Raw genomic sequence first — 72,089 nt, 5'->3', positions numbered from 1 at the left:
TGGTTCAAGCAGAGTGCAGGTTTGAAGACATAGACGAGACGTTGTATTTTTAATTCTCTTTAATATCCATCTTGGGAAAGCAATTTATTTAGAAGCAGACACAGCCGGCACAAAATCAGAAGTAAGAAAGAAACGCGAAAGAAATGATCACTAGTCTTATATAACACAGGATTTCCGGCCACGTGCCAATTCAATACACGTGGTGACATTTGACACCTTTTCAAGGGCAGCGAAGGGATCATTTTCATTTGAGACGTAGTACTGATGGCGCATTAGTTTTACAGAGGGATTAATTAAACTAAAAGTGGAATTGTATCACGAAATAAGAGAATATTTTGGAATGAAGTTACTATGGGCTAAATTAAGATAAAATATTGGAAATTAATTAAATTGAAATTAGAATTAAAATATCATTATATAAGATGCCTATTTCAGATATAGGATAGCGGAATTTTCGATATTTAAATGTAATATTTTTAACATCACAATAAATTTTCAAAAAATATATAATTCACGTAAGTATATTTATAAGTTCAGGTTACAATTTACATTCATATATAGACTGAAATAATGAGAACGGTCTCAAATTATAAGGTTCTAAACTCATAACCTCCTTATCAGGCTTATCTAATTAGGAGGTTAAATGAATTTATTAGATCATGGATGTAAACACATTTTCCAATAATTAAGATTGGTAAATATTCTATACTCCAAACCTCCTAATTATGTTAATATAATTAGGAAATAAAATGATTTCGTTGGTGTATGGATTGAAATAACAATAAATGCCCTAAACCGAGGTCTAAACCTCCTATTATGTACAATTAATTAGGATTTAAAATAAATTCCCTGGTGCATGAGCTGAAATAGTGATAAATATTCCAATAGTGTATCTACATTCCTAGCCTATTATTTAAATCCATCTAATTAGGAGGTTAAAGGAATTCATAGCTATAAAGTTTGAAATAATGTTAAATGTCTCAAATATCGAGCTCTAAGTTTCTAACCTCCTAATTGGGTCCATTTAATTTTGAATTAAATGAATTCGTAATCTTGTGGGTTGGAATAACGACAAATGCCCCCAGTGATAAATATAGAATCTATGTTCTAACCCTTTAATTAGGTCCGCCTAATTAGGAATTGAATCCTAATTAGTTCTGCCTAGTTAGGATTCAAATTGAATTCATTGGTATCTATGTTGAAATGATGGGAGATTTTCCAAATATGGGGAGACTAAGTTTTAAATTTATTTATTATGTTAAAATCAATTATTATTAATTAAGAATTGTGTAAGTCAGTATTTTATAATTTCAGGAGAACTAACAGATTACGAGAATTGCCATAAAAAAGAAGGAAATTTTAAGTCGAAAATTTAAAAGGTTTACTATGAATATAAATCTATACATAAATTCGCAAAGTCCTATTTAGTTACTGTTTTTTTTAACCAGTTATAGCTAATATATATATATGGTCCTTCTTTTAATGGATAATTCAGAAACAAAAGAGAAGGCTCCAGTCTTTAAAATCATAATCATAAAAATCATATCTATAAAGGATATTGATTCAGATTTTATGCATTTCCGCTATAATTATTCGCACAATATTCAGAATTATCAGCTGGTAACATTAAATTTCATCAATTTACTAAACTCCTTTTATCAAACTACTTTTGACTAACTAAATAAGCTTTACAGCTTTATTTTTTTTTAAGTTAGAAGGAAAGATAAGGATATGCCAAGAACAATGGCAGGATATCTGATATGGTAATGGGCTTATCTATTTTACCATATCAAAGATCCTGCCATTGTTCTTGGCATATCCTTATCATTTCCCCAGGCTTTGATAAACTTTTAAGCTGTAATTTTTGTTTAGTTAGCTTATATTTTTATAGATAAAAGTATCTTGATGGAAATATTTGAAATTTACACTTAAAAAGAAACAAAGTTTCCAAATGATAAAAGATAAATGCATTTTTTTTCAGTCATAATAGTCACCCTTAAAAAAATAATATTTATTTTATAAAAATATATTTTTTATTGTATATAATCTTCTAAAATAGGTTCTAATATTTTCTAATAATATAGATGTATGTGTTTTTGTATTCTGCTGATCAGATTATTTAACTTAGAGCAACGAAACAGTACACACACTTTTGAGGGAAGGATTAGTTTAGTTATATTAACGTTATCCCATTTTAAAGTAACACTAGGACTATTTTGAACGACGGTCAGATGACGAAGACGACACCTGTGCTGGTACCCCCTCTCCAAACTTCCACACCACTCCACATCATTTGGCACCAACGGATTTAGACTGCATCAGACCTGCTTACACGATTGTTCTTCACTGGAATCGGGTCCCGAACCTGAAGCCTTCCGGTTCCAAGACCGAGATCTTGCTACCAGGCCACCACGGCCTCATTTTGGAGGGAGAGAATATGCAACTCAAAGCGATTTTTCTCTGACATTTTATATCGCATTTTTATAAATTACCGATTAATCGTTTGAGCACACATTTATTTGAGTTTCTTTTTGCACTTGGGGCATATTTAATTTTGTGGTCAGGTAAGAGCAATAGATTTTATGCAAGAATTAACTTATTTCGTATTATTCATTACATATATTCCTATATAAAACTGAAATAACTTTAGACAATCATATTACGAAATGCTTTTAAAACAAATAAACTCTAGTTACAATAAAGAGCAAATTATTAATAATTTTGAAGCGCGTGATACTTTTTAATACAGGTTGGTAAATGCAGCGGTACTTTTCATTCTTTTCACTGCCAAATAGTGCCCTTCCTAATTTGGTTAAGCACATTTCCAAAGATTTATTAAGAAGGTAAATTATTTAAATCTCGTCTCAGTATCAATGACATATCAGAACATCATGCGTGTCTTTGCCCGAACAAATGCATGACGTATAATGGAGCCAAATAGTTAAACGGAAGTTTGGCATATATCTCGAATAATTTCTAAAAAATAGACCTGAATATCCTGGTTGGTAGGGCTTGGATTTGAATCTCTTAGGAAGGGAGATCGAACCCAACGGCACAAGATGAGCCCCAACGGCACTAGTCCATGCACAAGGTGACTAGTGCACGTATAAATCTGTCTTGGTCACAAAACCCTCCATTCGAGAGTAATACCACTGGGGGTACTGTTTCTGAGTTGATCGTTCTCAGACACAGGTCTAAATTAAGATCTGTGGAAGAGTGAAGGAAATGCATGAAGGAAATCCGTCCCGTAAAAAGGGCTGTGACGTATGAGCAGCTAAGTCATATTCTTGGCCCTAGATTGCACTACTGGAAAAACAAGAGACGCTAATTCTCCGCTTAAAATTGCTGACGTTGTCAACGGGCTTATCTATGACAATAAGAAACATAACATAACTTCTAAAAATAACGGGGTTCAAAAATATTTTTTACATAATTTTAAAATTTGAAAAAAAAAATTAAAATATATATTTTGAATAATATCAATTATTTTCCGTATATATTTTCTATTTTTGTTTAATTTTTGAAAAAAGTGTTACGCTGTTTTAAAATAAATTATTTTATTGTTGAAGTGAAACTCAATTGATTTTCATTATTGCTATTAATTTAAATCCAGACTTTTTTCCTTTGGTAATTATCAAAATATAAAAAATCGGCTTTTCAATTTTAACAGGTTTCAATATATATTTTTCATAGAATTTTCAAAATTAAGTGAAAGGGAAAACTTATATAAGTGCAGTTTTTTATAATATACTGATGTTCACTTTTGTAATGTAAACAGAAAATACGGAAAATTTAATATTTGAAAAAAATATTTCTTCAATTATACTAATTATTTGTCGTATATTTTTTCATTTTTGATAAATTAAAAAAAAATATGTTAGGCTGTTTTAAAGCAGATTATTTTATTGTTGAAAGGTAACTCATAACATTTTTGTTATTGCTATTAATTTACATTATCCTTTTTTCCCCCATTGATAACAATCAAAATATGAAAAATTGGTTCTTCGATGTTTAGTAGGTTACAATATATATATTTTTATAAGGTTTTCAAATAAAACTAAAAGTGAAAAATTGTATAAGTGTATTTTTTTATCATATGCTGCTGTTCTTTTCTGTAATATAAACAGAAGATTGGAGAAATAAAGAACGCAATAAATAAAACAGCATAATTTTTCTAAAATAAGTTTTATATCTTTAAAAATTTTAACATAAATTACTGACAAATAAATTAAGGTAATGTCACACGTATTTAATCGGATTGTTTAACAAAATTTAATCTAGGTGAACCAACTGATCGACAAAGGCGACTATAAAATACAGAAGATTGAAAAAATGTCCCCTTTTTACTTATTTATTCATACATTTTACAGCACATATTCGAAATACCACACAGATTTTCAATAAAACGTCTATTTTTTGAAAAAGAAATAGACGTGCTCACAGTTTCTCCACGGAGAATGCATTCTGCTTTTCCACCATACAACGATATATAAAACCGTTCTAAAAGAAATGCTGCTTTGCAGTGGAATAAAATTCTATATAGTATCCCCTGCTGTTCACTTTGCTTCATCCTGGAATAGCTGATAGCTATTCCCACCTGGATGTGTTCGAATCCGCTGTAGCTCTTCTCACAATAGCCAGTGAGTTGGAAGTGCTCATTTTTTTCTTTAAAATGTGAAACAGATGCAAAGTAGTCTATTTGGAGATCCAAATCCCAATGGCGGTGATTGTTTTTCCAAGGCAGTGGGTCTTCAGGAAATTGAGCAAATATTCTTGGTAAATCGTTGATGCTTGAAGTATATTGATACGTAAAAGAAATATATATATATATATATATATATATATATATATATATATATATATATATATATATATATATATATATATATATATATATATATATATATATATATATATATATTGACGAGATTTAAAATATTTGGTGTCATGTAAGAATGCAGCATTTGGTGTTTAATTGTAATATTTGTAGCCCTATTTTCTTATCAGCATGAATGTATGTATCTATGTCCTGAATGATTTTTGTTTTAAATTTTTACTTATATAAACACTTTTACTTACTAAAAAACTTTTGAAAAAATATAGATGAAAACTAAAATATATCTATTAAAATGCCAAAAAGATTTTTAAAAATTAGAAATCGTTAACACATTGCGTACGGCGCTCCCAGGGCCCCCACATTTTTGAAAGCACAAGAAGCAAGCTTGGCAAGCATTTTTTTTTTTTGTTGTTGTTGTGTGACTATTTTAAGCCAAATTTTTGCGCAGTAGCTTCTGAGGGTAAAGAGCCCTGAGCACCCGAGGGCAGAAGTGTGACTTCTATCTCATATGAAGATAGCACACACACACTCGCTTGCACAACCCCTTTTTACAGGGGGGGGGTCATTCACGCACCTCACAGAGAGAACACAAGGAAGAGAACCATGCCCGAACCAAGAATCGAACCCTTGACACCTGAATCACGGGGAAGACGCGATACGCCTAGGCCAGGACGTAAGCAAAACGCAAGCAGGCAAGCAATGCATATATGCATATTTTAAATTTGCATTTGGTATTTACATAAAGTATTTTTAAATATTACCGTATATTTTATGCATCTATTTATGATATAAATTTTTATTAACGTTTTAACTATTATTCATTTCACAGACTTGAATAATGCTTTAGAATGTGATATTTGATAAACCATATATCCTTGAGCAATGGTGTTCGGCACGATTTGCAGCAATCTCTTGTTTTAAGACATTAAGGACCGCTTACGAATTTTCTCGTGTTTAAAGTCCCCTTAGTTACCGACCCCTCACAAGTTTTCTCGGGCTGAACATCTAATCTGTTCTGTAGCTCGTTCTGTCGCTCGTGCTGAACATCTAGACTGTAGTAGCTTCATAAATAACAAAGTTATGATGATTTTTTAACTCACAAGTTTGTCCAAAAATAGGTAGTCCCAAGCCCATGTCTTGCAGATTTCTTTGCGGTTTTTAATATGTTAAATATTTGCTTCTGGTTGGTTATGCGTTGATTTAACACAAACATGAACACGAGATATTTCGTGATCCGGCCACAACATTCGGCCTACTGAAAACGAGAAATCTCGTGATTCGTAAGCAATATCTTAATATTATTTTCGCTAAAGAGATATAGGAATAAACTTTCTGGTATAGAAATTCATCAAATAATTTGTTCAAAACTATACAAATAGCTTAAGAGAAATATAAGTTCCTGAATTAAAAATAATCCATATTTTTATACAATCTTTAAATACTGGGATTTGAATGATTCTTTTCGTTTTTCTGTTTTCTTCTTTCTCGATATTTTACTGGTTTTTTTTTTTTTTGGTTTTTTTCATTATCTTTCTTTTTTCCCTTTATATGGTATTTCGTTTGGGAAAGAGCACATATTGTCATTTTACAGTTTGCTCGCTTCTCGTTTTAATTTTATGATTGTTTTTTATCACGTGAGTTTGTGTAATTTTGTGTCTTTACAGTTCTTGCTACCAACATTTTAATAATACGTTTTAAACTTTGAAAAATATAAAAGAAGTCCAGCGAAGTGAATTTGCTATTTATTATTCTTCTTTAAATTTCCTTTGCTAAACAACTAAATTTCGGCAAAATTGGTTGACTATAATCAAGAGGTGTGATTTATCTTCTACTGCGTCTATGCGACACTGCTGAAATAACTTTAAGTTTATAGTTGCAGGATATGACATGGTATTGTGTAAAGAACTTTCTTAATTGCATGACAAGAATAATAATTATGAAGTATCGATATTTGACGTGAACTTGTAATTTTAGTGAATCCAGCATCTTTCTTTGTCGATTTTTTTCTGCCAATGTATTACTGTCATGTGGTTAATATTCAAGTATCCGAAACATAAATATATATTTTTGACATACTTTCCAATCGTGTGAAACAAAATTGGAAATATAATTACAATCTTAATCACAATATCACATATCAAGTTTCATTTATTTAAGTTACTGTACTCTGGAGTCATCATGTTTACCAGTTTTGTACAGATTCACAGTCTGGCAAGCCTTTAGCAGATTGGCTCAAAATTTGATAATAATAAACTTTTTAGAATTATCATGTTCAAATGCATACAAAAGTTCAAAGCAACATGTAAATATGTCCTTGACGGATTTTGATGCCTGTCTTAATTTTAGGCACTAAATCTGTGCACCAAATTTTGTCTGTCAAGCTTTTTATGCTTTGTATTTATTGTGTTTAGTAGCTAGCGGCCGGTATCTTGGCATAAGGGTAGCGCGTCTGCTCAATGATCTGGGCGTCCCGGGTTCGAGTTCCGGTTCGGACATGATTGTTCTTCTACTGTGTTCTATCTGTGAGAATTGTGAATGTGCACCCTAGTATAAAGAGATTGTGAAAGCAAATGTGACGCATGAAGAAGCTAAGTCGTACTCTTGGCCCTAGTTGGTGCTACTGAAAAAACAAGAGACGCTCACTCGGCTTAAATCAGTGACAGTTAACTGTCAGCGGGTTTGAAAAGTGCCATAAGTCTCCCCACACAAAAGTAGCTCTCAGACAACAAGAAAGACATATTTCCTCTGAATAGATTTCATTGATATAAATCTACAAATCTGATATTTAGAGCGCATACAAATTTCATCCACCTAGTCCAAAAGCGATTTCAATTTATCGCTTTAGCAGATACATATATATAATTTCAGAAATCCGTTTTTCGAATTCAGGGTGATTTAAAACGTAAAGATTTACCAATATCTGGAATTCCAATTTCTTGACGATTACAATATTTGTACGCTTCGTATTCGAGAACATAAAAATTTAAAAACAAACTAATGAAATGCTGCACATCGGTTGACGCTGAATCTGTATCTGCTAGATTAATAAATGGTAAAGTTAAAAAGAATCCAATCTACTTTTTATTTTATTTTGTAATGCATTAAACTGATATAATCGTATCAGAACATACCATTCATTTGTTAAATAAATATCGCATTTTGATTCAATGTATATAAAGTTCACAAAAAAATTGTTCCCTACAAAATAGCAAATCAAGTCATACAATATCCTTTTCTGATTCCTCCCCCCCTTCCCCAATAGACAATGTTTACTCGATTTATCAGTTGAAAACCGAGTCAATAGAATCTTGTTTCACGATTTTCATTGAATTAAAAATCGAAAATCACTTCTCTTATGTACCGAATGTAACAAACGATGCTTGAACTTCAGAATACACCTAATCGAGCGTGGAAAAGCGATAAAGTATACAATGTAAAGATTGTTGGAGCTATACACTGCCAAAGAAAAGTATAAAAAATAGGTTTACACATTTCTTATATCTTTTTGAACAATAAATTTTCATGCAGAAACGAGCTGCTGCTTCAAAACAAAATCAGCTGGCAAAAAAGAAATAGATACTTTGTAAAAAGTTTTTATTTGTGCGTGATTTTTAGTCTAGGAAATATCGTCTGCCAACAAACACTCGCTATTTATATTTAACGATTTTTGTGTAAGTAAAAAATAAATAAATAAACTATAATTTATTTATATGCTGAATGTTCACTTTATATTTCTTTCTTCAATTTTATCATTTTATTTTAACTTTAAAAGTAAAATATCTCAAAAGTTTATTTAATCACCGACATTGTTTATTTTTAGAATTGACATATTTCATTCAATGTATGTATGTATTCATATTATGCGATTTAATTCTGTTTTATGCTTAGTACGCATTTTAGGTATGAATTGTTTATTGATTTAGTCAAATGTTTGAATTTATTACTATTTTTAATGAATTTCACTATTCTTTCTGAATATAAAGACGCTATTGAAATATCTATTCACTTAAATCATGCATTTTTGCTTAAGTTGTCATGCATATGTATTTTTAAAAAATGTTGTCGAATTGTTATTTTAGTCACTCTCTCTTGTACAAAATGTGAAAAGAGAGAGTTTTGTATTCTTTTAATATTTTGACCCCACCCTAACCACTCCCAAAAAGGTCGAAAATTTTACAGATATTACATTTACCTTTATGTCCTTTATAGTAATGACCAAAATACTGGAACAAACTAGACAAAAGAAATTTAGTGTTTGATATTTATGTTAACTATTAACTGGGGAGGAGCGGTTTCTCAGACTGCTAAGGATGAACATTCGGTCATCCCTGTTCTATTTTTAGTTTAATCGAATGGATTGACCCTATAGCTTCTTGTTTCGTGACCTTCACTACACGTGCACTTTTTCAACCGATTTCAGTGGATGCTTTTAAAAAATTATTTCAGCTATTACTTTGCGCGATGTCTGTGAGATCGCACCTCTCTTTTAGTATTCCAGTATTATACAAGAATTAGCAGATGACTCTAAAACTTGGTCCCCGATATATAATCCAACTTGTAGTTCTTCGTTATTGTGCAGGGGGGCTCCAGAGACTTTTAAATGAAGCAGAAATTGATTTTAATGATGAGGATAATTTCACAGATTAATTTTCTCGCTGATTTATTCTGATATGTATGTTAAAATATAATTAATCTTTCTAATGATTATACATTTAAAAAATCTAAAATATATTAATATACCAAGAAAAATATATACAGAAAATACAGACTGATTTTTTTTTACTATTACTAAACCTGTATGTTTAATATGCACTCGAAAATAACACTACAAATTGTCACACGTTTCTGTATAGAAATGATGTCGATAAAAAAAAAAAAAAAAAAAAAAAAAAAAAAAAAAAAAAAACGAATCAATTTTACCAATTGCCATTTTTTTATTTATTTTTCATATAATTGTTGACTTTGTATACTGGAAAAATATCTATGATTCAAAAAGTAAAAAGTAATATGTTTTTTTCAAGAAAAGAATATTGTTTGGTGTAATACGTAATTTGGAAAGAAAATGTATGTTCCAAAGGAATTACTTTTTTCAATGGTAATATATTTTGAAAAAATTCTAAAACATATTTGCATATCAAGAAAAATATCTGCAGAATATGTCAGCTGATTTTCATACTAATACTTTAATTAGAAAATTTAATTTGAGTGTAAAGAACCTGCCGTCTCGTAGACCACATCCCCCCAGTTAAACCTAAATTTCCACCTCTCCTGTTAAGGGTTAATCTAGGTAAAGGGTTAACTTCTTGACTAAGCATATTAATCAAATATCTATATGCCTACCTGTTCATGTGCTTGTCACAAGATTTTAATATTAATTGTCATTATTCCCTCATCAATGCTCTAATGATAATTCGCAGTTTTAAATATTTAGAGGAGATAAGTTTTATCAAAATATTAACAAATATACATATAAGTTTCAAGCAGGTCTTAGAAACAATTACAACTAAACCATTATATTCCATTTGAAGATTAAATATGGATAAAATGTTCTTTCATTTCTTAACTTTACCTGGTTGTTGACAGGAAGAGAGATTCATAAAAAAGTTCAAGAAAAGCTTTGAGGCACCTTACATATAAAAGCAAGAGACAATATGTGATAATTCTACGCAAAATTAAATCTACATATACTCATGTGACAGTAAAAGGAATTCAATAATTTGATTTTTACTAATTTGAATTTTTATTGGTAAATAATTTCTTTAAATTATGCAGACTGGATTTTTTCTTAATAATTTCTATTGATTTCCAATAAAAATAACTGCAAATATTAATATTTTAAATAAATAAATTTCTGAAATCTTTTTTTATGTGTTTGCAAAGTTTCTTTCCGATAGTATTTGCAACTATAAACTTTTAATATGGTATTAAATAGATTTTTTACAGTAATATTAATTCATGTGGTTTCAATAGTAATTGTCTAAGAAATTTTTTTCTTTCTTTTTATACCGATTTTTTTTTCTGATCTAATAGCAGTTTTGTTATTTGTGGGTAAAAATGATTATGAAAACCTTTCGGGTTTCTTATAGAACTGCATTTGATTTGTTACGTAAAAATGTCTGTAGAAATCCTCATGTTTTAAATTTAAATTCAAAATTGAATCTAATTTGAATTTTTCTACGCCCATGATTACCATACGGTCTAGTATATGTATATTCAAGTCCATCGAATTTTATATTGCTTAGCATTCCTTTAACCATGCTCATGAGTTTCCACATGACTAAACTTGCATTAGCCCCAGCAATTTTTATATGCTCTAACATCATCTAATCATGATTGCCATATGCCCTATCCAGCATCTAGCCACGTTTTTGAGTAACCATATGGCTTAGTCAATGAGTTTTATATATCTTAACTTTCATCTAGCCATTTACATAACTTGCTATATTGCTTAGCCAGCACCCACCCAAGTTTTTGAGTTCCCATATGGCCAACACAGTATCTATCAATGGCTACGAGATATTCAACAAAATAAAATAATAATAAAAGGGAAGATTCGGATTTTTTTTCTTAGTTTCTACATTGATCACATGAAATTAACTATAAAATTAGAAGGGGATTTAACTTTTTAGTAGAACATTCAGGGAAGAAAAGACTCACATTTGAGCTTAGTACCGAAGATAGTCTTTAATCACCAGCTACGACTTTAGAGAACAATTCATTGCACTAATCCATCAGAATTTTAAATAAGGATGTTTCATGGTAATTCCAGAAGAATGACCCGTGCTTCTCAGTTATTGCATGCTCAATCGTTATCATTTCTCTTTATACCGAATCGGTGCATGAGGCAAAGCAGATGCGCGCCATTTAATCCGATCCAACACCGCCAATCGACAAATTCCCAGCATGGACGTCCAAAAGCATTTTTCTCTCTTTAGCCATATTATGTTACGTGACTCTTGGTCTATCTATATTACTTTTTTCAATTCAGTGCTCGGAGTAGAATTCTTGTGTTATCATTTGGTAGCAATATAAGTATATGTACAATGTGGAAATATGTAGATTTGAGAGAATTTTTATTATGGAATTCAATATTCAAAAAAATTATTTGACTAATATAAAACTATGTGAATAATTACCTGAAATTAATAATTAGTCACTAGAAGCGACTTTAGAGAGCAATTAATTGATAATGCGCATATCATTTAAATAATGGTGCTTCAGAGTAAATCCAGAAGAATGATTCGTTCTCCTCAGACATAGCATGCCTATGCATGCCCAATCACCATCATTTCTCTTTACACTAAATTGGTGTATGAGGTACAGCAATTGCGCCATTTGATCATATCCAACACTGCCTACAGGCACATCCAAACATGACAGTCCAGAAACATTCCTTTTTCTTTTTTTAACCGTTTTACGCCATGCGGCACTTGGTCTTTCTATCTTGATTTTTCAATTCAATGGCCGTAACACAAATCTTGTGTTATCATTTGGTAGCAATCTAAGTATATGTCCAATGTGGAAATATGTAGATTTGGTAGATTTTTTAAAATGCGATTCAATATTTAAAGTCTTATTTGGCCAATATAAAACTAAATGAATAATGGCCTGAAAATGGAGTGCTTAGTGAGGGATAAATAGAGTGATTTCTAATAACAGGAAGTAAAAGTAAGAATGGTAGTGTTACCCTCAAATCTTTTGAAAAGAATAAGAAAAGCAATTCTGCTGATTTGTCAAATCAAATCAAGGCAATATCTAACTAATGCTAACACTTTGCTAATCCTCACGCCTGAAAAAGTCTATGAAAACAGCTCAAACACATTGATTCCTAGAACAAACGAGAAATATACGCATGCAATCTGATATATTAGTCAGAGGGCGCAATGACTTAAACAAATAAATAATCCGAATACCATCTCAGACATATACACAGATGAAGACATACTATATCTCTTCCGGAAGAAATACAACGTCACTGCTCTTGACGTTTATATTCCTATAAATGCCGGGAACTGATTTACGCTTACTTAACTTAGATAAAAGATTTCTTACCAAAATAAAACTTAATGGAAACCAGTGATAATGCAGGTGAAATGTCAAGCAATAGAACATGGGCGCGATCAGATATTTTCCTCTCCAGTATGCCTATTATTTCAAAAAAACTGTTTATATATACCTACAAAATACTATAGGATTTAACAAAATGTACTTTTAAGTATGTTTTATTTAACCGGATATACTTTTTAGGCTGTTTCATTGAGCAGATGCTCTTTTAAAACTGTACGCTTACTGTTTAGGATGTACTTTTAAGTCTGTTTTGTTTAACCGGATGTACTTTTAAGTATGTTTTATTTTACAGGATGTACTTTTAAGGCTGTTTTGTTTAACATGATGTGCTTTTTAGGCTGTTTTATTTTACAGGATGTACTTTTAAGGCTGTTTTATTTAACAAAATGTATGTTCAAGACTTTTTTTATTTTCTGTAAATTGCATGAAATGTTAAACACAGAATACAACATACTACATGGTAAGCCATAGGACCTAACAACCCAATTCGGCATATATTAATGAATAGCACATGTTGATCAAAAAAGAGTAATTTTAAAAGTTGGAATTATGTTTTTAATTAATTAATTCAAATTTTAACTTTATCCTTTAATGATTTTGAAATTTATATTATTCTATTTTAAAATTTGAATAATTAACTTTTCAATGCTCAAATGTTACATTTCTCTTGTATTTCTCGGCAATTATTCGTCAAGGTTAGCAGTTTGTTTTTTCAAAAAGAAATTTCAACTCGATAAAATTGTTGGTTACTTACGTATTAACTAAATGCCATTGGTGAGTCTAGCATTGAACTGCATGAATTGGCGGACATTATCAAATTTTTGTTTAGAACTTACTAATTAATGTGCTAATTTGGCGATCAATCGCTCGCATGCTGTTAATACATAAGAACTGAATATTTTAATTTTATTTGATCAAATCTTCCGCTTGAATCTTTTATCATTTTTGACGTTAGGATGAAAAAATTTGCTTTCCTTACACATTAACTTCAATATATTTAATTTCACATTTATTTACACATTGCATCTCAATAAGCATTATTTTTACAAATTTTGTGATGTTAAATTTATTATGTTTTGAATCGAATATAATCAAGATAGATGAATCAACGTTAAAAGTTGTTATGCAATAATATTTTGGACTTGAAATTCGAAATTCCATCCTTCCCTTTTTATCTATTTTTCGTTTTCCGGTACCTTTTTTTTGTTATACAGGGTGTCTCAGAAAAAGCGAAGAATCATAAGAAATCGATTAAAATTTTCAGAGGATTAAACTTTAAAAAATAGAAAATTTAAATGTTTTTATTGACCCAGTACAAAAAACATTCCCAATGAGTAAAATGTGCCCCATTCTCTAATAAGGTCATGTACAAAATTTCAGCAATTTATCACAAAAAGTCTCAAAGATATGAAGGTACATAAATGCTGACTTAAACCATTTTTCGATGCCTGGATATGAGGTCGCAAAAAGGAAAAATCCTGTCGGATGTTCGTATTTTAGGGGTCATACGCAAATTAACAAAGAAAGTAATGATTGAATAAATAAATAATTTTTTTATTTATTAATTCAAAAGTATTAAAAATGTGTCGAAATAATAACTTAAAGGAAAGATTACATAAGGCAATATTACTTTAATGAAAGATTACATAATAGTTTTTACAAGTTCACTGACTGTGCTATTTTTAAGTTATATTCTGTAATTCATGATATAAAATTTTAAAGCATTTTTCAGGAAACATAGATTTTAAAATTTGTATTTGAAACTAAAGATATGAAGCATATTTAGTTTCCTTATGATGCATTTCTGCCCCGCGTCATCTGCACTGAAGCTGTAAACATTTGCATTTTAATTTGTGATTGACCCTTCAGCAACTTTGTTTTAACATATCTTTGAGAGTTTTCATGATAAAATTCTGAAATTTTGTATATACCCTTATTAAATGGTGGGGCACATTTTACTTAATGGGAATTTTTTTGCATTGGGTAGGTATACAAATTTATTTTTTTATTTTATTTTTTGAAGGTAAATCCCCTGAAAATTTTAATCAATTTCATAACATTTTGTACCTTTTTTTTACACAGTTTTGAAATTTACAGTATATGCCTATGATAAATATTTAAGGAATAAAAGCCATGGTCACGGTTTTTGAGACACCTTGTATGTGGCCACTTAAAATATCACAAATTATAGATTGGGAACAATGTCGCATTGTTTAAAAACGATAACAAGAAACTCTTTTAAAAATTGTCTCTTTCAATGTTTTGAATAGGAAATTAATTCCATTATCAAAATTTTGAAGGTCAAAAGAAAAAACTTAAAAATGCCAAAAACTAAAATAACCTAAATTTATAACCTAATATATATATAATATAGTAAATTTTGTTCGATAGAATGGGTCATGTTGTATATAAATAGATAAATTAAGGTTTAATTAGTCGTTATAATAATTTACTAAAACTTTCTTTATATTTCTATACTTGTGAACAAAATTTTAGTTACTCGCAGTATACGAAAAAGTAAGAATGTTTTTAATATTAGCACACTAATGAATTTCAATGCATTCATGAATTTAAATTTATTCTAAATAATTTGCATTTAATGCAGATATTTCTTTGATATAAATTTTTATAACAAAAAACATATTTCTAAAGAGTAAGTTTATTTTTAATTAATATACTTTAAAAGTGATTTAAAAGCAATAAAGATTTATTCGAAAAATACTTTAAAATATCAAGCATATTATCACAAAATAAAGGTATAATTGTTCAAATTATCAAAGTGAGCTAGCTGATAAGTATCTATAAATTTCTTTATTTCAAAATCGTCTGCGTATGAACAATCATTTATTCAATACTTAATAATTAATGTAAATTTATAATAAGAGTTACAGGAAATAAAATTGATATGAATGAAAAAATTAAAAATTGAACTTTAAAATGGCATAAAAATGCGTTTTGTAGAATAATTTATTCCAATGATACGACTGAAAAACAGGAAAATGATGATTATTTTAAAAAATTAAATATGTAGTTAATTTTTGCACTTTGAAAAAATGTCATTTTCTTTTCACTTTTTTTTTTTTTGTCTGGAAACATTATCATTTGAAGTCGGTTTGTGTACAAATATAATATGTAAGATTACTATTTATATGACGATATAATTTTAAGAAATGAATATTTAAGGTTTCTGTTTTTTATTCTAGTTCTCAAGGCTTTAAAACCTTCTACTTTCTTTTGTTTCTTGCTTATGCAAAGTGTGTTTCAATCTCCACATTTTTGATAATAATATTACTTTTCCTTTCTCAAGATAACTGAAAAATGAAAAGCGTTTCTCTATTGATTTTTTTTTCTAGATTTCAATTCTTAAAATATTAACCAAACAATAATAATTAAAAACCTATTATCTTACGACACCGCCTGTCTTTTTTCATTTTTGTAATCGCAAACCTGTAACTTATAATCTCATTAATACTTAAGACTTAGTTTAAATCTTAAAAGAATATTCTAATAAGAACACAATTTTCAAACCATAATAGCAAACTCAGCGGTTTCTTAATGTTCACTACCCTATTCTGAATATCTATATAAAATTCTCCCTTCAAAAAAATCACTTTATATGAATACTTATTTTTAATTTCTAAAAATAAGTACTCTAAATTTCCTTACGTAATATACGTATTTAATACTCTCTTTCATAATAGTAATGTTCTTTGTTTAACAATAAATATTACAACCCTTATCTTCTCATAACATTATGGCATTTTTATTTATTTCTTTAAACATATTTAATAAAAACTATGGTTATCAAAATGAAACCGTAAAATCTCAAGATTCTAAAAGATATTTTAAGTAAACTGTAATTTTCATTACAATTATAATAAATCATAATTTTTAATCGGAAACAGAGTTTTTCTTCTTCATATTTTGATTGTGTTTTATTTCTTTATATTATTGCAGATTTCTGATAAAAATTTTAATTTACTTTTTTTAATTGATAAAAAAACTAAGCGAAACCATTTTATTCTTATCATTTTTTATTCTTCGGCTTTAAAATATTTTAAAATTCATTAATTAAAATACTAATTTATAATATGAAGCTTAAAATTTCTGTAATTTATTTCTAGATAACATATATTTAACAAAGATTGAGCTATCTAAAATAATTTAAGATTTCATAACAAAAAAATTACTAAATAAACAAATACTAAAATTTTAAGATATTTATATAAATAAGAAACCACACAAATGTAAGAAGTCTAGTACATGACGAAAATGAATGAAGAAACGATTTCGAAATTCTACGTTTATAAACATGAAACATGTGATTTGATGAAAAAGACATTTTATCATAAATTTACAACAATAATACTGGTTTGACTTCATTCAAAATGAATTCCATCGAATATAATTCAAAGAAACTGAATATTTATGGAGCCTTTTCCTTGTAACCACCATTTGCAATATTTTGCAGGACATACAGGGAGATTCCTATTGCCAGAGGATCGGTTTTCAGAAAACACTCTATCGCAAAAAATTTCAATTTCTTTTCAGTTACAAAAACATCCTGAAATCAATTTCAGATGTATATTACCTATGCACCGCATAATCCAAAAGGAATTCCCTTCTGAAAGATGTCACTCATCTAAAATCCATATTACCTTAGCCAAAATAGCCTATTTCAACAGGAATGTTTTCCCACTTTTCATTTGGATGCCATTTTCCCATGCAATAGAGTCCGAATCTTCGCGTCTCATAACAGATCCATTATCGGAAACTGAATCTATCGCAAGAAGACCCTCCTCCTAACATTTTTCAGATAGTTTTCTGATCTGTCATTCTTGGACTAGCTCACTTCTTTTCTCTCTCAAATTCTTATCTAAAGTACATATTCTGGATGGAACGGGTCACACCTAGTGAATCGACTGAATAAACAGCCCGGAGCGAGTCTCTATTCTCATGCTTGATTTTTCACCAAGTTTCTGTTGGAAGAGAGTTTTATTTTACAGAGGAGACTTGAGTTTAAGATAAGTGTGTATATGTAGCAGTTTCTGGGGTTATTGTCAAATAAATGTCAAAAAGAGTGATGTACTGGTTTCTAGGCAGGTATAAGATTTATAACACCTTTATCTAAGCATAGAATACAATATTTGTAGTGAAATGGTTTGCTGATTATTATTTTAATCGCTCTGCTTCTAAGAGAAAAGTCTTCTGCAAACATTTTATCATTTGAGAACAACCTAATTCCAAACAATATTTTGGTGAGGATATTTTAATGTAAAAATGAGTCTGAATATAATAGTTCTTGGATTATAAAGGATCTTGGATTTGCATTTACCACCATTCATGCAATAAGTATTGGCAACCCTATTAAACCATTTGATTGCTGATAGTTTAGGGTTAGTAAAAATTGAGTGCTCCACAATAGAACAACGCGTTTTGATTGTTGACCAATATTTCAAAAATAATGATAAACTTGTTTTCTGCGGTTCGGAAATTTTAGAATTGGTCCCCTAAATCATATGATTTAACACTATTGGATTTCTTTCTATGGCATTATTTGAAGTCAAAGAACTATGCTAAAACGCCCACATGGGCACATGCTCTATAATTTTAAATAAAAAAAAAATATTCCATCTTTTGAGGTAAAACTAGATGATTAGAAAGCTTTAAATTTCATTACTGACTAAAAAAAATTCATCTTTAAAAATTAATTTATTTCTATGAATAACGATTTTCAGATTCATACGTTTCCTTTTAATATTAAAGTTTTAAGTAAATGCATGCATTTAATGTTCAAATATCAATAAGTAACATTATGATACAAACTCCAGAAACTGATGGCAGAAAATAGTTTGAAATATAGAATAAAAAGTGAAGCATATCATAATCAAATATTTTATTCAACGTTTGCTAAATGTCTAATAAAGGCTATCAATAAATTACCAAGGAATAACAGAGAAAACGATTGCGAAACAAGCTAACGGTACTACAGTTAAAGAAAAAGAAATAAAAACAAAAGGAAATGGAAGAAATAAAAGACACACTCTGGAAGGAGTTGGTATTATTTAAAAAAAATACAATTGTATTTAAAAAAAAATACAATTCGTCTGCCAACTGGAATCAAATGAATGATTTTACGAAAACAAAATATAGTAATAATATATGCGCGTTGTAAAAATACAATAAAAATGCAATAACAGTAGAAAATATTCCCCAAAAAATTTTTAATAAACAATAATAAAAAAAGCATTGAAACGTTACCTAATAACTAATGTTATATTTACTTAACAACATTATATATATATATATATATATATATATATATATATATATATATATATATATATATATATATATATATAAACAATATAATAATCTAATAAAATTTAATAAAGAAGTAACAGTGTATTATATTAAATTATATAGATTATATTTGCCAAATAAAATTCAGAAAATTAAAAATATAAAGTAATAATATTAAAATTAAACAGTATATAATAATAGATTTTTTTTTTCATTAAAATAGTGAATTTAAACTTATGTTAATACTTGAAAATGATAAAGCAGAATTTACTATAAAGCAATAAATTTTAAAAAATAAAGATGTTATAAATCTTCTTTGGGAAAATGTAGTAACTAATAAGAATTTTATACAAAATGTAAGTTTAATTCTTTAGAGATACTAAAGAAAGTATTAAAAGAACAAACCAAGACAAAAATATGGTATTAAATTTGAAATAAAGTTAGTAAAATTTACAAAGCAAAAAAAGACATAATAGTAAATAATGCGGATGCTAAAATCAAAAGCAATGTAAATTTTGCTATTGTATATAGTAAAAAGATTCACCAAATAAATCAGTATTCTGTATTTAAATTTAATATTGTTAGTTCATATATTTATTCTTATCCAAATTTCATATATTTAATTCATATATTTATTCTTATCCAAATTTCATATATTTAATTCATATATTTATTCTTATCCAAATTTCATATATTTAATTCATATATTTATTCTTATCCAAATTTCATATATTTAATTCATATCTTTATTCTTATCCAAATTTCATATATTTAATTCATATCTTTATTCTTATCCAAATTTCATATATTTAATTCATATATTTATTCTTATCCAAATTTCATATATTTAATTCATATATTTATTCTTATCCAAATTTCATATATTTAATTCATATATTTATTCTTATCCAAATTTCATATATTTAATTCATATATTTATTCTTATCCAAATTTCATATATTTAATTCATATCTTTATTCTTATCCAAATTTCTTACATTTAATTCATTGTATTTTAATTCGTTTTTGAGTTATTGCATTTGCTTATTTCTGAAAGTACACACCGACAGATGGTTAACCAATAGTTGGATTTGGCTCTAAATTTGACAGGTGTCTACATAATATATGTTAAATCTGTATGCCTAATCTCGTTTGAAATTATCAGTCTGACAGACGGACTTATTCTAGATTTGGCTCAAATTGTGACAAGTGTCTACACTATAGATCGGAAATTTGTGGACCGAATTTTATCAATCTAGTTCTCTTCGTGTTATAATTATCATGTTAACTTATAAAAGAACAGTGTGGTTGACACACTTCCTTTGAACAGATTTTACTCATAATTTCATAAAAATCTGGAAATCTGATGTAAAAGTCGTATACCAAATTTCAACCATCTTGCTCAAATCTTTTTGAATTATCTTTGGCACATATAGGCAGACGGACATTTTCCAAACGTATATTCTTTGAATTCAGGGAGTTCTAAAACATTTAATTCAAGTTTGAATTTTTTTGAGAATTACTATTTTTCTCTATGCTACGTATATAAGACAGTAAAAATTAAAAAATAACGTTATAGTCATGGAGGTTTTCGTATACGTATCTAATGATAACTATCAAATAGATCGAATCAAACTCCTACAACAAGCTTAATGCTTGATTTTTCATCTATGTGCGATCATCTCTCAACTCTATACATGCGTTTTATATCCGTAAGAAGAATTTTATGTAAGGCAGGTGATCGTAAATCAGATTCTGGCATTTATAGGATAATAAACGTCTTGAAGCGTGATGTACTGATTTCGGAGCAGATAAGGTCATATATATCTTCGTCCGGATGTGTGCCCTAGGCGATTTCCGGAGCTAATTATTTGATTAAGTCATTAACCCCTTATTTGGCAGAGCCGATATCTCAAATAGCCTCGTATACAGGGTGTTTGGATATCATAAGATAATTTGTGCAGAATAATACTCCTTATTGTGAATGCATAAAAATTGCAGAAAGAATTGTATCTCTGTGAGGCAAGAAAATATGTGCTCTATTGAACTTCATGTAAAGAAAGAAAGACTAATTGGGAAATAAAGATTTTGAATCAAGATTTTTTAAATTTAAATTTTACTTCTTAGTTTTAGGAGATTGGCGATATAAATTTGTCTATTGTGCAAAGGATCATCCATCGTATAAAAAATTCGATTAATGTAAAACCCAACTCAGGATTGCAATATGATTCTGTAACGTCACGGGACCACGGTATTAACCAGCTATATTTCCTTTGGATTTATTTCCAGCGAGGACATTTTGAGCAACTGATATATTAACATATTATTCGGAGGGGATTTTTCGAAAAAACCAATATTTTAAAAGTTTATATGATGTTTTTTTATTAATATAAGGATAAAATGATGAATAAAAGTGAAATTATTTAAATATATATGCATCTTTTGAAGAAAAAGCATATTTTGGTGTAAGTTTTAGAATTTATTTACAAAAACTAAGATTGTTCTAGAGTAAAAAAACTGGTTACACTTATTCATTTTTCTTTCTAACATTACATGTGTAATATAACTCAGAATCTAACTATTATCGAAGAACTATATTCAAAAATAAAATTTTTCTATAGAATACATGAAATTAATGATTTTTTTGAACAATATATACATTAAACAATCATAAATCCATTTCTAGGGTATTTAACACCAAATCTATGGTTCATCACATTCTGCATAAAGTAATATGCACTAATTATTAATTTCATTAAGATATATTGATTATTTGCAGAGGTATGATGATGCTCACAGTAGAATTATTAAAAACCTCTTTTTTCAGAAAATGAATCTAAAGCTTTAAAATGCTTATAAATAAGCTTCACTAATATGTCAATAGTTTGTTATAATTAGGCTTCTAACTGACATAGAAAACAGAAGAAAGACATCTCTGGAAACAAAACGTGCCCCTATTTTTTTGAATCTACAAAAAAAAAAAAAAAAAAAAAAAAAAAAAACCCGAATTTCGGGCACGAATTTTATGCGTCAGATCCTTAAACCACAGGGAATTTTGTCTCAAAGTATTTTGTAGTTCATATCCACAGTAGCCGGCGCCCTTGCATACGGATAGCGCATCTTCCCCGTGATCTGGGCGTCCCTGGTTTGAATCCCGGTTTGGGCGTGGTTGTTCTTCATCTGCGTTCTATCTGTGAGGTGTGTGAATGTGCCCCCCTGTAAAAAGGGGTTGTGCAAGTGAATGTGTGAGTTTCATCTTCATATGAGCTGGGAGTCAGATTTCTGCCCTCGGGTGCTCTCGGGGTCTTTACCTTCAGAAGCTATTGCACCCCCTTTCCGTGGTGACGCAGACACGACATCATCATATCTACAGTATTTTCCTTTTTATAGCCACTACAATGTTCGATCGTATTTACGATCTGGCAATGTAGGATTGTATCGTTACGATACGTATTTGGTGTAACTCTATTCGAATACCACATCATGCATCCGTATTATTTTATGTTTTTTTATATTTATCTTTCCTCTACTTCATATAATGTGATGAGTTTTCTTTCACAATTTGATTTTCTGGTTTTGAAAAGTATTCAAAAAGAAAGCATTATATTTGACAAAAAAAGTTTCGGCAGTGTCATAAACCTTTATGTTTCAAATCTCGCTGAATCTGAAGAACACTTTATGGAATTATATCTGTTTGTTAATAAGATAATTGAAAATTTTTGGAGCTAAACAGATGAAATTTGGTATATGAAATTTATGCCAAATTTGGAGTTTTGGTGAATTTTTGTAAGTAATACTTTGTCATCGTATCTGTCAGTCCGATTGTTCTTGTAGGAGTGAATACAACTAGAAAGCATGTGGATTGTGATATATTTGGTCCATCTACCATTTAAATTGTAGAATTATATCCATTCAATCATTGTAGAATCCATTAATGTGCATGTTAATTCACATGTTTTTTAAATATATATATCATTATTAAATATATAAAATTACATATCAATTTATTTGATAGCCCAAAAACACTTGGTTAATTTAAATTTAATATTATCTTTTTTTTACTAAAATTGTATCAAGTTTTGATTCCTATAAACCGATAAAAAGGCTTTCATAATTCATATTCAGTTTCCATTTGAAGTATAAAATCTCATTTGCAGGATTCTGAAAATAAAATTCTGAGTACTCACGGCTTCACAATTTTGTTAAAGGTTTTCAAAATTTTAAGGGGTGAGGTGGGGGATGAGATTGCACTTTTAATAGAGAGCGTGAGCGAAAGAGAATTTTCACTAGATTTTTTTTCTCAAAAAATACGTTTTGTATAAATGTATTGTTCTTCAATACATTTATACAAATGTTCAGCTTTTAAGTACTCAGAGCAAGAATTCTCGTTCAGCACAAAATATCCGGTGGTACTGGAATAATCCATAATTTTATTTCATCACAGAACTTTATTAGCTAAAAAAGCATGCAAGCATTGCAATAGGGAGATATCTTATAACCAGAATTTAGATAAAATGAAGTTTTGACTTTAATCCCGCATTGCTCCGGCATAAAACCAACGATTTTGATTTCAGAGTGTTGATTTATATTAAACAAAAATAAAATCTTAATTTTGAGATAGGGCATGTAAAGGCTGGATAGATAGATGATTTCTTTTTCGTATCAGATACAGATTGATAATAATTATCGATGGCACATGGTATTTTTATACCCTGATACAGCTGGCAATCGATTATTTTCCATAGAAATGAAACTGGATACGCGGAGGATATTGGGTATCAATATTAGATGTTTTTGATACAGCTCAGAATACATTAGGAAGACATCTGTATCAGCAAACAGCCACGCACTTGCACAGAAATTTTAGCTTATGTTGAAAAGAATATGATTTCAAATCGGAATTTCATTTATTTCGAAGATGCATTTATGATGATGTGTAGATGGTTTTAACGGTGAATGACGGGTGGGTAAGAAGAGGAAACAAAAGGCTTTGATGATGTATTTTGTATGGGAAAAGGTGAGTATTTATTAGTAATGTGCTAACCATTGCTAATAATAAATATGATAGAAGGCAACAGCGGATGAGAATTAAGTATATGTTCTTCCAAAAACTTTTTTTATGTTCGTAGCGTTGCCAAGGCAACATGACAAATCAGGTTATATAAAAAAAAATGTATCAAATTTATAATTTATATCATTAGCTAAAATTAAACCCTTTAAAGGAAAAAAAGGAATTATTTATTCGCTACATTCCTCTTTTTTTTTTTCTTTCTGTATTACGCAGAAACATTCTGTTTACTTATATTGCCCGAAATATTATTTTAAAGTTGAAATCGGAGCTTCCATTTTTTTTCCTTGATAAGAAAGTTATTTCTATTATTTATATAGTATAAAATAATAGAAATAACTTTTAATAGTATAAAATTTATAGTTTCTTATATTTGATTTAAAATCCAAAATCTTAAGGAAAAGAAATCTTCCTTTTTTTCCTGTTGTTGAAGAATTTTAAATATATGAATAAAATTAAAGAAAACAGCGGAAAGCAAAATTTATAAGTAATTTATGAAAATAAATTCCACTAAAAAACCTTTCTAAATGAAAAAAAAATATTTTTATTAGAAAAAAAGATATTTATAATAATACTGCTCAATGTTTTTGAACTTCATAAATATTTTCCAAACATAAATGAAATTAAGCCATTTTTTTGCTCTGCAAGTAAAGGGTATAATGTAAAAAACATTCATTGCCAGTATCCTTAAATTCAAATAGTAAAGCTTAATTCGTGAATATAGGCATTTAAAACTTCCCGTCGAGAAGGGCAGTGTTAAGTTTTCTTCGATTCAATGGGATTGTAGATATGGAATTGCTTCATTAGGATTGAACATTCAAAGGAGAAATGTGCATTCAGTTTGGCCAACTCCAGATAAAGAGGTAACATGCAAATGAGCAGATCTTTGGAAGTCCAAATCATGGATACGCTGTTATGTAAATACCTTAAATTAAAAATATTCTTTGATTATTTGCATCAAATGACTTATTGTAATACATTATTATACCACTTGTAAAACCTGGTTATATCTCTGGTTGAGCACTATGTTACATTTTACTAGAAAATAGAATTTAGTAAGTGAGCACCGATCCTCAAATTCCAAAGAAGTACAATATGCATCAAATATGGCAATCGCGACAATGACATAAGGAAACTCGCAATCCGCATTTGCATCTTTTTAAGAACATAATGCAAAATTATATAGTTGCTTTTTATTACTAAGAAAGAAATAGGAAATAAAAAGTTCGTATCTGTATTTATCATTTCATAATTTTTTTAAAAAAAATATCAAAACGTACTAGTATTTCAAAAAATTAAATACCACATAAAATTATGTTTATAAGAAGCATTGAGAAAAGAATTTTTTTTTTTATTAAAATGCATTCTTAAGCACGTTTAAATTAAAACAAACATAATTAACTTTGAAAAATTTGAGGAAATAAACAATTATTAACTTATTATTAAGTATTTTTTTATGATAACCTCATTTGAAGAATATTGAATCATTATTTAATAATTCTTATTTCAAAATTCATCTTCAAGATAACTTAAGAATATTTCAATATGAAAAAAAATATCAGTTACATGAAGAAAAAATTTATCAGATTTTTTTATAAGACTTGAAAAAGTAATTTAGAATTATTTGCTGAAAAGTGGCAGCATTTTTACAATGAATATATTAATTTTTGCGTCAGATTTCTTTCTAGTAATTGGCATTTATAGTGACAAAATAAATATTCATAAAAGAGTTAAGTTTTTTAAACTTTCTTAGCCTCTTGATCGATTCTGATGCAATTAAGTGTTTTCAGCTAATTCTTTTCTGCCAATTTATTTAATTTTATAAGATTTATTTTCATTGTTATGATCTTAGAAATGAACGAAGTAATATGATTTTTTTCATCAAATAAAAAAATATTGTTGAAGTGAAATTTATTAATATTCATATAAAGACTTAAAAAAATTCATTCATGTAGTATAATCCATCATATTAATCGAAGAAAATGATTATTTAAAAAATTTCATCAACGTTTAAAATGATGAAGAGGTTTTAATAATTCAGTGAAATGCTATTAATAATTCAAAAATATAAAATCAAAACATTTTTTATTTGCTTTTAATTAAAATGAAATTCTGTTGAATATTCCTTACATCATTATTTTAATTATTTAAAAGAATAACAAATAAAATGTGTTTGGAATTAGTATATTATAACACTTTTGATTTAAATAAATTTGGAAGATCAATTGATATTTTTTTTAATTTCTTTTTCTTAGAATGAAGCGATGATCTTGCAGAACTTCTTAAAAATGTGCAAATCGTTAAAAATATGCAAATGCACTTTTTTATACAGGAGGAACGGTAGTATCCTTTTAAGATCTTCAAATTTAAAGCAGCGCCTTGTAAAATCAGTAAAGCAAAGGATACATATAATAAATTCACTATGCTGAATATATTGTGGCATGTTACATCGCCTCTAGCGGAGAAAGATGAAGTATAAAAATAAAAGGCATCGGTCTATAAGCCCGGTCATTTACTTTATTTTCCATTTTTTTTTAAACTCCACGAAAATTACCTCTAAAATTGGCGGAGAAATGAGCGATTAAGGTTATGAACTTTCCATGACTTGAAGGAGGGTCATTTTAATATTGAAAAATATATTTTTTTAAGGTATACCACCTCCTCGAAGTGCGTTTTTAAGATTTTTTTTATTGTTTCCTTTTTCCAGCTGAAATTCCATTTCTCCATTGCTCAACTCTGAAATAAAGGTTGATAACACCAGGGGATGCATTTTTCAATTAAGGACAACCCCTTTTTCGAGACAAGGAAATTTGATGATTCTAACTGTAAATGCGTCCTCCAATTTTACAGAGAACTCCAAGACACCTTTTTCTTTTTTATGGTATAATGTACAATTCTCTAATTGGATTGTTTGGCCGATTTCCTTTATGTTTTAGCAATTATTTAACTTTCTTATTTCGACGCTAGGAGTGCTGTAACTTATCTCGATAAATTCAGCACAATCAATTTCCTATAAGTACAGATTACTTTCCTGGCCGTAAGAATCGTTTAGAAAAAAAAAGTGTTCGCTTAGAGTTTGCTAGAAGTTGTTTGAAATTTTAAGGTTTAAACGACTTCATCTCTCTCTCACACACACTTATATTATATATATTACACTTTATCTTTAACCCCATGAGCCCTGAGTGCCCGATATCGCCCGGTCGACACGGGCCTGACTCAGGCACTTTTTGGCGGTTAAATAAGTTTAAATGAACGCTCCTCGAGAAATACCTTTCGCCCTTTAACTCATTTAACCACCCCAAAGCCCCTGAGTTAGGCCCCTGTCGACCGGGTGATATCGGGAGGTTAGGGCTCAATGGGTTAAAGCAATATCTATTTGTTATTATTTTTATAGTCCTTCGGATTACTTTCAGCTTACTTTTTTGAAAATTTAAAAGTTTTAAATAAACCAGTTTTAAAATTTAAAAATATATTATTTTGCAATCCAATATATATGATTTAAATGTAGGAAGATAATGAAACAAAATAAAAAATTATGACCATATGTACATACTAAAAAAATATTAATAGATATTCCGTTATCAATCGTAACGTTTCTGGATAAATAACTGGTAATATTTTTTTAGAATAAAAACCCAGTTTTTGTTACAATACTTTAATGCTGCAAAAACGGGACTGATTTTTTTTCTAAAACTAGCAATAGAAACACAGAAGAAGAATCTTAGAATTACAAACATAAAACATCTTACATTTTTCGGAATTATATGTAAACATAGTTTTGGTAATGCTGTATGCTGTTGATAAGTAAAACACTTCAATATCTTTTTTTATACTTTCAGTGTTTCTAACTTTTTTTGGGGAACTCTTATGTGCTTGAAGTATTTCTGATAACTCTAGGGATATTCCAATATTTGGAAGTAATTCCATATTTCTTTCTAATGTAAAGTTCCATCAAAACTTCCTTTTATACTTGTTATAAGTCCTTTTATTTGGAATATATCTTATCACTCTTTTCTTTATTTTTCGCAAGAATTTCAAGTATTTTGTTTTGCTTCAGGGTGGTGATATTCGTAAGGGAGAAATCTAAAAGAAAGCAAAATGCGTCATATATCAGAAAGAAGGGTATAAAGGAAAACTTATTCCCTTCTCAGAATAATATTTGGAACCACCTCAAAAAAATATAAATAACAAAATTTTTTATTCCAAAAGTTCTTATTAAGTGTGTGTGTGTGTGTGTGTGTGTGTGTGTGTGTGTGTGTGTGTGTGTGTGTGTGTGTGTGTGTGTGTGTGTGTGTGTGTGTGTTGACTTAGAGCCACCAAATTTGGCATATGTATACCGGAAATGTGAACCTCGGTGCGATTTTTAAAAATATTTTTCATTAGAATTTTTATTAATTAAAAATTAAGTGAAATTTTGGCTGTTTTTAGCTATAATTTCAGAAAATATTATTGCATAAAATTGATTTCTACATTTTATTAAAGTTTAAAAAATAATCTTTTCAACAATGTGAATGTTTTAACCAAGTTAAAATTCTAGTTTTAATTATTTTTTAAAAAATTATGTTTTTCAACACTGCATTTCCCAATAAATAAATAAAATTTAACCTGCAAGAGCACGTTACTCGTGCACGGGAGATAATTATTTTTTATCAAAGAGTTGTCATCATATTGACAAAAGCTCAAATTAAAAAAAAATAAGTTAAATATGTCTGCAAAGTGCAATTTACAACACGTCTCTATGAAATTGAAATAAATAAGAAAAAAAATTGAAATATGTTATCGCAAATTACAAGTTATCATATGAGAACATTATTTTTTACTCACGTGGTATCTATCCCACATAAATCTGATTGAAAAACATGAATTAATTGGATTAGTTTACTGCAGATTAAAAAAGTATATAATATAGTACAGTGTAAGCATTGTATCTTATTTGCGATAAAACTCAATGTGTGTGCGTGTGCGCAAATATAATATAATCTTGGGAAGTTTTTTGGGTCCAAATGAGTGATTAAATGCTCAGAATTATTTTTGAATGGAATGAGAATAATTTTAATAAATTTAATAATAATAATAATTTTAATAGTTATAGCAAATTTAGTCTGCCAAAATCAATTTATTTTTGAAAACAATCAGAGATTACAATTGGAAAAACTGAAGTGAAAAATGAGAAAGAAACAAATTGTATTATTAAGAATAGAATAAATCTTCCACGAGTATGCATACTCGAAAATCTCAAATCGCTACCAAGTTCAAATTTGCCGAGAGAGAAAAAAAATGAACATCAAAGAACTTTCGAAATCGTTCCTAAGAAATATCTTTAGTGTTATGCATGACATTTTTTTGTACAAAATTCGACAATTAAAAAAAAATGACTGATTTGTTGAAAATTTTACTGAAAATTCTCAATTTTGCACTCTGTACAAAGTCAGATATTATGAAAACTCTTAAAGGAAAATATTTTAAGAGATGGATTATATTTTCATAAAATCACTGTTCACATTGAGAAATGATTTTTTTTATTATAGAATAATAAACTGTAGTTAAACTTAATGGAAACTAAAAATATTCATTTCAAATTATATTTCAGTAACAGTCATCTAAATATTTTTCGAACATATGAAGAGGAAATGAAAGATCTGTTGCAATAAGCATATTCATTACTTACTTATGTCTCGTATGTACAATTGGAATGCTTGTATAAAATATCTTATCTCAGAAACTATTTTTTTATTGTCAATTCTAACATTACGTTACTCACCATCAAACACTATATACCTTGTGAAAATTTGAGGAATGTTGTTTTAGCCCCTAGTACACCACACATTCCACATGATTCTGCATGTCTTGGCCAGTCAGAATAAACATATGTATACCTTCCATATGAACCAGATATTGTTTAAATAATAGTAACTTAACATACTATGTTAATGTGTTTTCTTTATTATCCACGATTTATTACTTTCATTTACCCAACGCACAGGTCCAAGGTTCAATCCTCGGTCTCGGGAAGATTGACTCAACCTTTCATCCCTTCAGTGTGTCGATAAACTGAGGACCAAGTATGCTACTAATTGGGAAACTACACAATGAGGATTCCACGTTAGGCTAACTAACTAACCGGGGCATATGCCTTGCACGCCAGGGCCCACGGTAAAGAAAGCAGATATGGGCACTGTAGGTCTTGGTCCGTATGGACTGTCGTGCCACCGAGTTTAGTTAGATTTCCACCAACTCGGTTTGATGGACTCACGATTCATCATCATGCTAAAAAAGGAATTTAATCTTATAACTTTAGATTGTTGTGTTGGTGGACTCTTTATGCAACTCAAATTGTATTGAAACAATTTGACAGTTGGTTGAATGGTAGATGTTTGTACCATATTTCGTGATTTAGATAATTTAATCAATGTTTCTTCTTTGGAAATGTTGATATACAGTTCCAACAATGAAATGTACTAAAGGTAAGACATTTTTTTTATGGAGTACGTCGTTGACCAAGGTTGGAGATTTTTATTGGTGAATGTAGTGTCATTATGTCTGGTATGTCATGTAGTCTCGGTAGATATTTATTGTTCGTTAAGTCTTTATGGAATCTGGATGCCAAAGTTGGATGACAACTTACCTTTTGGAATGGTCCTCATATATTAGCCATATAATGTTAAAATATTATTATTAATCAATTGTGCCTGTACCAAAATCAAATGTGTGTATATAATAAATATTACAGAATTAAATTATGTATTTTTTTGGTTATATAACTTTATTCATTTCTCATTATATGAAAGTTAAAAAAAGTTTAAGACAACCAAAAAAAAGGGGGGGGGGAGTTTATCAGAAGTGCTTTGGAGACTTCCAAAGCACTTCATTCTGGTTAGCTTTTACTTGTTAAGAGGTTCACTTATTAAGAGAATAATTCAAAATAATACCTATAATCTGTTTTCACTCCCTACAATTTTTGTGGTTCTCTACCTATGGTACCTTTCTGAATGCTTTAAGTTGCATAACTTTTAGGATGTTTCTCCTCCAAGCTATTTCCCATATCATCAAGATTTGCATTTTCTAGCATACCACTTCTAGCTATTATTTCGCGCTTCGAGTTTCCTTTCTTGAAACGTCTTGGCAGTTTAAATTATAGCAATTAATTTGAATTAATTACCATATTAACTGCCAACTTAATTTGGAAGGTTATGTTATGTAGCTATGTTACCTATCTTCCAATTTTACGAATTCCATGAGTATCTATTGGTGATTTGATGGCTTAACTTGAAATAATGCTTCAAGATGATTAGTTTTACCTGTATTATCTATTAACTTTCTTAAATGGAAACACTACCTGAAGATTTTATATACTCTCTTCAATATCCATTCTTGCAATGTTTGCTTCCTCTAAAGTTAACTGATCTCTAAATTTGCACCGTCTTTCAACTGAGGACCTATTCAACCTATTGCAAGTCTTACATAATTTAGAATAAAGCCTCAAAATTGGGATAATTTATTATATTTGTGTCCACCATCTTCCAATCTTAAAATTGAATTAACAAGATAAGACGAATAAGTCATATCACTAACTTTCCTACACGCCCGAAGTCACACGATGAAAAAAAAACTGAATGACCGTACCGCCGCAACAGCAACACTGGCGGGATCTGTGGTCGAGTCTTAAAGGCCATCACCGGCCACGGTACAACCTTTCTCTAAGGAAGTACGTCCCGTCATTGATGGGAGGATCCAGCCCCCCCACCTTTTCGTGTACTCTCCAGGGTAGCGAGATCCAACCACGATACCGGAAGCATCTCATCCTCATTTCGAGGTGCCCCCGGGGGGAAGATAAGATACAAGCTTTCATATGCAAACTTTAAAAAAACGAACATATATTTGATACATCTTAATGTATTCCAAATTTGAAACATTAGTATATGTAGGTGAAGTGCATTTAATCAATTTAGGTCAATTCAAGTAGACTAGATTGGAAAAAAATCTAGATATTAAAACTGTAAGATTTGGATGCAATGTTTTTCAACATAACAAAAGTTGCAGGATTGTACCAGACATAAACTTCTACATGAAAGCATTCAAAAAGCGAAAATATTTTTGAAAACCCTTAGTAAATTCCAAATTCAAGCAACAATTTATTTAGGCAAATTATAATATACATTTGTCATTTACTGAATGAATTCAAGTTCCCCATTATTCACAGAAAATAGAGCCATTGTTAATTACATGTGTTCAGTTACACTACTTTCTGAAACAGAATTGGACAAAGCACCTGTATTATTCTGAGGCATTATTTGAACACAAAAGGAAAAATATCACTTCAGAGATATCGGAGAATAAGAACCTTTGTAAGGAAATGCATATTCATATTCCCCAAAAATCCTTGCATGCCATTTTCTCTAACTAAAACAGCCTAACGAGACGCTTTATTCTATCGCTTCCACTGTCATCTCGACCTTCAAGACAGACTTGTGACCAAAACGCATTCGCCCTCTCTGGATTTTAAGTAATTAGTTCTTGTTTCCCGTCTCCTCTGCTTTTAATTAAATCTTCCAGTTAAGACAAGCCCAATTAATTGTGCCGAGATCACCAAGCCAAAGTTAAGAGCACTTCAAATGTCATTTGTTATTAGAGACGTGAGATTACAAAATCCATGCAACTCTCTTCCGACAATTTCGGAAAAGTACTGCAGCACCGAGCGTACATCTTCCAAGAGATATGATCTTTTCCATTTATATTAAGAGCTTATCATGATTAGTATGCGCCGTTTTGATTAATTTATGCACAACAGAAATTGTGCTTCAGAAAATTCTGTTAAGTCTCAGAAGAACTGTACCGTTTAAGAAATGAAATGGAGTGCTCTTAAAGCATTTAGAAAGGAGTCAGAAATAATTTTAATTAATATTCTAAAACGAAAAAGAAACTGGTTTAGAAGACCAATTAAACTTCCTCAATTAACGACATTAAATTATTAAGGAATTTGAATGAACACAATTCAGAATGAAACCTGGACAATGCACGTGCATTTCCAGAGATATGATCTTTTGCTTTTGTATTAAAAGTTTGGCGAGTTTAGAATTCGTCTTTTTGATTAATTTATGCACAACAGAAATTGCGCTTCAAGAAATTTCTGTTTAGTCTCAGAAGAAATGCGCCGTTTAAGAAATTGAATGGAGTGTTGTTCTTAAGCATTCAGAAAGGAATCAGAAATAATTCTAATTAATATTCAAAAACAAAAAGAAACTGGAGAAATCCGTGAATAAAAATTGCATAATCGTGTTCAAAGACCAATTAAACTTCCTCAATTAAAGATATTAAATCATTAAGTAATTTGAATAAACGCAACTCAGAACAAAGCCCAGACATTGAGCGTGCATCTCCAGAGATATGATCTTTTGCTTTTATATTAAAAGCTTATTGTGATTAGAATTCACCATTTTCATTAATTTATGGGAAACAATTTGTTCGAGATAACGTTGTTTTATGTCTGAACTTTGATTTTTAGTAAAGAGAATAAAGAGCTTTTACGAATTTAGAACAGGATTAAACCTAATTTCACTTAAAAATTAAATAAGACCAAGAAGTTGGGGAAAATATTATTAAAATAGTGTTTAAATTCTTAAGAGACCAATGAAGATTTAATTTTATCCAATTAATGAAATTAAATAGTTAATGAATATAAACAACCACGTTAAATCCTGAAAGTAAAGCTCTTTGAATATATTTTCCAAGATTATATATATTTTTTATATTAAGTGTTTGCCCTGATTAAGATTTCATGAGTTTCATAATTTTATGCACTTATGCGAGAGAATGCTATTTATTTCCAAAACGAGTTTAAAATCCTAGAACCTGAGGGAGAGGAGATATAGAGCTAATTTTCGTTGAAATTCTCTAGCATATTATACATCAGGCGATTTACAAATAAAAAGATTATCTTCTTTTGAAATTAAATATAAAAAAAGAAATTTATTTTCACATCTCATCCAGTATGCAAAGACTATATTAAGTATTAAAGAACATAACTATCTCAAATGGTATTCTACAAAAGCTGTCGGATAGTTAAAAAAAATTAATTGAATATATAAGCAATTGTTTTGATATAATCCTTGCTTGTTTAGTTAAAAACAATTTTGTTTTTTAAATAATCATTTGCAAAGAGACTAAATTATCGTCTGATATTACAGTTTTCTTTAATAATAAAATGACTTTTATAAATAAAATATGAATTCAAATAATTAAATTTTTGGGATATTACATTTTTTAATCCAGCAGTAATCTTTTTTTTAACATGGATCTGAAAATAATAATAATAATTATTATTATTATTATTATTGGGTATTCACTACAAAAATATTTTTTTTTCTTTTTTTCCTAAAAATTAATTTTCTATTTTAAAATTAATTGAGAATATTTCTCATGGAATTAATAAATGCGTTTATTATAACATCAATTGCGACATGTTTTATTGATTTATTGATTTATATTATTAATATATTTTATTAATATATTTATTGATATTTATTAATGATTGTGATCATTAGTCATTTAAAGAACATTTGTAAATAAAGGCTAATCTATTATTAGATCATGATTGCCTTTAATAAATGTGCATATTAAATAATCAATCATTTTTTTTAAATGTTGAATATCCGAATAATTTAATAATTAATAATAAAAACAAACAAATCCAAACATTTTTTCTAAAATTATGATATTTAATTCCAACATCAAATAGTGAAATTCCGCCAATTAAACTGTTAATTACTCGCCAAAAACATAATCAAAACCCTCGATCAGTAAAATATTTTAACAAAAATCAACCGACAGAAAAACAAGCAGAGGTCTCCCTCAGGAGTTTAATAAGCGTTTGGAGCGCCACATTTATAGTGTTCAGAACTACAAACAAAACTCATTGACGCCATATTGTTCATGTTATGTCTTGTTATGTGTGTTGTGACGAGACATGCTAAGCTATTCTATTATATATTTTGCATATTAATTGGCTTCTTAATATCAGTTAATCTATATTTGCTATTTTTTGCTTAACTTAATTATTTCATTTTATTTTTTCTCTGTGTAATGTTTTGCTTCTTTTTTTCATAACCGGCGATATAAATGCGGAAGTCAGAATGTTTGAAATATGAAAAAGCCGTTAAAAAAAGAGGAAACAAAACGTTATACTTCAGAAGATTCTGGCTGAGCATTATATAGGATATCTTCAGGTATTTCAATAGAATTAAATTTGTGTGCATTTATATTCCAGATTAAAGAACATTTCGAATCAGTTAATTATAGAATATATGCTTCGTTTTAGCATAAAGAAAGAATAACTCATTTTTGCTATGAGATAGTTATGGCATTTTAATTTTTCCTTATAATTACTTAATAATAAGGAATTAATAATTTTTTTTAAAAAAATTTATCACGAGTATGGATATTTTTTGCATTGATATTTTAATTGGTTTGAATAAAGTACTTATAATGGAATATTTTTATTATAACATTATAACGCGAAGTATAAGAAAACATTATACGTTATTTTCAAATTTGTTATCTTGAATAAAATGGGCATTTTGTTGTTATATATTTTTAAGTTACTTTTATTAGTGCACTAATTTTACTTATTTACAATTCGTTATTATAAAGGTTTCGGACAAATGAAATTATTTTTTTAGAATTGACATCTACGAATAAAATATTCATATTAACTAAGCTCTGCCAATATTAAAATAGTGTATTACCATTATTCATTCATAAGTGCGCAAACTTTAAAAACTCTTGAAATGAAATTTTATTTCAAATTTCACTCTTTCAAATATCAAAAAAGATTAAATAAAATCGTTTAAAAATGAAATTGGTCATTCTTCATATTTCCATTTCCCATACCATTCTTCACATCCAAGGAATAACCACAATTTATATGATATATTTAATCGTAATACTTAAACATAGAAATTTTGAGTAGTGTTTATTTAAAAAAGAAACTGATGTTATATAATTTGATCTTCATAATTTTTTTTTTTTTTTTTAGGTTCTGAACCACTTAGTTACAGCTGTTTTGAATTTACACCTGCTAGAAGTAAAGAGCAATAAACATCTTTACCAAAATTTTTATGTGTAAAGTTTCAATCTATAATTAACAAAATTCTTTAATTATAAGTATGTATTTAACGAATCATTTTACTTTCTGTAATTTTCATTATGTATTACAAATGTTCTTTTTTTATTTCCTTTGTTTTAAATAATGTTCAGTCAAATAATATTCAATAAAATTATTTGACAACACTTTGGGAATTTGAATTGAGTGTTGGTCAATATCGACTGCTACAAGAGTAAAAATGTAAAGAAGTGTAATTTACTTAAGGTTGCAAATAATATTTAATATTAATTGGAAATTATTTGTAACACTTTTTTTAGCTCATATAATATTAAATAATAATTTTGTTTTAATAAATTTGTATTCAAGTTTAAAAAAAAATATGCTGAGAGTTATTATAATTTTAATTTAATTAAAGTTATTATATGGTATTAAAAATGTGATTTAAAAGAACTTTTTGAAATATATATATATAACTTAAGCTAAGTCAGAATGACGTATTTCCTCTTAGTTCCGATCGTTGCGAAGGGTGGCGCTACAGTCTATTTGAATTATCATGTTAAATGAGTTTCCATTTTTGTCTACGAGAGTGAGATCTCTATTTCTCCTATACTGAGAATCAACTTTTGAAATTGAAGCCATTTTAATACACAAAAATAATCGTATTAAAGTACATTATCAAAAAATTTCACTATGCTGCTTAGTAATAAGGAAATTTATAAATTGAAGAAAATATGTAAATAAAATTTGATAATAGCAGAACTAATTCGAAAATCTCAATTTACAAGAAAAAAAAACGGATTCTTCTTATTTTGAATCTCAGTCTTTATTTTATTATTAATTCATAATTTGCGTAAATTATTACAGTGTTGAAATATATGTTTATTTATTTTTTATATCAAACGATATTTGGCAGGATATTTTATTTGATATTTTATATCAAACGATATTTGGCAGGATATTTTATTTGATATTTTATATCAAACGATATTTGGCAGGATATTTTAATTGATATTTTATATCAAACGATATTTGGCAGGATATTTTAATTGATATTTTATATTAAACGATTACAATGACCGGATAATATTAGAATAGAAATGGGTCATTAATTTTATTTTTAATGAAATGTTTATTGAAAACGATTTATATTTTTATTTGTATTGAACATTGATGAAGATTCAGAAAAATAATTTAACTCTTTTAAATTTAATTTCCCCGAATATGTAAATAAATGACTTATTGTAAACGATATTTGTAATTATTTATTATACCCATTATTTTTTAGATAAATAAAATTCCTAGGTTTTTGCCATCAAGGCAAATAGACTAATATTTGAAGATGATACTTTTAAACATAAAATAAACCATTTCACAGAATCTTTGAATTTAAATCATAAACAGACTGAAAATTATTCAGATAAAGATCAACATAATACAAGAAATGACATAATACTATTTCACTGCTGTAGTAAGCCTGTTTCACTGTTCAAATAGAAAGAATTTAAGTAATAAAAAGTGAAAAACCCTTTCCTTATATATTTATTTTCCTTCAATGTAATAAAGAGTAATGATGATTATGTTGGTTTTCTGGAATATTTCCGAATTGATCTAAACATTAAAATAAAGAACTGTAGGTTTAATTTAATTTACTTAATATTTCTTTCGATCAATTTTCTTATTCTAGAAATTCTAGTTTATGCATTTGTACAGGGGAAAAATACGGAAATGTATATGAATAATTTAGTGACATTAGAGTTATCTTTGAAGAAAAACATTCTATTTCTATGTTATTATCCAGATTATATTTCCCGTCGTAATTCAAATAAATCAGTTACGAAAATTAGTTTAGGGCTTCTGTGTATTTACAAATTTAAATAAAAGAGGTTTCGTTTCTTTGCTAATGTTCCGAGAAAATATTAAATCCTTGTTTTTATACCTTTGAGAAAATGTTAAAATCGATTTTTAATTTAGATACATTTGGAAAATTTTGGTTGACTAAGAATATATTCTGAAAAAGAAATAAAGATTAGATATGCATAGACTTTAGATATTGTATTTTTCTCTTTCTATCATGAAAACAAACTGAAAGAGTCTTGGATATTGTAAAAACTTTTAGAAACATATTAGGTATTTTTGAATTTTGATTCATTTGATGTAATTGTTATACCATTATTATATATTTAGGTCGGATCATTTTTTAGTGCCTAATATTTAAGTTATATTTTACTGCTTTAAGCATTCGACTCCATGAAATTATTAACTAATTAAATAAAGGTGAAAATATTTTACTCTTTCTTTATATTTTAAAAATTAATGTTTTTAATTTAGTAAATATAATGTTTGAATAGTTCTCGCAATAACATATTTTCTAGTTTAAAGTAATAGTACCTGGAAGACCAAGCTTCACACGCCAGAGTTTTTTTTTTTTATTTGTAAAATCGTGTTTTTTCGGAGAAAATATTTAAATACGAATCACATACTGAGTACATATGCATATTGCCTCTCAGATGAAGTTAACGTAGATAACCCGTGTTTTAGCCAAAGTCAAAGATTACTAATTGATTATTGAATCAAAAAATACTTCACTAGTATATACTTGAGATGAACTATGCAATGATTAATTAGAATTTATTATAGAAAAAATCAGTAAATCATCGGTTTATATGTGTTAAGCCATAATCAATCTCATGGAAATCTATCTGCCTATATTAAAGGACAATATTCGCTTCTATTACCTTGTGAAGGCAGAATATGAAGCAGTCACTTTTGTCTACGTTATGACTAATATTTAAATCTGAAGATGTTTTGTTGGTACAGATTCCAAAAATAAACTGAAAATTTTCATTTTCTATCTCCGTTAGTTTTACAATCCGATACATCGGGAATGAATCTTATGTGTTATTTATATTTTTGTTCGATTTAGAAATTATTCTAACACAAAACTGCAAGAATGGATATCTTGATTCTGATTTCTCAATAACAATATGAAGTAAAATCGAAATTAAACAAATTTTCCTTGGGAAACTCTGCGCAATGTTTAAAGTCCAGATGAAATCGGAATTGATGCACATATTTTTCTAAATATGTAATTTAGTTTCTTAAATTCTTTCCAATCTAGAGAATTAAACTTTCTGAAAATTATTCCTCTCTCGGGCTTAGATAACTATGATGAGTTAGCTCAATATAAATATTTCTCAAATAGCAAAAAATGTATTGCAAATTTTTATTGTGAGTGCTATTCATGTTTAATTATATCAGTCATAAGCCTAACTTTCCATGCATTCTAAGCTCAATCAATGATATACAGGAGAAAATCTATGTAAAAACAAATTAGCAATTAGCAGTTTAGGTAATCGATAGATTTTAAAATAATATATAACCGACAAAAATTATACGAATGTTATCAAAAATCTTCCCTATCAGCCCAAAATGAGCTACAGTAGTTGAATTCGGTATCTACATGATATTATCCGATATTCATAATATCGAATAACATCGTAGAAATATCGTGATAACAAAAAGTATACTTACTATATCTGACTAATAACGTTCGACATGATGAAGAATACATTTAAGTTCACTTGATCAGAAGAGGTTTCATCGAACAATATCGTGGAGATATCGATTAATATCTCGTACTATTATTTCGTACTACGCACAGTTTAAAAAATATCTTTAAGATGATTTGTTTAATCATAATAGTTTTAAGCTGCCTATCCAAGCATTCTAAAATCAATGAATGTTATATAAGAAAAAAATATCTACAGATTGATTAGTAGTTCCTCAATTTAGGTAGTCGAGAGGTATTAAACTGTAATAGAACTGACAGATGTGCGATTTTGTCAAAGTCTTCTCTATTAGCATAAAATGATCGGCACTGCTAGAGTACGATGTTTTCACGATATTATCCAATATTCATAATATCAAACAACATCGTAGAAATATCGTGCGAATAAAATCGTACAATCTCTTACTAATAAAGTTCGAGCAAGTGAAAAATGTCTAAGTTGACTTCATCAGAGGAGTTTCTAACGAACAATGTGGCGATAACTTTTAACACCTCTTACTGCTATCCGGTACAATGCGCAGATGAAAACTATCTTTAAGATGGCCTGGTCAGAAACTGAAGCAATCTATACTAAATCCAAGAGTCAGGAAAAATGAGTCGAATCGAGTTAAATTCTATCATTAATTAAAGTTTCGTCAGGTTAAAAAGAAACAAAACCTAATCGGACATAAATCCAATATAATGGTTTCCATTTTACCTTCCCGGAAACTTTTCAAATAAAAATAGTGTTACATTTGGAGGGTAAACTGAAGGTTCCCCAACGGCAAATAATTAGTTGTTAAACTGCTCATTAGTCTATTGTTTTTTTTAAAAATAATTCTAGCTAAAATCACAGCCAGAAGATAGAGCACGACGACGTGTTTGGAAATTATCAACATGATTTGTAATCATTAAAATTAAAATTAAAAAAAAACTGAAACAAAACCTGTTGCCATCTCGCTTCCCTATTTTGAAAATACAGTATTACTTGGTCAAACGTGGTAAAATTAATGAGAAACTTAGAAACTTATTTCATTTATATATTGCAAACTATTTAATAAAAAAAACTGGAATAATTAAGAATTACTCAGTTTTAATGACATTTAAAGAATTGTCTAAATAATTTTGAGAGATAATTTCATATTCATTCTGAGAAAAAAAAATGAACTTTTAAAACTACAATTGTTTAAATTATATTCGTCAAATACAATTATTTATGAAAATGAACGAAAAATACTTCAAAATAATCGTCTGCAAAGGAAATGCAATGCCAAATTCTTCTTTATGAATTTTCTAATTATAAGAATATTTTAAAACATCAAAAATAGATTTCATCATTGATTAGATATGCTTTCATCCACATATATTTTTTAAAGATTCATCCATTTTCTGAAAGTAAATATCAATCTATGATATTTAATTTAAATTAGAAGTGTTGCATATTTGTGATATTTGAATGCAAACATTAACCTATGTTTCTCTTTTAATCCATAGCTTTTATTTACAACATGTTTATCAAAACAACGGGGAAAATATTCTCAATACAGCAAGAATCTTGGTAATAATAAGTAGGCGTTATTTTTCTCATTTACATAAAGTTCAAATTCGGCCGAATATATGCTATGCTCCTAAATAATTCACGAAAAAATAATGAGAAAGTTATGTAGAATTGTATGGATAGGCTGCAATTGATTATTATAAGAAGAAATTCACAAGTTAGAAAATATTTATTAATTTTAAATAAATAATTAATAACTCATCATTGCCTTTCTTCGTGGAGATGAAAGGCTACAATTTTAATTATTTTAAGTGCTTACTTAGATTTCATTAACATCGTAATAAATAGTATAATATCTGCATAACCTTAGCAGTGTTGTCGATTAGAATAATGAGAAAAAAAAAAGAATCTAAACAAATGCAGAGATCTGTGTTTGATGATATCATTTATTAGCATATAATAAATTCTGGAACCACAGAAAAATATGTTTAGTATTATGTAAATTAAAGCTTTGACACTCTAGAATATATTATGTTTTTCCATCAAGGTTTGAATGTAGATTGAATTTGATTTTGATTGCTAAGACAACAAAAAGGAAAACCACCGTTCTTAGATATTATAAATTAACAAATGTTTTTTTAAAAGGTAAAAGAATAAAAAAAATAATAAAATAAAGTAAAAAAATGCAATTTACAAATTACTTTTATTTTACTTTCTCGTAAACGAGCTGTGCAAAGATAAATTAGTGAAACCCTCAAAAAATTCGCATTCAAGATTTTGATGAATTTCTGCGTTTCAGGCATCTTCAAGTCTGAAAAATAACATTTTGGAGTTATATCTGTCTGTGTGAGAACAAGACAATCCAATTACTCTTCAAACTAAATTGATGAAATTTGGTATATAGAATCGGCGCAGAATTTGCAGATGTCTATCAAATTTTGAACACAAATCATTCAGAGGTAATTTTTCTTCGAATGTTCAATAACTAAAAAACGCCCAGAATTAGATAAATAACATTTGGTAAATAGATTCAGCAAAAAATACAGATCTAGAACAAAATTGAACTAAGTCTCTCAGAGCGTTGCTCGTCAGACGATTAACATTATAAAATATCGATCAAAATTATAAAGATATCGTGCTCTAATAGGATGAAATAAAGTGGATGATAAGGCAAATAAGTGCATTAAACCTTGATTTCTTATCTTGAAATTTCAAAATTTCTGTGAATTTTGAATAAATTGATTATCAGGCAAAATATTATCTGTGTCGCTCAGGTATTAATGATGGTGCTAAACATAATTCCTCAATCGGCGATGATTCGAACTTTCAAAGTTCTTATCTGGCAATCCTTGTTCAGCCTCGAACTAGAAAATCTATTTCATCAATCCAGATTAATCAAAATTACTTCCTCGTTCCATGGAAACGACCATTTATTCGCATTTCTATCAATAAGGTTGAAGAGGATAAACGATTGAGTGGAGTGCATTCGACTTGAATCTACATAAAAGCAAAATGTAAAATATTATCAACTAAAAGAATTGGTTGTGGTATTTGATTAAAATTTTTAAAAAAACATTACAGTGAGTATAAAACTATTTCGAATCCTCTTATCATGACAAATTTAAACAATGATTAGTCTATTTTAATATTATATTTATAAAATCAATTTTATTAATAATCCATCAACAAGGGTGAAGAGAATAAACGATTTATTTCGAAACATTAAAGCAAAATGTAAAATAGTACCAACTAAAGAATAGGTTGTAGTCTTTGCTGAAAGTTTAAAAAAAAACATTACAGTGAGTATAAAAGTATTTCGAATCATCTTATCATGAAAAATTTAAACACTGATTAGTCTATTTTAATATTTTTATAAAATCACTTTTAACAATAATCTATCAACAAGGGTGAAGAGAATAAACGATTTATTTCGGAAGCATTCGACGTGAGTCGACATTAAATCAAAATGTAAAATAGTACCAACTAAAGAATAGGTTGTAGACTTTGCTGAAAGTTTAAAAAAAACATTACAGTGAGTATAAAAGTATTTCGAATCATCTTATCATGAAAAATTTAAACACTGATTAGTCTATTTTAATATTTTTATAAAATCACTTTTAACAATAATCTATCAACAAGGGTGAAGAGAATAAACGATTTATTTCGGAAGCATTCGACGTGAGTCGACATTAAATCAAAATGTAAAATAGTACCAACTAAAGAATTGGTTGTAGACTTTGCTGAAAGTTAAAAAAAAACATTACAATGAGTATAAAAGTATTTCGAATCATCTTATCATGAAAAATTTAAACACTGATTAGTCTATTTTAATATTTTTATAAAATCACTTTTAACAATAATCTATCAACAAGGGTGAAGAGAATAAACGATTTATTTCGGAAGCATTCGACGTGAGTCGACATTAAATCAAAATGTAAAATAGTACCAACTAAAGAATAGGTTGTAGACTTTGCTGAAAGTTAAAAAAAACATTACAATGAGTATAAAAGTATTTCGAATCATCTTATCATGAAAAATTTAAACACTGATTAGTCTATTTTAATATTTTTATAAAATCACTTTTAACAATAATCTATCAACAAGGGTGAAGAGAATAAACGATTTATTTCGGAAGCATTCGACGTGAGTCGACATTAAATCAAAATGTAAAATAGTACCAACTAAAGAATTGGTTGTAGTCTTTGGTGAAAGTTTAAAAAAACATTACAGTGAGTATAAAACTATTTCGAATCATCTTATCATGAAAAATTTAAACACTGATTAGTCTATTTTAATATTTTTATAAAATCACTTTTAACAATAATCTATCAACAAGGGTGAAGAGAATAAACGATTTATTTCGGAAGCATTCGACGTGAGTCGACATTAAATCAAAATGTAAAATAGTACCAACTAAAGAATTGGTTGTAGTCTTTGGTGAAAGTTTAAAAAAACATTACAGTGAGTATAAAACTATTTCGAATCATCTTATCATGAAAAATTTAAACACTGATTAGTCTATTTTAATATTATTTTTATAAAATCACTTTTATTAATAATCCATCAATTAGGTTGAAAAGAATATACGATTTATTCGAAAGCATTCGACTTGAGTCGACATTAAAGCAAAATGTGAATTTTTACCAACTAAAAAATTTGCTGTAATCGTTGCCAAAAATGAAAACAAAAATAATTACAATGCAAAATTACAACGAATAAAACTATTTTCAATCATGATAAAATTTAAAAAATTATTAGTCTGTTTTAATATGATTTTTATAAACTTACTCTTAATTATAACCGTGAAACCATACTTTCAAAAAATGTTTTAATATCTTTTCAGCTCAATTATTAAAACGATGAAAATTATTGTAGAAAAATATAATAATTATTCTACTGAAATGATATAGAAATAGTACATTGGGGCAAAAATAAAGGGATATAGCATTGAGCGAGGGAAGTCTATAAATGATTTGTTTCTTTAACCCTTCCGCCGTCCTCTCCTATCCTTGAAAATTTCTTTTTTTCCTCTGTTTTTCGCCGCAATAGAACAAACAAAAATAAAAACTCAAACAAGTAAGTATTTACAAAGCATTTTAAGCGTTTAAAAGTTTTAAAATGTGGAAGAACGCTTCAAGCGCATTACGGCCACCCTGCAGAGCGCGTAGACTCGTTGCGGACGACGAAGAGGTTAATTTTAAAGTAGTATGAAATAATTCATTTGTTATAATACGCTTTGACATTATTGGGGAAAATCAATAAATTTCTATTAATTTCTAAATTGAAATCTTATTAAGATTTTCAAATATCATTTTTTTACAACCAAACACAAGAATGAACTTTCTGATTACTATAATTACTCTAGATTGAACAATACGCTCTCAAATGCACTCTGTGCGATTTTTATTCGAGTATGTTGCAAACACCAGATAGTATATTAGCTTATTAACGTTATAAATTTTATTACTACACAATACTTTTCACATTTACTTTTTACTAAAAGTCTTTTTTCTAATCCTATGAATGAATTTGAATATTATGCCATTTTTAATGCGACTTTTCTACCGAAGAAATTGAATTTTAACACATTATGTTATATTAATTGACATATTCAATGCATAGAACAAATATTTAGATAGCGCTCGACCGTAGTTAAAGGATGAATCAGCTTTAAAGGATGTATTTACATTAGTTCCATCCCAATAAACTGTTTTATAAAAGCCATGTACAAATTTTGCTTCTATCAGTGAAATGTTCTGATGCATATCACACCTTTAATTAGCAAATGGCGAAAAGTTGAAGTAAAAATTTTCGGATTTAGATAAAGCAAATAGGATATGCATGATGTAATCATATGTTCGCTGAAATCCTTGATTAATTAATCCTCAGAAATTTATTTTAATCATTATTCAGACATATGTGTACGAAACATGCTTACAATATCTATGTAAAATTTTGGAGTTACGGATGACTCGTAAAATCCAGTATAAAGACGCCGCTTCTAAATAACTACGCCACATAAAGGATAAACCATGAATTTTCAGCTTTAGAGGATAAAAGATTTTGTTGCCAAAAATTATTTTAATAAATATCAAAAAATTGAAAAGTTAAATAATGCAAAAAAAAAAAAAAAACTATGACAGTTACTTTATTTAGAATAGAATAATTTGTTTGCTTTATTGAATTGGTAAATATAAGTTAGCTTTTGTTCATATGTTATAAGAGTTATAAATTAATACTAAAATGGAATATGCATTGCAGATTTTTGTAAAATATCGTTTGCATTCGTATAAATGGAAGTCAATATTTTGCAACGCAAAAATGAAGGTTAAAGTTCATATAAATAATAAATACAAAAATGTTAAATAATGCAAAAGCAAATATGACAGTATTACAATTATTGTTGGTCTTATCATAAAAGTGATATATATTATTCAATTTTGAATATATTATTATATATTATTTAATTTTAACAAAGAAACGAAAATGAAATAGGCATTGCACCTTTTTGCAAAATATCGTTTGCATTCATTTAAATGGGAGTCAACAGTTTGGCAACGCAAAAAAATAAAAGTTAAAGTTCATAAAAATAATAAAAGCAAAAACGATAAATAATTCAAAATCAAATATGAAAGTAGTACAATTATTGTTGGTATTATCATTAAAGTGATAAACATTAATTAGTTTTTGTTGCTATATTATAAGACTAATAATGAAACCAAAATGGAGTACGCATTGCACATTTTTACAAAATATCGTTTACATTTATATAAATGGAAGTCAACAGCTTGGCAACTCAAAAAATATAGGTTAAAGTTCTTAGAAACTCATTCTGAAGGTTCCTTCCGTACCTAATCGAATTAAACGTTCCTTGCTGTCACCCGATTTGTCATAACTAATGACATCAGAATGCGATGTTTCGCAAACGAAACACAAACGAGCACTCCCTCATTGCTTCTCAAACAGTTGGCTGGCAAAAGAAACGAAATGCCCACCATAAATTAACTCAATCGCCAAGCTTCAAATTGATTGCGCATTAAATTACTCGCCAGCCAAAGAGCAATAAAGTTTAATGGTTGTCGAAGCGTACAAGACACTCCAAATTAAACCGCCAAGTCCCGCTGAAGAAACACAACTTTAAGTTGTTTCGGAGCGACCATTAACTTAGAACGAATGCGGTCATTCCTTCACTAACTTGAATAAACTTAAGAGAATAAAAGAGGTTAGGAATGAAGCGGAGAAAGAAGAAAAAAAAATCGCCAGGTCGCAATATCCTAAGGCTGCGTTGGCGAGCGATTTAGCGGAAGGCGTTTTCTAGGATCAATTTATATCCCCTAAACCTAATGAAGCGTCAGAACAGGGCAATGCGAATAGGAATGTGATTAACGATGACAGCCTTAATTACAACGGATACCCATTATCCAGTCGAGTGATTGGTCATTGATTCCAGATTCCGTAGGTCTCATTGGCTGAGATGCGACGAAAAGTTGGCATTGCAATGGGAATGCTGCTTGCAACAGCAGATAGCATGAGGTGCTGGGATATTGGAAATTATTTGTTGTCGCAAGAATGTTGCTATTCTATTGTGTTAGGGAAAGTTTCATCAGTATTGATCTGGTCAGCTATGCTCAATAAATCGTAGTAATTGATCAAGTTACGAGGTAGAAATCGAATATTTTGTGTTGGCAGATGCATTTAATTCCTAGATACAAAGTTTGTTTAGTCCGCTTGTTATAGCGAACAAGAATTCCACTTATTAATTTATTTCTCCGCAAGAATCAGTATTCGAGGGGCGTTTTCCATTAATTTTATTGGATGTGAGAAATAATACGTTGCAATTCACGAATAATAAAGTACAAGCCCTTAAAGGAAAGAACTGCAGAATTTCTTGATTTTTCTTTCAGAAGCAACTCTAGTTTTTGAATTATAAAGAAAAGAGATGCCATATTTCTTGTTTTTAATCTCAGAAACAACTTTTGTTTTTGAATCATAATTAAAAGAACTACCATATTTCTTGCTTTTTCTCTGATAAACAATTCTAGTTTTTGAATGGCAAAGAAATGAACTATCATATATCTTGCGTTTTCTCTCAAACAATTCTAGTTTTTGAATCATAAATAAACGAACTGCCATATTTCTTAATTTTTTTTCTCGGAAACAGCTCTGTTTTTTTTTTAATCATAAATAAAAGAAATGCCATATTTCTTGCTTTTACTCTCAGAAACAACTCTTGTTTTCGAATCTTAAAGAAAAGAACCACCTTATTCTTTGCTTCTTCTTTCAGAAGCAACTAATTTTTTAATCATTTCTTTTTTTAATTGCTTTTTAAAAACAAATCAATATCAGTTCTGAAAGTGTTCACATGTGAAAGACAAATTCTGCTTTATTCTTTTTACTCAAATTATGGAAATCTTCAAAGGATTTCATTTGTAAATGCAACCTTTTCACAAAAGAGAGTTTAATTAAAATATATTTTTTTACAGAAATAGGTAACGACTTTAATTATAATTTAAAGGATATTCCCAAAAACATTTCTGGCAACTTCATGTACTGCTCTGTCCAAAAATACGTTTAATATAATATTATGATTTATCATGATATCTATAATAATCATTTTACATTTGAAATATTTGCGAGTGGCTTGGTCGGTGCAGTTTATAGGTGAAGGAGCCATATTTTGCTATACCTTATCCAGGCGCCTTAAAACAAGTAAAATGTACAGTAGAATGTCTAGTAAACTTTCAAGTTTTAATAGTTAATAATAACATAAAAAAGGTTTCTGTAGAACAAATCTTGATAATTTATTTTTCCTAAAAAAGAACATATTTTTTTTACTACAATTGCTAGACTATACTTCAAAAGCCAGAATAAAAAGATAATAGAAACGTTTAGAAGAGCAAGTTCTTGAAAATAGAAACAAAAACAAAGAATTTTCATTCCTTGTGCAGAAAAATACGCACTTCAAATTATAATACTTTAATTCATAAATTTAGTCTTTCATAAAATAGTCTAAAAAAGATTTAATTCTGCGTTCGCAATTTGTTTTACTTTTTTGTACAAAGATAAACTATTCTAACCATTAAAAATAACAAACTCGATTTTTTTTTCGAATCTCTATTCTTCAAGGCTTCCTAAATCGGAAATCACAATTTTGGAATTATATCGGACTGTAAACGTTTAGAGCCAGACAGGTGAAATTTGGTATTTGGTCGTTATTCCAAACTTGACAAGACCTATGGAATTTTGACCGAAATACATTCAAAAGAAGTCTGACTGTTGGTTTATATACTTGCATGCGATAGCTACAAAAGTGTTAAATTGGTAACATTTGGTATACAGACGTGGCATCTAATGTCTAGATCCGTATTAAAGTTTGAACTAAATCTTTTAAATGTGATTATCCGCAGGTCTGTAATTTTGCATGCATGTAAATACACGTTAACTGTTTGTTTTAATCGTGTTCATTATTACTCTATCTGGTACAAAGATAAACTATTCCAATCATTAAAAATTATCAACTGAAGTTTTTCTCGAATCTCTACGTTGCAGGGCTCCTTGAATCTGAAATAATACTTCCGAAATTGCATCTGTCTGAACATTTTAACCGGATAGATGAAATTTGTATTTGATATGTATTCCAAATCTGAAGATTGCATCTGTCTGAACATTTTAACCGGATAGATGAAATTTGTATTTGATATGTATTCCAAATCTGAAGATTGCATCTGTCTGAACATTTTAACCGGATAGATGAAATTTGTATTTGATATGTATTCCAAATCTGAAGATTGCATCTGTCTGAACATTTTAACCGGATAGATGAAATTTGTATTTGATATGTATTCCAAATCTGAAGATTGCATCTGTCTGAACATTTTAACCGGAGAGATGAAATTTGTATTTGATATGTATTCCAAATCTGAAGATTGCATCTGTCTGAACATTTTAACCGGATAGATGAAATTTGTATTTGATATGTATTCCAAATCTGAAGATTGCATCTGTCTGAACATTTTAACCGGATAGATGAAATTTATATTTGATATGTATTCCAAATCTGAAGATTGCATCTATCTGAACATTTTAACCGGATAGATGAAATTTGTATTTGATATGTATTCCAAATCTGAAGATTGCATCTGTCTGAACATTTTAACCGGATAGATGAAATTTGTATTTGATATGTATTCCAAATCTGAAGATTGCATCTGTCTGAACATTTTAACCGGATAGATGAAATTTGTATTTGATATGTATTCCAAATCTGAAGATTGCATCTGTCTGAACATTTTAACCGGATAGATGAAATTTGTATTTGATATGTATTCCAAATCTGAAGATTGCATCTATCTGAACATTTTAACCAGACAGATGAACTTTGTAATTGAAATTTATTCCAAATTTAAAGATTCCTGTGAAATTTTGAATGAAATATATTCACAGGAAGTCTGATTGATCGAGTATCCATATAACTACAAATTGCAACAACTAAATTGATAAAATTCAGTATGTAGACGTGGCATATAATATGTAAATCCATGTCAAAGTTTGAACTAAATCTTTTAAATGCGATTGCCTGTCTGTCAGTATTTCCGTACACAGAAAAACGCGATATCTCCAAAATACAAAGACGTAAAAAAATTAAATTTGGTATATACGATCTTGTGATTAAGATTGTACTTCTATTTCACAAAAAAGACTAAATTAATTCAATAAATTATGTTATCGCTCTATAATTAGTAAATTATGTTATGGCTCTGTAAGGTAAATTGCAAATGCGTGTTAATTATTTGTTTTAATCAATAGAAAGAAAAGATATGTAAAAAATATTTTTTTTTCTTTAATATTTTACGAAGAAAAAAAGACGCTGATGTGAGGAAAATGAGTATCTGAAAACTGGTAGCATTCATAATCTTTCTTAAGTTTGCAACTATAGTCAAGAGGTGGAGATATGACACTTTTTTTAGAGAATATTCTAAAAGGAACAGTTAAAAGCACTCCAGTTAGGTAATATAAACTGCTTATGGAAATCAAATATAATCTAAACCACTGAAATAGAATTTAATAAATATAAATTATTAACTTAAAATGATAAAAGCTCCATAAATGGTGGTCGTCAATTATATTTCGTAAAGAAATCACATTAACACCTGATAATAAAATTCTACGCAATAAGAAATTTTTTCTCTTGAAATTCGTGTTTCAAAATAATGAATTCAAAAGGCACTTGATTTAAATAAGAAGGAATCTAATGTAACAGAATTGATTAAACTCAAGGCAGCAAACCGAATTTGAATGATACACAGACGCAGAATTTAATTCAAGAAGTTCATCTGCATTCAAATATATTCAGATTTCGAAATTAACCTGTTTGACAACCGCAAGTAAATCAATGATGGAATACTCATTAATGCCATGTCGTTAATGATCTTAAAATTTTAAATACGATTTTCGCGTAAGGAATATTAAACAGGTACCTTACAGCAGTTCGTCAATTAACATTATTCTCTTAAACAATGCAGACATGAACCGGCGTAGAATACTGAATATTGGAAATTCTTCAATAGTGTTGATTTGTTACAGTATTGAAATAAAATGCCACTTTGTTCTTGAATAATTTTCAGGTGATATGGATTTGAACAATTTATTACTTTACGTGCTATAAATGGGGAAAAAATCCTTCGATAAAATGTATATGAAGAATATGCTTATATTCATTTAATACCACCAAGGTGAAGACAAGGATTGTTGAATTTTATTCAGAATGAGATTTTATATGTTAGTAGTACCTATGTTGGATATTTATTTATTAAAATATTAAAATGCAACCGCCATCAAATTCCGGGAATCAGACCTTCAAGCTTTCTAGATAAATAACATACCAATAAAAGCAATATATATCTTATTTCATCATGGTACATATTCCATAATATATTGTATTAGTATATTATCTCATTATTATTAACACAAGTATACTGGTTGGGAAGATGGTAGACATTTTAATGATGGAATAATTCTCAATGCCGAAACAGCATTGATGGTAAATGGCTTTTACTATCAGATATAAAAACATGTAGAATAGAAATTGGCTTCTAGCCAGTTACTATTCAGATGGTTTTGAACTTCGTCTATGCGTAGGATTTAAATTGAATTCCAACTGGAATTTCCGTAAAGACACGAGATCTTACGGTTAAGTTTTAACTATTACTGGAGGACCTTTACATTTCAGGGAAAAAGCCATGTATATTAAAAAAAGCTATCGGTTACATTTGGTTTTATATATTATTTATATACAAACTAGAGAAATCTTTAAACACAAACCTTCCCTTTTTTCAAGCGTAAATTACCAACAGCGAAAAACTGTTTCAGGGGAATTGCTATACAATAAATTTCTTATGTATCGATACGGATTATGAAATTACTCACTATTACAGAACCATAAATAAAATTTGCTTCAAAAAAAAAAAAAAACTTAAAACTTGTTGATCGATATGACAAACTATATTAGACATAATATAGTTTGGAAAATAATGTCATAGTTCAATAGAATAATTTTCTTAAATTATATTTTGTTCGGAATGCGACTTAATGTAACATACAAGATTTTGATAAATCTCTCCAAAGTTGTGACAAACTTTAATAATCTTGCTAACATCTTTTTGGTACCATTAGATGGAGTATTAATTAATTCATTGAATTATCACCACATTACAGAATTCATAGAAATACCACCACATTACAGAATTCATAGAAATACCACCACATTACAGAATTCATAGAAATACCACCACATTACAGAATTCATAGAAATACCACCACATTCATTGAATTATCACCGCATTCATAGAATTATCACTGCATTCATTGAATTGTCAAGGAAGAAAAATTCAAGCTTGGTGACAATACAGTATTGTGAAATTTAGACTCATTCTAATTTAGTTTAACTGTATTAATAATCAATTTTGAGACTCAATGGAACAGTTATCACCCATTTCGGAAGGTTTTAACTTTTTCTGGACCAGTTCTCATATTTTAGAAATGTGGCCATATCAAAATGTCGAGAAATCAGCTTTCATGCCGTATTTTGACTTCTTCAACACATAAGTTTCATGACGAAGTAACTTGCGAAAATGAATAACAAATAATGATTTTCATTTGATAATTATAAATTTAATACGATTTATTTCAGCTTTCCGATGAATATATATATCGCATCATTATTTTTTGTTGTTGTTGCCATGATACATTTCGCTAAATTTCATAAATGAATAAAAGTAATTATTTTCATGGCAAAATAAATGAGAAACTTACACTTATTATAACTGGATTATTACAATATAATTTGTTTGTGTATTCTATGATCTGACCATCTATTTTCTTCTACACGAAAATCAAGAATTACAGCTGAAGATTCCGCACTATTTCTCATTTTTATATATATATTATTATGCATAAAGCAAATGATAATACATTTCCGTATTTCAATTATGTAAATAGAATCCATTAGAAGACTAATGACTGCAAAATAAATAGATATTCATAATAATTATTTAGAGTTTCGGAAATTGTTTCTCAAAATAACATAAGGCCCATCTCACGATAGCATTATTATATATTACAAAATTCTGAATCACAAGTTAACATTTTCGTAACCAATTAGTTAGGAAACCGAATGCTAAATTATTACACCGAGCACGAAATCCATTTATTGCCCAAACCTCATGTTTAGAATCAAATATTTCACAAAATTTAAAAATATTTCATAAAATATTGCATGCTTGCATTATTACAATATTTATTTTTCGTAAATGAAATATCCTGCAAACTATAAGAGGAAAACTATGATAAAACTAGAGAAACTATGAAAAAAATATTTACTAAAAGTTAGTACTTATTAATATTCATAGAGTTTCGTAGTTCAGGGTTAATTACTGGTGAGCTTCTGTTCAAGGCATGCATAAATTTTGAATGCACTCTAGATGAAAGCATCTGGGCTTTATTTAAAATCTCTTGATGGCAATATAATGATGATAATAATGACTTACTCTGCCATTTCAAAATTAAACGTTTTAATTAAAAGTCGGGAACTAAAAATGCTAGAGTGTTGCGAAAAGATGCACGCGTACACTTCATAATTAATCTGATTTGCATATCTAGTTTGGAGGAAATAGCTCCAAAAATGAAACATTGTATGTTTGAGCTCTATAAATTCTTAACAAGAGAATGTTAGTACGTATTATTTAAAACAAAGGACTTTCGATCAAGTATTACGAGACTAACCATATAAATTTATTTTTAGAGCAAATTAATTCAACAATAGAGTAATATTTGAAGCACACGTGAATTCTGTTTGTATTTATCAGTTTATCAAATAAAATGAAATGTCGGTACATTCTTGATATAACCATGAAAGAGAAAAAAAATACATACTACCGATGCATGTTTTTAATGGATTCGCCATTGTTTAAATGATTTTATGAAAATGAATTTTTACCATTCTAGCACCACAACTTCAATTAGTAGTAAAAAAATGAAAATTAAATGTAAAAGTATTGTCATTGTCAAAGCGTTTGACATTGATGATATATCGATATTAAGTGTTTGATCGATAACGATCATACATTTGAGATATTTATCGGATATAAAAATCTCCGTGTTCTCAAAACTTCTCTCAATCCGAAAACAAAATACTTAAAATTATGCCTTTCTGCTCATCAGTTTAGAATAGCCTGTTGTCAGTTCAGAATTATATCTCTCTGCCTGTCAGTTCAGAATTATGCCTTTCTGACTTCCAGTTTAAAATTATGCCTTTCTGACTTCCAGTTTAAAATTATGCCTTTCTGACTGCCAGTTTAAAATTATGCCTTTCTGACTGCCAGTTTAAAATTATGCCTTTCTGACTGCCAGTTTAAAATTATGCCTTTCTGACTGCCAGTTTAAAATTATGCCTTTCTGACTGCCAGTTTAAAATTATGACTTTCTGACTGCCAGTTTAAAATTATGACTTTCTGACTGCCAGTTTAAAATTATGACTTTCTGACTGCCAGTTTAGAATTATGACTTTCTGACTGCCAGTTTAAAATTATGACTTTCTGACTGCCAGTTTAAAATTATGCCTTTCTGACTGCCAGTTTAGAATTATGCCTTTCTGACTGTCAGTTTAGAATTATGCCTTTCTGACTGTCAGTTTAGAATTATGCATTTCTGACTGTCAGTTTAGAATTATGCCTTTCTGACTGCCAGTTTAGAATTATGCCTTTCTGACTGCCAATTTAGAACTATGCCTTTCTGACTGCCAATTTAGAACTATGCCTTTCTGACTGCCAATTTAGAACTATGCCTTTCTGACTGCCAATTTAGAATTATATCTATCTGCCTGTAAGTTTAGAATTATACCTATCTGTCTATCAGTTTAGAATTATCCCATTCTGATTGTCATTTTAGAATTCTGCCTCTCTGACAGTCATTTTAGAATTATACCTATCTGTCTATCAGTTTAGAATTATCCCATTCCGATTGTCATTTTAGAATTCTGCCTCTCTGACAGTCATTTTAGAATTATGTCTTTGACTGTAAGTTAAGGATTATGCTTTCTGACTGTTAATTACAAGTATGCATTTTTGACTCTCAGTTAATAATTATGCTATTATATTTATCAGTTTAGAATAATGCTATTCTGACTCTCAGACTAGAATAATGCCTTTCTGACTCTCAGACTAGAATAATGCCTTTCTGACTCGAATACATTAACTAAGAATGATCCAAGATATTTGGATAGTGTTTAAACTAAATTTGCCTATTCTCGTAGAAATATGACGGACATTTATGTATTTTTCTCTACGAATAATAAATTTAATAACTGAAAAACACAAACACTATATAATTGAAATTTGCTATACAAATATATCAGAAATTTGATGTTTAAAGTTTTTGATAAATTTATCAAAAGAGGCTGATCATTTACGGATCTGTATATCCGCATATATGATAATGCAATAACAAGAAACGTAACGACTTCTCACGTAACACAGTCTGTTGCGCAGTAATGTACAATAGTCTGCTATATTATTTAGTATTCAACAATGTTACACATCACTGCAAATATTGATATCCTCATTCTACTTGTTAGAAAAAAAAATGAATATTTGTATGGGTTTCTACGACCAAAATCATAGATATGTGCCAAAAATTGAATCTCATTAGTGAAAAGGAAAGCGTCCAAAATGAATGCTTACTTTTCTTTATTATTTTAGAAAGCACAAAACCCTTCACCACACGTGGAGGGGCATTCAAATTAGATGACTACCATACCCTTCGAGGGTTTGCCATCTCTCTCTCCCAACACTAACTCAATCCTACCATTTGTTCATGAGACGCAAATGAAAATAGAATAACCACATAAACGATCGTATTGACTATATAATTATGGAAAAATCTCGAATGGAAAATAATTTCCCTGGATTTTAAATATCAATTTAATAGTTTTGGATATGTGCACTTTTACAAGTTCTGTGGGAGATTCGTGTGAAAAATTTTGTTTCAGAACAGGAGCTCACAGTCTTAAGATTCCTACAGGCACACGGACTAGTGAGAATTAAGCTTGGGAAATCACTCTGCTCTGCCAACTGGATATGCAAGAAAATTTGATAAGCTCATGACCAAATGTGCACGGACTGATAATTCGTCCATGCGTACGAGCTAATTCAAATGAAACCTATGAAAAAGTCCCCTTTTATTTCAATTGGGATAAGAGAATATTTGGACGAAAAATACCCCAAATTTGATCGCAATGGCTTCTGTACTGAAAGTAAGCGCAGAAGCTAGTGCGACAGCATTCTGTGAAATGCCATATGTCTTTCAAATGTATATATGAGAATCTTTAAAGACAGAGGCGTCATCTAAGGTGTTGTTTTCTTGGTTTCAAATTGATTCAAGATTGCTAAGTTCGCCCCCAAACAACTGTTTTGTTGCTTAGAAATATGAGGAAATCTAATTTAATTCATAACTGACATTGTATCGAATGTTCTGAGTTCTTTTAAAATAGAGATTCTTCAGGTGATATTGGAAGATGCCTTTTTATATTTTCAATAGTATCTACGATAAAATGAGTGCTGGTTTTATGTCATCCATGGGATTAACTTCTCTTATTTTCTTTTAATAATCCCTAAATCTAATCATCAAACGGAGTGGTCCATAAGAAAGAGTATATATATATATTCTCTATATTCAGATTGAAATTCCAAACAAGTGCAAATGAAACATATCCTTGATCACAGTCACGGAAGCACATGAAACCTATCATTGGTCATAATCACGGAAGCACATGAAACTATCATCGGTCATAATCACGGAAGCACATGAAACTATCATCGGTCATAATTAAGGAAGCGCATGAAACCTATCATCGGTCATAATTAAGGAAGCGCATGAAACCTATCATCGGTCATAATCAGGGAAGTTCATGAAACCTATCACTGATCATAATCAGGGAAGCACATTCATAATTGTTTGCAAGATAATATGAGGACAATTATAATAGATTTAAGGAAATTGTGTTATTATATTAGTGATAGTATCTATAATAAAAGAAATAAGGTTAAACATGTACAACGTTTCAAATACTTTGAAAAAAGATTAAAGATAAAATAAAAAGGTAATATTTTTGAGAATCATCATATATCTTCAGAATATGATGGATGATCTCTTCATTCATTCATTCTAAATTCGACAAATGGATTAGAAAAATATTTACCAGGCGAAAAATCATTTTTTAACTCCAGATGTATGCTTCAGAAATTTTAAATTTAGAATATCAGAAATAAGAACCTACAGTATTTTTATTAGGAATTTTTAAATTTATACATAAAAAAAGCTTTAAAGTTTGAATATCCAGGATTAAGAAGAAATTTCATCTTGGGGGAAATATAATAAATAAAAATCTGTCATCTTCTCCTATATAAAATTATGTAATTAGCATTAAGTGAAAACACTTTCCCATTTTATTGCTCGTAATCACTACTTTCCAAACTTCAACTTTCTACTCTGAAACATAGTTTGCTATGTTTTACTTTGTGTAATTATGGAAACAAAGCTATAAAATCCATCACTTGCTTATTTTTGTTTTTGTAGTTAAAAAAAAATAGATTTCACAAAAGAAATGCAGGCGATGTCTTAAGAAAATGAGATAAGATTGCTTGTCTTACAAATGCAGACAAAGACGATCAATCTTTACAAGAGTTTACAAAAAAATTATACAAAAAAAGCATGACCTAAATCTTCAGAAAAGAAAAAGAAACATGCTGAACATTCATCCATAAAATTAGGTTAGACTAATGGTTTATCCTTCAAAAGAATCTATAAGATAAATATAAAAGACAAATAGGAATAAGGGAAGTATATAAAAATAAATTACCCTTTTTTTTAAAAAAGAAGAACAAATACAAACGATAATGTACAAAAAAAATTTTCATTTGTTATGACGGGGTTATTTAAGTGGTAAATTAATAGTTAAATGCTTCGTTTATTAATCATTTCATTCGTTTAAAACCTGGTTATTGTAATGTAATCTTAGATGTACGTTAAATGCTTTATTATATTTACATTTATTTCATCAGTAAATAATTAATCATATTTTGTGTTGTATAATAATTATCTGTTAAATGTGCCTAGTTTGCTAAACATTAAATTTTTTTCCTCAAAAAAAAAAAAAAATGAAAACGAATTATTTTGTGAAAAGTTGAAAAATATGATTTCGAATCGTTATGCTTGCTTTCTGTTTTAGAATTATACAAAGTATGTTACAAATATTCACACTTGGTCTATCATAAGCCAAGACTATGAATAAACCAGTAGAAATGTAAGATTTTTTGTTGCTTAAAAGAGCCTTGGAGCATCTTGTTAATATTCGCATTAGAAGTCTGACTAAGTTCCCATATGTAGACCATGTTATCCTCTTAGTCAACTTTCAAAGTAAGTTTATCCACTTTATAGATCACATCAAAGAAATGAAGAAAATCCTCTACAGCAGCATAAATAAATTGGCCACCTTACGCTTATTAAAGATGGGAGACTGACTTAGTTCCAATATACAGGTAATGTGGATTTCCTGGGGAACATTCAATGTAAATCGGTCTATTTTGTATATTACTTAGAAGAAAAAAACAGTTAAATATCCACCAAGCTGTACATCTGTTGAGATGTATTAATTAATAAAGCACACATTTGAATATAATATGTTTAATTAATTATTAAATTCTTTGTTTTTCAAATTTTTTAAATACAAACCAGTAAAATTCTTTCTGTGTAACTTTAAAATAAAATTTAATGCATTCATACTTTTTGTAAATTTTATGGAACTTATTTTGATATATGAGGTCGTATAGAACTGGACATAATTACTGCGAAGACCAAGTCAGCAGTTCACTCTGCAGTCATCTATGTTATGCGAATATAAGAATATTTGACTAAAACAACAGGTATATAGGAACATTTGCTTTTCGTTAGAATCGAATCTCGAACCCAAAACTTTACCCCTAAACCAAAGCAGCTTCCATTTTACATTTGTTTCCTTATGGCTACTTATATTTGATCGCGTTACGATCGAATTAAAATGGATAAAGCATCATAAGATATTTCAAATAATTCTCCAAATTATATGTAATGTACCTTATTGTCCGTAACTTATATCAGTAATGGAGATAAATCAAAAGCCAAAAGGATCAAAAGGTTTTTGAGACTTCCTTTTAGAAACATTTCATTTTCTTTTACTGCAAACACCGTCCACATTATCAAAGCGAAATATATCTTGAGATCATTTGGATTCATATACAACTAAATGCTGGTACACCCGAATTTCGTTTTCAAATACAAGAAATAGTATTTACATTTCATCAATAATCTTAATGGTAGTTCATTTTAGTAAAAAAATTGATACACAAAACAAGGTCTCACTTAGCTGATGGCTATTCAGTAGGCATATGTTCAGAAATCCTTTAAGAATTCTCTGCAAAATTTCTTATCCAAAAACCCGTCCAGGTGAGCGTCTTTAATGAACAAGGCAAGTACTATGGATATTTAATCAATCACAATTAACAAAAGAAGAAAGAAATTTCGCTGTGATACAGAAGCGATTCGGACGCCCATAATTTCATTGAATGGCACTTTGGACATTTTAGTATTGACAGAGTCAAGGTAAGAATGCAAAAAGAAATCCAAAGCTTAAGACTTAAATTTCACCGTGTCCTCTTTCTTACAAATTGAGCTTAGTTACAAATGATTAGAAATAAAAAAGAAAAAACGCCAAGATGCATTCGAAATTTTCCTCAGAAGAGCATTTTATTCCTTTTGTTTTACTTGCTAAGAATATCTATCTCATCACAAAGCACTGGAGTTAAGTACTAAACACATCTGAAGCATTTCTCAGAATAATATTTCCTTTCATTGTTTTAAAGAACTTATATTTTATCGTAATTAATTGTAAATAGAAAACAATAACACCGGAAGGCATGCGAAATGTCCTTGAGAATATTTCCTTATCTTTTCTTTCTGATAATTTAAGTGTAATAAATTATAATAAAACTAATAACTCGTTCTAGTTAAATAAAAGTGAGAACATCCGAGGATATTTTAAACATTTTTCCGAATAACATTTCATTTTATTTTCTTTTAAATAGTTCCCATTTATTCATAATAAATTGGATTTTAGAAGACAAGAAAGGCATACAAATGTTTCCTTATAAGGACATACCATTGCATTTCCTGCTTACTAATTACATTTGATTTTAATATATTGTGATTAAGTAGGTGTAGGAAAAAGGCCAAAACTTTCATCAACTGGAAATATCAATTTTCCTATTAACAATATGTAATAAAATGCCTTGTCATTGCAATAATGAAATTCCGTCACTTCCAAATTTAAATTCGATGTTAATGACAATAACTGTTGAGTGAAATTGAATTATAGGTTTAAGTCGATGCAATTCCATTTGTTCTCATTATATGTTTGATAGCAAAAATAAAATTGCACATATTTTAGGAAGAGATAACGATGAAGAAGAGAGAGAGGTTTAAACTTATGTCGGCCCTTAGACGAAATTACGTGGAAAGAAGCAGAGAAAATTCAAGTATTTTGTTTAATTTACGAGGCATTGTCAACATATGTGAAAATATAATATTAAATCGATTAATAAATGCATATTTTTCATGCAATAATATGTCTAAAAACTTTTTAAGTATTTTTCATTTTCTGTATGAAAATTGAAATTTTTATGTTATAATAATAATGTATGAAATGAATTGATGTATTTTAACACTAAGATGCATAGCAATGTATATCTGAATAGTATGGTGTGTTGGCGCTCTACAGGCCAGGTCATTTGACATAAAGCTACCAAATTTGGTACATGTATACCTTAGAGGTCGGGAATGTGCATCTGGGGTCCCTTTTTTTGAAATTTTAATTAGAATTTTAATTATTAATTAAAAACTAACTTTCCCGCCAAAAAAATCTTCCATTTTCCCCACCGCCAACTTTTCCGCCAAAAAAATCTTCCATTTTTCCCACCGCCAAATGAGTAAGGCTTTTCTTTTTTTTTTTCTCCCAACAGTAATAAGGCTAGGGTTAACATTTTACGGCGGATTATTTCAATCGATTCTGTTTATTTTCTTAATGCCTGATGCATTTACAATTAAACATTGTTAATGAATCCATGTTTCAGATTCATTCTGAAGTACTTTTGAATTAAAATAACACAGAATAAAGGAAATTAAAAATGTATAATCTGCATAGCGTTACCCCAACTGGCGTAGAAAAATTCACGCATTTGCGTTACCGTAAAAGACGAAGAAATTCACGCATGCGCACTGTGTTCTGATTGTTGGCATGGCAACCATTATCAACGGACGATTTAAATTACTTTTAGGTTAGTTCTATGCTTTTGTAAGTAAATTGTATTTATGTTAGTTATATATTTTTTGTATATGCTTATAGTTTTAAGTACATCGTTTTTTAAGTAGTTTTTTTTAACCTGTTTTCAATGATTTAAATTATTTTTAGGTTAGTTACATGCTTTTGTAATTAAATTGTATTTATGTTAGTTATATATATTTTTTATATATGCTTATAGTTTTAAGTACATCGTTTTTTAAGTAGTTTTTTTAAACCTGTTTTCGACCGATTATTTTAAACGATTCATTTTATTTTCTTAGTGTTTGATGCATTTAAAATGAAACATTCTTAATGAATGGATCAGTTCATGATGAATCTGAGAAAATTTTGTTGACAAATTCTTTAGATATTATATAAATTAAGAAAGATATTCTTTAGTGCCCATAAAGTTTAAACGCTCAGTGACTCTATTATCAGTAATCATATTATTAAAAAAATGCTTTGTTTCAGTAAAAAATATTATTATATTAATAGCAGATTAATCCTTTACACTTTAATTTAAAGCATAAATTCTACGAGGGGTAACAGAAAATGAGAGAGATACATATCACGTTATGACTGAAGGCCTTTATAATATTATGAGTGAATTATATGACTATCAAAATTTGAAGTTTTAAAATATTTTGCTGAAGAATCTATTAAAGTTGGAATTGTATAAAATATTTAATTATTAAAATTTTAACGAACATTAAGATTGGCGAACCGGCTGGTCGCCAAAGGCGGCTAGTATATATATATATATATATATATATATATATATATATATATTAATGTTACCAAAACTATCTTATCGTTTCTGAACGGACCTAGAATCTTTGACAATTTATTTCTTTATCTGTGGCAATTTTCATCGATGAAGCGCTATCTGAATACAATTTCATTTCGGCAGGTGTTACGAATTGCGATCATTTATACAAAAAGTAAAGAAAAAACATGCAGGAAAAATTATTTCCGGATAGAAACAAAATAAGAATAACGAATAATAATTAGTAGATTTGTAGAACCCAAGGAGGTACTATTCGTGATAATGTAGAAATACACCAATATGTTTTTTGAAAATTAAAAAAAAAAAAAAATCATACTTTTTTGTGTTTTACTCATTAACTACACCCTAATCAACCGGAAAATCACCATTTCCCGGTTGATTTGAAATTTTATTTATTAAAATTTATGCACTTATTGGTCAATTTTTGAAATGTACGAAATTTGAAAATGTTTTGATATATTTTGGCCAAAAAATCGAAAAAAATCAACTGAATTTGCACGCTACAATTACTAAAGATAATGTCATAAAGAATGAACGAATAAATTCTTAAAATATATATTCAATTAACAGAGCGAAATCTTTTCTACAACATCGCCGAAGTCATGTTATTGCCAATTACGAGAAACTGCACCATATATCTAATCGAAATACAGGAGAATTAAAAGGATAAGATGACTAAGAGGTCACTGAAATACTACTCAAATACTCCTTTCGACAAGCTGAAATTTAATTTATATGTGATATTTTTCTTTTGAAACGTGAGTAATTCCACTATAATTAATCTTGAAATAAGGCTTTGATTAAATATCTTCCGGCGAGAAATAAAAATGATCAATAATTATATAATTTCTGCAAGCATAGTATTTAGTAAATATAATATTTTTCGCCAATTTTCTTTGAGAAATATAAAAAATTGTTTCCACTAATTTTGTTTCGATTTCATTTTATATCAATTTTGAAAAATAAAATGGTCATTACTAATTCAAGAAATTTAATTTATCGTCTGATGAAAATATATTAATGATATGAAATGAGGAATGTAAAGATTGCACAAGTTTTAAAGCAAAATTATTTTTCATGTATGATAAGAAATTTGAAATAATGCTATTTGGATCAAAATAACTCCCTTTATTAAAAATATATATATTAAAAAATATATATATCGTTAAATAAATATATTACTATATAAAAATATTCCTTATATTTAAAATAAAACATTTCTCATATATAAGGTAATTGCTTTATTAAACGAAATAAATTCTATCAATAACTAAATTTATTACTACATAAATATATTGCTCATACTTAAAGTAAAAGCTTTATTTTATTTTGTTTTCCTGTTATTCATTTCAACAATCGGGAGAAAGTTCAACAATGTCCTACAGCAATTTAAACATTTAAACTGAAGTCTATGTTAAAAAAATAAAAATTCCTTTGAATATAAGTACAAATAAAACGGCATTCTCCTGTACGTAAATTCTTTCCTCCATTAATATTGTAATATGGATAAATTTAATTATTTTAAAATGTATGAAACGTTTTTGGCAACGGTAATTAAATAATTTTTGTATGAAATAAACTCAATTACTAAATAAGCGGTTATTTGCTAATGAAATGAAAAAAAAAATTAAATTTCATTTAGGAGTGTGAAATAGCCGATAATTACGCAAGAAAATGTAATTTTATAATCAAACAAATATCCATTGTATCAGATTTCTCTAAATTATAATATTTTTTTTCCAATTTTCCTTCATACAATCGAACCAAATAAAAAAAAAATTACTTACTAAAATTACTTTCAAAGTCATAACATGCTTAAACTTAAAACCCTGATTTTATACAATACTGTGATTCAAAAATTAATCCTAGCCACTTTTTATAAAATGAACTAAAAAAATTACCGAATTCAATTTTATATTTGGTTTATTTTTATTTGGATGGAAATCAAAATCGTCTGACAAATGCTGCTTATATAAATACGAATTTTATAAATATTAATCTTGAAGTTTATTAAATGCAACATTTTCTAAAAAAGATAGTCTTTCGTCTTTTTATATGTATCACTTATTTTAAGTAAAGTTAAATTAATAACAATTTATATAACCATGTTGCCATAAAAATTCGTTTTTCTTGTTTGAAATAGTACGCATTGGTAACGAAATTTCCTTTTCAATCTGTTCATAATGCGTAAAAATTCAGTAGGAAAAAACGGAAAATTAAAGCTAAAATATAAATTTCACTAAAATACGCACCATTTAGAAATATAACTTCTTTTTTTTTAATTTCTTATAAGCATAAGCTTTATCATATAAGAAACATTTTAACATTAAAAAATTGTACTGATATTTCAATTACTCTACAAATTAGAATATCTATTACAATATTTCTACATTCTAGGAAATCCAATGAAACTTTTTCATGGAAAAAAAATTGCTAGTTGAATCAATTCATACGAATGGGAAAATTTCACCTACCAAATCAAGTTTAATCGAGAATTGCAATTTATTGATTTAATGTAGTATTAGTTTTATCAATTATAGTTAATAAAAACACATTTACTAAAAATTAAACAAAATCTTGCTCAATAATTTAACAACGTAGTATACTGACTAAAATATTTTTAACAATAACTGCATAGATTTTCTTGAAAATTTATAACAATTTACTGAAGATGCTTTTATAAAAAAAAAAAAAAAAATGTTATATTTTATGCTGACTGAAGTGAACACAAAATTCAATTTAAAGAACGATTCAATGACAGAATCACAATTCAATCACATTCGATATTAAAATGATCTAAAACATAAAATATTCAATCAACATACGTTCTGAAAAAATATTTCTAAGTTTCAAATATATTTGAATACACCTGAAATTAAACATCTTTTAATAATTAGCCGTAAATATTAAATCGAAATACAAATTTTCATAAATTTGTAAAATTATTTTTAATTAATTATGTTTTCTTATTTTCGAACACATTTTATAAGTAACATGTGCTAAGAAGAAATTTAATTCATTATTTTAATATCCTTATACAGCCCAACTAAATCTCATTGGATGTACATTATTATAAAAATAATATTTTCAGATTAAAAAATTTCACTTTTTTTATATTAAATAATAAAACTCTGCACTAAAACAAATCCCTCGATAGAAATCCCAAATTCAGCTGAAATTCACTCAGCTTATAATTTAACATTATTTTATGAGCACTTCACTCATATTAATAAAAAAAAAACAAAAAAAACTTACCACAGATGGCTTTTACAAGGCTCTTAGACCATACCTAAACTTACAAACTTTATCTATATTTCAGTTACACCACAATCCAAAAAAAATCCACCACAGATTCCTCACAATCCAGGAAAAATCACTATCTATTCTACCACAAGATAAATTCTTCTGTATGCTACTGAGTTATATATAGTCACACACAAGAAAGAAAATCGCTTGACAATTGTCTCGAAGAATATCAAACCGAAACGACAACCCAACCGGCCAGTTCGGCAGCATACCGAACGACTGGATCTGGGGAACTGGTTGCAGAGAGTTAAGGGGGTGATGCTGGGGCGGCGCAAGCGCGCTGATCATCCCCCCTCTGAGTGTCTCTCCACTCCTAGGATGCATCCTCAAAGAAACGGAGTTCTGGGACATAGGGGATATCTTTTTCTTCTTTTTTAAAGATTAACTTCAAAAGATATTTGTCTTTGTATTGTCTTCAAGCCAATGGTGGATTCATTTTTTAAAAATAGAATTTTTAAAATTAGTAATTTTATGGATTATCCAAGGAAAGTAATGATAAATTTTCTAATATCCATAAATGAATCTTTTACTCTACTTTTTATAAGATGGATTTCTTTTTTTTTATATGAATGACTTTAAAATATACTTATCATTGTTTTAATTGCAATAATTAGTACCTTTCAATGTGCAATTTTTAAAAAAAAATCATTTTATAGATCACAAATGAATCAAAATCATTCAACCCAAAATAATTTAAAAGAGATTATTAGTATAATTTAAAAAGAGCCAAGTTACTATATATAATTTGGACTTCTCTTGTTTTAAACAAATTTAAAAGATATTCCATTTTGTGATTTTTTTTCTCGTCAATGGCGGATTCACTTCTTAAAACAGGACTTGAAATAAATAATTTCATGAAATTCCAAAGAGATATAGTGATTCAGTTTTAAACATCCAAAAATTATTATACCTCATATCAAAATTAACTGCATATATATTTCCTTTAATTTCTTAAAAGTTATTTCGACGCCAATAGCTTCATGACAATGGAGAATGAAGTTTAAGAGTGATTAGTGCAAATCAAATGATCTTTCAAACATACAATAATAATAATTCACTTGAGATTTAAACACAGAGAAATTTCATTTCATTTATTAAAAGTTATTTCCCATGTCAATATTGGCATATATAATCCATGACACCGGTGAATGAAATTTAAGAGTGATTAGTAATCATTTTGGATAATCGAATAATTTTAAGAATTACCAAAATCATGTTATAATCCACCTTTATATATGGCGTTTTTTTTTTTTTTTTTTTTTTTTTTTTTTTTTTTTTAAGAATAATTTTTTTGAAACCTCAAAGAATCAAATTTCTAAAAGAAATCTTCCCACTTTTTAAGAATACTTATTAAAAGATAATTATTAAATAAACGCAATGCTTTAGCTTGGAACATGCCGTAATTTAGCAGTAAAAGGAAATCTTAATATTTTACAAAGAGCATGTACTATATTAAATATGAAAATTTCATTCTCGCCATGACGGGTTTCTTTTGTGATTTCAACTTCAAAATACGTTGATTTTATAGATTATCTAAAAGTCGTAATAATGGCCTAAAGTTCAGATATAACACAATTGAATAAAAACTTTCAATGTGATATATTTCAAATAAAGAAAAAAAGAGAAAACAGAAAGAATTAGAATAACTATAAAAGAGATTAATTTGCTAATGCATTAATGTTGATAGTAATAATTTATATTATATATATATATATAGCAAAATTAATTTTTATAGTCTATATTAAGGTGTATGTACACACTTAAAACTTCGAAAATTGTTCAAAATGTCGAATATTTTTTTATTGCTTAATCACGTTCTCTGATCCTTTAGCTTTCCATCGATACCAAGATATTGTCAATATTCAAAATATTTCTCGAGTTATAATTATTTTTCTTGAGGTACTTTCATTAAAAACTCTAGTTACGGTTTTTTTAAAACTCATTTTATGAAGAATGGTATTTTTCCACTATGTTGCTTCATTAAAACAATCTTAACTCAACAAGAAATGAACTAAATACAATTATTTATATATCAAAATAATCTGTATGAAATAGCGGATGTTCTGTGCCTCAATCAAAGTTATATTTATAGAAATAAATTTTTTATAGACATTTAAAAGTTAAAATGACAGAAAAAATCTCGCTTTTTCTATTCATTGTTGATAAAAAAACTGTTTAAAAGAAACTATATATTTTTATAACTTGATTGAGGCAGACAACATGAAGACTAATATTAGGTATAACTTCCAACTAGAATTATGTGTCTGTGCAAATTAGAATTTAAGATATCATGTTTCAAAAAATAGGCTAATTAGCTCATTAAATGTTATTTAATTAATTAATAATTAGTGTAATATGGTTTATTCTCAGTGAAATGAGTTTAAATCTATATTAATGACCTACTGTGAAAAAACTGGATTTTTAAAGTTAAAATTTTAAAAAAAATCTTCAAGTGTGTACGTACACCTTAATCTTGATAGTTTATTTTTATATAATTTTTAATTTTTCCTTTAAAAAAGAAAGGAAATCCATTTTCTACTATTCGGTTTCAATTTTTTGCTTTGTATTTTAGAAATAAATTCAAGTAAAAAAATTTAATATTTTAATACATATTTTATTATTTCTGGAATACATACCTTATACTCCCTCCTTTTCAGTCTTGATTTAAATATTATATGAATTTTGGAAAAAGGGTAGAATTTCTTATAGCAGCATTTATCTATTTTTCACAAAAACTTTTTTTTTTAACTTTCTTCTGATGATTTTGTCGGGGACCATCTATTTTTAACATCCAGGAATAGTTATTTGGTTATCCTACTTTTATCTAGCTGATATCCTACTTTTTCTGATATCATTTCCTATTTCCTTCATGCCTTAGTGAATTTCACTTTATTCCTTCTGCAGAATATCTAAATTTCCAGAAAAGTAGTCCACTTGCGAATAAAGAAAAAGAAAATTAAAATTTACATTACATCCTTACATTAAAAGTTGAGGTACACAGCGCAAAATTAATGAATGTAATGAAAATTTACATTACATTCATTAATATAATGGAATTCGATAGTGTCTTTTTTTTACAATATATTTCTAGTTTTGAATTTAGCGTACATTTTTATGAATTTTGGATACACATTTAAAGATTTGTTATCGCTCTTATTTCCATTTTGAGCTTACAAATATCACTCTGTATTATTTGCCTTAAATTAGATTTCTCTTTTTTCTAATTAAATTTGATTTAGTGGGACGGTGGGGTATATTAAACCACATGTATGAATTATTCCCTTTGGGGTAAATTGTTTCAGGATTATGTATTAAAATATACATACGTCAGATTTCTTTAAAAAAATTTAAAATGAAATATATTTTTAAAAAGGCAATATGTATTTTAAAAACTTCAAAATATTTCCAGGCCACTAAATTTTTAATTTTTTTATTATTTTTTTTCTAATAGCCCAATATTAATTTATTTGAATCAAAAATGTGCATGATTTTGTAATTTTAACTAAATACTAATTTTCAGAAGCATTTTAATCCTTACTTACTGAATTTTCATAGGAATTTTATGTTTTTCTGAAATAAGATTGCTTTCTAACCATCCAAAAAAAAAACCTAGAAATATAAAATACATATCCGATTTTCTTTTAAAGTTTAAGCAAAATCATTATTATTAATTCTATTTAATTGCTTAAAAAATTCAGACACTTGGAACATTCCAAAGATAATTAAATCTAATTAAAATATAATTTTGAGAAAAGTCATTAAAATTCTCTTTTTTTTTCTCTAGGCCCTTTAAATATTTATCTGTTGACAAATACGTTTTATAGCACAATTTTAGTTGAATATAAATATATATCTTGGTAATAAAGTGAAAATATATAAAATTTCTCGTTTTTATCCATTTTTGTTTATTTCAAAATCTACTGTCTCTTTAACTGGAAAACTTTCATTTAGTTTAGGTTCAATCGTTCTAAACATTTAAAAAAAATTCTTCTATAAATTATTTTATAAGGCTTGATTTTATATGAAAAGGTGGAAGGGAAATAATGTTTAAATAAGTCCGAATTTCCAAACAGAAAGATCATTGGGTAGATTCTGAAATTTATTTGGATTTCCCTATTCCAAGGAAATAAAAGAAAACTATATAACTCCAACAAATTCTGAAATGCTTTGATATCCTCTTCCAGTAGATTTATCGCAAAAAAATGTAGAAACAATCCTCGAAATTTAATTCGTCAGCTGAAAGTTTATTTTTCTCAATCTCAAATAAAAACTAAGAATCGCTTATTCTTAACGCTCAGAATTATATACAGGATTGAAGTTAGAAAGATAACAACAAGAGATTATGAAAGATGTAAGAAATGAAAAAGGATAATTAACTGCTTTTGAGCAGGTTTATTTGACTGTAACGTTGTGTTTAATAAACAGTATATAATTTAGAGAAATATCTTAAATAAGTCTTATTATATTCTGCGTCGTATGGATTTCATACAAATGAAGATGTAATTACCAATACATAAATATATTTTATAAATTTAGAATGATTGGAGTCAAAACTTTCAAACTTTATGCCTAAAATAATTATTTAAACTGTGTTTGATGGAAATGTTTTTTCAAATAAAAGCAAAATATACAATTTATGCAGTACTAAGTTTCCAAAAATCTGTAAAATTCGACTATTATTATTAAGATTTATTATTATATCGCAAATTTGTGTTATTTTTCATGAATACTATTAATACTATTTGCAAATATCGTTTGTTTTAAATGTTACAAAATATTTATAATGATTTAGCTTTTAAAAGTGCTTTAGTTTGAAATCAGTCATTAAGGTTTCAAAATACATATATTCTTCATTTTTAAAAATGCACTCACATATGCTTTATTTATCAGTTTGAAAAAATATTTTAAGATTTGACTACACGCTTTTGTCTCTAATTTTTGCAGATTTTCCATTCTAATCGTGGCTTATTAATTAATTACTAAGTTATTCGAGAATAAAAAGACACTTTTAGTTAGAAAAAATTTCTAAGTTTTGTAACAAACGATTTTCTTTTGCTTTTGAATCGTATACAAAGATTTTAGATAAAGATATATTCTAGATATATTTATTTTTAAATTTATAGCTATAGGCTATTTTTCTTCAAAGAAATATATGTATTTAGATGCTACTTTGAATGTTTGATTTCAAATTAACAACTATATATACAGCCAAAAATATATACTTTTTGACTTAAAAATATAAATTTTATCTGAGGGAAGACATTCTTTTTGGAAATGCAGCTGACTGAGCTTCAAATAAATAAAATAACTAACAGCTTTCATATTGTTAGTAGGGTCATATATGCATCAGATATATGAATGGATAGTGGATGTCTCAAAAATAAATACATATGTTGAAATAATAGAATTTTTAAATAAAGTCTTTTATAGTTTATTTTGTTAAAAATGTATCAAATTTATATTAAATTTCCTTTTCTATTTCAGAGTTTTTACAAAAAGAGTTGTTTTACTTTATTCCGTAATAGATTTTTTGTATTAATTATTGAAAAGTTTCGAACATTGATTGTTTTGTAATGTAGATTTCACAAATGGGGGGGGGGGTAAACTACATGATGGAAAAGTGAAAAATTGAAGTGAAAGAACATTGAATGCAAACCCACAGAAGAGATATTTGTAAAATTATGAATGAATTTAAAAGAACTTTAACTGTAGATGCCAAATTCAGAAAGTGAATTCTAACAAAACTAAAAAAAGGTCTACAACTACTGCAATTTGTACAAACAACTTTCATCAGTTTAAGACATCACACGTACATGACAACCATTCATGGAATCTTAGTTTCAAAACTTAAAAAAAAAGTTCCGCATCACATTTAATTATTTATTCTTTTCCTGAAGATTATCCAAAGAAAATTATCCAAGAACTAAAAGGAAGATCTGAACGATTATCCTAGAAACTGAAATTTATTTCATATAAAAAAAGAAGTAGGCTTTTTGGAGCTCTCTAACCCTTACAAAATGAAGTTTAGCTTTTTATAAAGAAAACACTAGCAAATATTTTTGTTAACAAATTTTAAGTATGCATATATATTTTTTAAAAAAACTACGATTTCATAAAAATAAATGCTTACTTTAATAATATCCCGTATATGC

The sequence above is a fragment of the Argiope bruennichi genome, chromosome 11, assembly GCF_947563725.1.
Source record: "Argiope bruennichi chromosome 11, qqArgBrue1.1, whole genome shotgun sequence".
NCBI lineage: Eukaryota > Metazoa > Arthropoda > Arachnida > Araneae > Araneidae > Argiope > Argiope bruennichi.
This window is presented reverse-complemented; position numbering follows the sequence as displayed.